The 72,089-nt window shown below is 43.2% G+C and overlaps 1 protein-coding gene across 3 annotated transcripts; it reads right to left on the bottom strand.

The window, feature by feature from the left end:
* Positions 1-2,511: 2,511 nt before the first annotated feature.
* Positions 2,512-45,205, bottom strand: LOC147616380 (F-box/LRR-repeat protein 4-like). 3 transcript variants are annotated; one of them, XM_086777447.1, is made up of 2 exons: positions 44,555-45,205; positions 2,512-3,019 (listed from the first exon to the last, which is right to left on the bottom strand). In XM_086777447.1, exons 1-2 carry the CDS (start codon positions 44,990-44,992, stop codon positions 3,014-3,016), a joined length of 444 nt encoding a protein of 147 aa, XP_086633573.1. In that variant the 5' UTR covers positions 44,993-45,205; the 3' UTR covers positions 2,512-3,013. The 3 variants fall into 3 exon arrangements, with proteins under 3 accessions (XP_086633573.1, XP_086633571.1, XP_086633572.1); XM_086777445.1 differs by having other exon boundaries at positions 43,855-45,202; XM_086777446.1 differs by lacking the exon at positions 2,512-3,019 and adding an exon at positions 3,044-3,642 and having other exon boundaries at positions 43,855-45,203.
* Between the last annotated feature and the right edge of the window lie 26,884 nt (positions 45,206-72,089).

Raw genomic sequence — 72,089 nt, forward strand, 5'->3', positions numbered from 1 at the left:
GTTGGGTTGTAACCTCACGGGTGGGTACGTCGTGGGGATGTTTCGCCAGCCGGCTTGCCCTGGTTGCGCACACGTTATTGTTGCCATTCTTGTGCTTCGAATGGCTGGAAGATTCTTTGTGTGTCATCAACCAACAGCGTGCTTCGTGCACTGCCACAAGCCTCCCCATACTTGTCTGTGATCCTCCTACCCACGGGCCTCACCTCTAAACCCCGGACACACTCGTCAATTACTCTCCAACGATCGGGTTCCATGTATGTTTGAGCCCTGCGTAATCGGTTACAAGCTACGTGACACAAAATCATCGTGAAAAGCCATCTCTTTTTGCCTCCATCTAGACATAGAGAGCTGTAACTTCACCCTTTTTGGCAGAGAAGCATGATACATGGATGCTTGCTTGAATAGGTTTACTACTCTTGTTCGCTTATATGCTATGGGATTCATGCATGCTTGCTTGATGTGGAAATTTACCACAACTCCCAAGGCCAACCGACATTGTCTGCATCCTCAAATGGGCCTCATAACCCCAGAATAATGTATCCTTGGTTTGTTGTTGTCCAACACTCACAAATGTGGCCACTTAGCCTACACAAATATGCATCCTACTTGGTATAGTGCCAAGTCTATATAAGTCATCTCCTAACCATTTGCCCACACTTAGCCACCCTCCAATGTATAAACTGGAAACTATCAAGTACCTACGTACTCGCCACATTGGGTACTCCTCGTAAATAGACCACATCCATCATCCATAGAAACTACATTAGGATAGAGCATTGAGAATTGCTTTTCCAACACCCCTTGTCAATGTCCACCTGTTAGGTGAAATACCTCTTAAGTCCAACACCGACTCGATAAAGAGGGTGCTCCAACAAATCTCTCCCTTTAGCCTTTTTGAAAATGTATACACGTTCTCTTCATCCCCCACCGTTTGTGAAAGACTATCTCTTTTTGCCTCCATCTAGGCATAGAGAACTCTACTTCACCCCTTTGGCAAAGAAGCATTCTGATGTGAGTGACATCACTATGGACAAGCTAACGCACCCACACAAGGAGGTTGCAGTTTTCAACTCCAAGACAAGACCCAACAACGCATGCTTCAACAAGGCTAAGATAAGGTCTTAGTTTGCAACTCTAAGACAAGACCCAACAACTCATGCTTCAACAAGGCTTAGATAAGGTCTTGACTTAAACATTGCCAAGGATGAAATGGAATGTATATGCTTATGTCTCATGATAAGGCAACTATACAATTATCACTCACCACAACAAATCCAAAAACATTGGGATTCTATATCTCTAGCATGGGTTCTTCCAAACATGTGTCATGATATATTGATTGCAATTAGCTTCTTTATGCTTAACCCTGAGTAGAGAGGGATGACCTAATCTATCATGTACTTCACTAACATGGAGTATAGACAATGCTGAATAAAGATACTCAATGGTAGCACTCTCATGAGCTCTCAGTGACTCTAATTGGTTGACTTATCAATGAATGAATATAACTAATATTTATACCTCTATTTACACTGTGTAATGTTCATAAGTCATAATGTCCCACTCAGTGTGTTAACATAATAACCCAATAACTCCACCAATACTTGGATGTTACAATGAACTAGCACAATAGCCCTTGCAAACACACGAGTTCCACCACCTACCTGTGTTGGCCAGTGGTTCAAGATGCATGTCCAAGTCACTGGAGAGAGTGTGACATGACAAAACATTGGAACTTACTTAAAGACAAAGATATGGATCATGGAAGAATTAACCACAATTCACTTAAAGCAAAAGAATCGCAAGAACCTGAAATTAGCCAATGCTTGTGCAACTTGCAAAAAAGAAAAGTGGACATTTTCGGGCGAGAGTAGAGCCCACATTGAGGATTTTTGCAAAGGCAAATCAAAGCCTAAACCAAAAAACCAAATAGATTGTTGGTGAATGTATTTAATGCTTGGCACTATAGCTCTCCTAGCGCTCTCTTTTTTCTGTTTGCCTTTCTTTTTGTTGAACCACAAATTTGGCTCAAGACCTCTACATGGTCTTAATGTTATGTATTCGTCTCATAGGCCATTTTGACCTTTCATAGACATTAGTAACTATAGACATTAGTAACTATAGACATTAGTAACTCTATCTCTCTCTCTCTCTCTCTCTCTCTCTCTCTCACACACACACACACACACACATTATTTCACACTATAGATGTTTTGTCATGGCCTCAAAGATTCGTAAGACGTTAATGAATCTCTCTCAAAACATCATGATAATAATTATGTCCATTAATAATTAAAGGTACAATTTTGTTAGTTGTTACAATTTATAAATGTTATATTTTTAGTAAGTACTACGTTATGAAAAACTGTATTCAGCATATACATAAACATTATCTTAGCTGATGTGTTTTATCTTATCATCTGATAACACTATATATAATTTTATAATGAAGCCATGTCTCATGTTCCAGTTTCCAGATACATTATCATCATATTGCACATGCACACACACTTCACATTATCATCTTGTTATCATCATATTGCACATGCACACACTTCACATTCCATATTGCCTTGACGCAGTGAACCTTCACTTGTTTGCAAGTAGCCCAAAATCCGGCTTCAAAATTATAGCCCTAGCTCTTTGTTCCAGACAATGAATTGAGTTGGAAGGCTAGACTCCTTGATCATAGACAGGAAACCAAGGTGTCCCTGAGTGATAGATCTAAAAGAATGCCTATTTTATATTTGTATAACTGATTTGATATACTCAGCAGACTATAGATGGTGGTAAAATATTAGAGAGACCTAAAAAGAGCACAAAAAGTGCCTTGGTGATATACAGTCATCAAGCAGCAATGCTTAAACTGTGCATTTCTTCATACGTGTTATACTTTGAAGCTCGTGTTATACCGTCACCATTCAGCAACCCGTAAACTCTCCATTCCTCCATGCATGTTACATTTTGAAGCTTGGCACAGCAGCTCCACAATTTCCTTAACTCTTCTTTGTTGTCAAGCCTGTCACAAACACCATGATTGATTTTCTGTTGGGAAGGGTCATCCCTTATCTTACTCTTTAGAAATTCCTTTTCAATGCTTGTGCGTCTTAGAACTCACTACAGAAGGTTGTTGCCAAAAACACTGCAAATTTTGAAAACAGCCTCTGGAGTGTGTAGCAGTAGCACTTTAAACAAAACATGCCTTGAATTATCTCCAAAAACTGAAAACAGCCTCTGGAGTGTGTAGCAGTAGCACTTTAAACAAAACATGCCTTGAATTATCTCCAAAAACTGTACCACACTTTGTGTAGTGAATGAAAATGTGCCTATCAACAAACAGAATAAAATACTAAAGAGAAGTTTGCTGCTGTTTGTTGGTTTGGAAGATGCCCCAAAGCATATGAAGGAGAATTACAAGTCTAATACCAAATAAATCAGGGGTAGTTGAAGAGATGTTGCACGCTGCAGCTTGGTAGTAAAGATGTGCAGCTGTCTTAAACAGGCGCACACAATGTGGGAAAGCTGGGCAAATAGCTCCTTTATTTCATCAGCATGGTGGCGCACTGATATCTTCCACTGTTCTTCTGTTTCCATGCTCCACCTTCTGAGAGGGTTCAAGAGCATGATCACATTGTAACGCCCCTATCATAAGGAAGGCTATGTGAGAAGGTGAGAACCTGCACCCTTTACCGTAGCATTATGTATCTGTCATGCTCCCTTCACCTTAGCTGCTCTTAGAATGTGAATAATAAACATCTCCTAGATTTGCTTCATGCCCAGGTAGTTTTCTTAGCAACAGGGGCATTTGTCAATAACCCTTTATGTATCTCTCTCTCTCTCTCACCCCGCTTTATCAAAGTGGGTGGTTGACAATTTATGTATATGGAAATACAAGGCCCGTCCAATCAAAAAAGGCAACCAAGTGCAGTACCAAGGCTGACTGCCGGAAAGACGGTGTATGCGTTTGAAAGTAGTACTTGGAATCAAGCTGGGAGCTCGTCTCTTATTTATTCAACGCTCTGATCATACTAATGCTATTAAATGGAGTAGGTGTCTGGGAGGTAGCATCTCAGCTTCCACATGAGATGGATATGGAATGTATCCAAAGGAACACCACCAATTTCTGATTGTGTACATCCAGAATATCCAGAACCTATGCGCCGCCCGCAAGCACCCCCCCCCCCCCCCCCCCCCCCCCCAAAAAAAAAAAAACCCACCCACCCAGCCACACAAAAACTTCCAAAGTTTCCATGGGAGGCAAGTTGTAACTGCGAAAGACCAAAGAATGAAATCCCAAACTTGAGATAGAAGGCGAATAACAAACCCTGGTTTGTCAGATGAGAAGTCTCATCCACCACTACAAGATCTGCAAGTAATCAAGGCTAATCTTCAAAGGTGTTTCCACATCAAATGGGAAACATGACGTGGCTCCAAATGCGTCCGATACACCTTACAAAACACCCCCTTGCACAAAAGTCTATTTTTTTTCTCTGAGAGAACAAAGAACGCCTAGCTACTTGACGAAGCCAGTACCACAATATGCCATCCGCACAATGGCAGCCTTTCACTTAGGATCTCATCACCTCAGATGCGAGACCAATACTGGCTTGGGATTTCAGAGCAGGACAAGACCTATCACATGTGTTGCCTTGGAGTGAGAGACAGGCCAATATACCCTCTTGGAGTGCCCTGCGTATGCTCCCATTCGTGGGCACTACCCCCATATTTTTTTGAACCGAGACAGCAAGAGACAGGTCACCAGGCGCCATCTAGGTCATTAGGGTCTGGTCCGGTCGTGCCTGTGGCACAAGTATTTGTAACCCTCTTTGCAAGATGTAATGATTATAAAAGCCCAACTGGACACTGATTAGACCAATTGGTTGGGTGTTTGGAAAGGCTGAGTCAGTGTCAAGTCCTTGTCCAACTCCCAGGGAATTATATGGTTACTAATATTGGTCATTTTTGGGGCCATGCACTTGTATGGTTACTAATATTGGTCATTTTTAGGGCCATCGCTGTGAACAACCCATAGGCACCCTTCAACGTGGACTAGATTGAAACAATGGAACAAAAGGAGGGGCAATAAAGGGCGACTATCTAAAGTGACTTAAAAGCCACGCCTTTTGAGGCTACCTGTGCCAACCCTAGCCCTTTGGATGCCTATATATATGACTGACCTCAGGCCTAAGAGATTGTCTTGTGATAGCCATCATCTTGTGGCCTTTACTTTCAGCCAGAGAAGCTTGTACAGTTGTACTCTCAGCATCAAAGGCAAGCAAGGCAGGAACACATACATACCATAACAAAAGGGCAATCCAGGCAAGCTTGTGCAGACAATAACGGACACCATCATCAGTTTGTCCTCACCAAAACGCAGACCACCAGTGCTGGCCATAACGCACATAAGGTGGCCAGGACCAGCAGCTTATAACGCATCAAAGAGGTGCCTTTCAAAGGTGTTTCAGGCCAGCCAGCAGGTGCAAACAAGGGCTGCTACAAGGCAACCTTTCAAAGGTATTTCAGGCCAGCCAGCAGGTGCAAACAAGGGCGGCTACAGGGCAGCCTGTCACGTGCACACCCAGTTGGTGTGTGACATGGGATTCTAGGCTTTCATAACCATTAAGCAGATAGCTTTCATAAGCATCAAGTATTATCCAGGCATTTACAGCAGTTATTCACAGTAGTTACAGCATGCTGCTACAGCACCCACAGCAGTACCTAAAGCATTAAAGGCATTTAGAGCATTTATCATATCAGGTCGGGGCATGTGGATCCAGCCAACAGGTGGGTATCAACAGCCGACAGCAGCATCTTTGGCATTTATGAGTCGTGAGGTCCCAGACAAGCTGGCCGACCAGCAGCATAACTCAGTATATATATTTGCGCATAATTCCTTCAGTCATATCTTGCATCCTCTCATCGTTTCCTTCTTAGGGAGCCAGGGGAGTCAGCAGTTCATCATCATCATTTAGCACATCATCACCATATTCAGCATTCAGTTAGAAGACAGCATACAGTTCATCTCCTGCCTCCTACATAGAGGAAAGCTAGCATCTCAAGGGTGGACCTCAGCATTGGAGAAGGGAACATTCAGTCAACATCAGCATTCAGCATATCTCTCTCTTCCCAAGATAGATATTCATCTAGGATAGGCATAGATCTATTCATCGATCTCCATTGTAACCATTCATTTAATATGGTTGCATTGCATTGCATTGACACCATTGTCTCTCTCTTAAGTATAATTGAGTGCAGTTTAGTTAAGCCTAAACTGCACTTAATCAATCCCTCGCATGTCACATTGGTATCAAAGCGTTACAGGGTAACCAGCCTTAGTTCATGTGCATTCCAAGGACATTCAGCAAGTCAACATGTTAGTCGCCTCCGCTCAGTTAAATCCAATTCTCAAGATCTTGCAAGCCATGCTTAGGGTTTTCCCCTTAGGCATATGCATCAATAACCCATCCATTTGCAATCTTGCATAAGCATATAGGGTTGCACATGGCTTGCATCAGCATAGTAGTCATCCTAGCAATCAGCCTAGCATCTTGCATCTGCACGCATAGTAACCTGGACCGGCAGAAACGGTCGGTTCGGACCGGGTTGGAAACGGTGTTTCCGAGTTTCCGCGAGGTCGGAAACGGCAAGAAACGGAGTTTCTTTTGAATTTATTTTAGACATGTAAAAAACATGCATAGAGACATCCTATTAAATAAACTTATGTCAAGAGATGCAAAAAACATGCATAGAGACCTCAAACAAGACACATCAAAGACTCAAGTGGACATTAGAATCATAACACTTAACAGAATGTAGATAATGGACATGTATGATGTCGCGGCAAATTCATGTGAACCATAAAAAACTGAAGGCTGAAGGCTGAAGCATACATAGCGAGTTGCAAATTGTGATCATAATACATCATACATATCAGCAATGATCATCAAACTTGGGAGTCAGAGGTGCCCACTGTGGCACTGCCAATTTTCAAAATTAAATGGTTCAAAAACTACAAAATAACCGACATGCCGGCTGCCAAAAAAAAATGTACGCCGTTTTTCCGCCGGTCTCCGTTTCCGGAAACGGCCGAACCGTTTCCAGAGGGCGGAAACGCCGTTTCCGGTTACTATGTCTGCACGGCATACAAGTTTTACCCATGAGTTTTCTGGGGAAGAATGACATCCATCATCAAAGGAGTAAATGGTGTTTTGGGTTCCAACTGGTAGCAAGGGGTTCTCTTCCACATAAGAAGACGGAAGTTTGCCTCAGGAGGTTCAGAGGTTCAAGAATGACGGAGATGGTGTGTGAAAGGATTTCACAGATAGACGGGTCAGTGGTGATTCAGGTTTTCCAAGCAAATTTATCAGCATTTACCATGTAGTTCCCACAATGGAGAAGTCTTTGGCTCAAAGGATTACTCCTACAATCGACCTCAGTCCCAGTAGAAGACGACAAAGTGGGACAATGGTTTCAGTGGAGGGGGATCAACAAAGGAGTTGAAAGGTTGCCACATGTACCACCCAGCAACAGTTTAGCAAAGGGGAATGTCACGTGCACACCTAGTTGGTGTGCAGGTGACATGGCATTCTAGGCATTCATAAGCATTAAGCAAATAGCATTCATAAGCATCAAGTATTATCCAGGCATTTACAGCAGTTATTCATAGTAGTTATTGTTGGAAAGGGTGAGGGAAGCTCCTGCACACACACAGACAACTCTCATAAAGAAACGTGAGAGAGAGAGAGAGAGAGAGAGAGAGAGAGATGCTGGAAACATGTACTCGACTCTATGAAATGAAATGAAGGTACAAAATATAAAGGCCTAGGGCAAGTGCCCAACACACTGGAATGTGTTACACGGGAAAAAACCTGTGTCCAGTCGTAGGAAAAAAATGCCCGTGTGTAAGCCTGTTCACACACGAACGAGCTGGAGGTGGTCGGGCAGACACGACCAACGAACCCCCCTCAAGTGAACGGTGTGAACGGGTGGCAAGATGATGAACCTGTGGATGCAACCCTGCACCATGCTCCAAAGCAAAAGTTGCTCCACAGCAAAAGTGATCAAGAGGGATCACAATGGCAAAGATAAACTATAGTGCCAATGGGAAAAGCAAGCACTATATGACGGGGAAGATGAGAAACCCCAATGTCATAGTACTAAAGCTAGAGCACAGTAGTACATAAACGCATCACCGGAAATGCATGTCAAAGATCATATGGACATCAACTGCATCAAATCAAGAGGCATCGCATAATACCGCCTTGAAGGCAAGCATCCAAATGCCAAGTTGAACTGCATGTAATCCATATCAATGACAACAAGAGAGCAAAGCATAGCTCTGTAACTGCACCAATGATAAGCATAAGAAGATGTAGCAGATATATGCATGTGTAAAGGCAACAAGATATAGAAATCATGCATGTGCAATGTAAGCTGCAAGAGAGAAACTCATCAATGGAGGGTCCGATGAGGAAAAATCAGCAATGGTAGGGCTGATAAAAGTAAAAATCCAGCAATGGGAAAAGCTGAAAAACAGGAGAAAAAGTGGAGGCTCAAGACGGGCATCAACCAATGCTATGAGAGGATGGGTAAACTCTCAGCGATGCCATGATCAGTGGCATGTATGGGAAGTGTAAAGATGCATAATCCGACAATGAATAATATACATGTGACATGTCAAAACCATGAGGGCAAGCCAACACTGGCCAAGTGTGTAAAAGGCACTCCCGGTAAACATCACACGTGAGAAAGTGACAATGTCAACACTGTCGAAACAATCCCGCTACAAGGGAAAGCAGAATAAAAGGCACCTCTAGGCTCCAGTAGACATCACATAAGAGAAAGCGTCTAGCATAGACAAGCATAAGGGTCAACAAGCATAAGTGACCATGAGGCATCACCAACTGCATGTGGACAAGTAAACCCCCCCTGAAATGCATCTAACAGACAATGCATACCAAGAAGTCTGACTATAGAGCATAGTCATCAAAAGCAACACCATCAAAAGACATCTCTGCAGGTGATGAAGATGTAATGGTCAAGGCTAATACATGTGTAGCAAAATTGGCTTGATCTGCACCTATGGAAGAAGATGCCAACTTCTTCTTTTTTTCACTCTCAATACGCTTCCTGCATTCCTCTATGGTGTGTCCTATTTTCCTGCAATTATTACAGCGCTTTTTCTTTTCAGGCTTGTCCTCTGTCTTGGGAGGATCCGATGGGCTAGGTTTAGGCCCAGATCAATTCCCACGAAAGGGAGCAGCCACTGCTGACTCAGCAGACATCATGTTGTTTCTGTTGGAATGGGATTGCTCTTCACTGAGCAAGAGAGTCACAAGGTTGTCAAACGTAACTGCATTAGATGCATTGCCAGCCAACACCGTAAAGTGGTGCCAAATGTCTGATAAGAGTCGAGCAAATTACGCAAAACTGTCTAAACAAGATAGCCATCTGTCAAGACCTCATCAATGTTAACGAGCTGCTCTCGTAGGTCTTTCACATGCGAAGGTACTGATCGATAGAGTCATCTTCAAGCATGCGGTCAGTCTTAAGCTTGCCTCCAAGGTAAGCTACACGAGCCTCATTGCGACCTAAATACGCCGCGTCAAGGTATCCCAAGCACCCTTTGCAGTGGTGCAGGAACGAATGTGCGGAATGATATGCCTGCGGCACGAGAGAGGCGGGGGAATCACTTCACCTTCCGCTGGAGCAGGTGCTAGAGAACGCTCCTTAGTGCCATCCACAAATAGCTATACATTCTTGGCAACCAATACATGATGCATCATATAAGTCCACATAGGATAGTTATCCCCATTGAGCTTGTCCTCTTGAGACAGCATGCCAAAGAGGTCATTGTTACTGTTGGCCATGACAACACAGCAAATCTGTCACAGGTCACCACAAGAGTAGGCAATGCTCAACAAAACTATAAGAATGCAAGAGATAAATAGCAAGATAATCAATGGACTGAAAGGGAACTCCTTCACCACAAGAAATACATATGCACGTCCCAAATCTGGAAGCAAGGTTGTTAGAGGCGTCAGAGGCGTTTGGTACGAGGCAGGTATGGTACGCGCCTCGAAAGACTCGTATTTTTTAGAGACGTTAAAGACGTGTTAGAGACGTTTGTTTTATATATATATATATATATATATATATATATATATATATATAGTGATAGATAGATATAATATATATAGTGAAAGTTGAGAGAGAGAGAGAGAGAGAGAGACTAGAGTGTGTATGTATGAGCCTTGAGGAAGGGAGAGAGAGGGTGTGTATGAGAGGGAGAGAGAGTGTGTGTGAAAGAAAGAAAGCTGTATTAAATGTCTGCAAAAGACCAAAATGACCTATGAGACCAAAATAGTCCATCATCATCATCTGGATACATCATCAAGATTCAAGGGTACAAAGTAAAATGAAATGAACTGAAATGAACCAGTAGAATATAGAGAAAGCTCCAAAAGTGGGTATAAAAAACATCATCATCCTAGTGTGTTTGAAGTTTGAAGTTTAAACTTTGAACTTTGGGTCTTGAAAAAGGCTTAAGGGAGGGAGGAAGAGGATGAGAGAGAGAGAGAGAGAGAGAGTGTGTGCGAGAGAGGGACTGCCTTGGGCCCTTAAAGCCCCCATCTAAAGACTCAAACCAGAAAAAAAAAATGGACGTCTCGATCAGGCAGTCGCACGCCTCGAACGCCTCTAAACGTTAGAGGCGCGCCTCGTAACAACTATGTCTCCAAGTGTACTGCGCGATAATGCAAATCTGTCAAAGTGTCCACAATGGCATACATATACTGCAGCAAACCACAAATGTATACATGTGCTGTGAAAAACACGACCAGCTGACACTTGTAAGAGCTGCAAGTGCTCAAATCCCGATAAAATCAAAGATAAATGGATCAAATGCTGCAAAAATGGACTCAATGTAGAAAAGCCCCAATTTTTAGGCAGCCAATTAGACCAAATCTGAACCGGATCTGCACCTGTAAATCTGCTAAAGCAATTGTCACCTGTACCAAATGCTGTAATGTCCAAAAAATTAATGGAAATGCCCCAATGCCAAGTAAATGTGTTTGTAACACCCAAAATGCCTGCAAAATAGACTTGCAAATAGTGCCAATTTTTGCAAAATCCCCAAATTTCTAGTGCAATTATACACCAAATTTGCTGAAATCAATGGCAATGTTTGTCAATTTTGCAATTGCAGGCTCAATTGGGAAAAGCCCCAAAATTAATGCAACTAATTTGCTAAAAAAAATTTAGCAATTTTTGAATTTTAAAGAAATGCAGTATAAAATCAGTAACAAATTACTGTGCATTGGATGGCTTCAACAGAGCAAGTACAAGTCGCCACGTGTGTAGGTCGTCAGAAGATACAGTCGGGCAGAGCAAGGACAGTACGGCGGCGGCGCACAACAGGCCGGGCGCTCGACGGGCGCAGCAGCTGAAGGTGAAGGCGGCGACGGCTTCAAAGTCATCAATTTAATTTTTTAAGGTTTTTTTTTTAACTTTACAAAAGCCTTATTAAAAGGCTTTGTAGTGAGCCTTTTACACTCCACTTCTGAACGGGAAACAAGCGAGGAAAGAGAGAGAGAGAGAGAGAGAGAGAGAGAGAGAGAGAGAGAGATTACGAAGAGAGAAAATCTATGCGCAGGAAAAAAAAACGACGAGAGAGACGGAGTTTCTGTAGAGAGAGAAAGTGTAATACTGTGAGCAATGTGAACAATAGGAAACAGATCTCTGGTACCACTGTTGGAAAGGGTGAGGGGAGCTCCTGCACACACACAGACAAAGCTCTCATAAAGAAACGTGAGTGAGAGAGAGATGCTGGAAACATGTACTCAACTCTATGAAATGAAATGAAGGTACAAAATATAAAGGCCTAGGGCAAGTGCCCAACACACTGGAGTGTGTTCACACGGGGAAAAACCTGTGTCCAGCCACATGGAAAAAATGCCCGTGTAAGCACGAACGAGCCGGGGGTGGTCGGGCAGACATGACCAACAATTACAGCATGGTACCCACAACAGTACGTAAAGCATTAAAAGCATTTAGAGCATTTATCATATCATGTCAGGGCATGTGGAACCAGCCGACAGGTGGGTATCAACAGCCGGCATCTTTGGCATTTATGAGTCGTGATCCCAGACAGGCTGGCCGACTGCAGTACACTGGCCGACCAGCAGCATAACTCAATATATATATTTGCGCATCATTCCTTTAGTCATTGTAGGCATATGCTCACTTATGGTAGTGCTATGTGTGAACAAGGGCTTAACCAAGGGCACTTTTTCCCATGTGGTTTTTCCCCTTGGATATCAAGTGTGAAAGGACACTCTACATATAATATTTTGTACTTCTATATTATATGGATGTGGCACACATGCAAGGGTTGACTTGCATTTTGTGGATACCACACTTTTGGCTCTCTCTCATTTCTGTGTGTGAGCTTCTCTATCCTGCACCTAACCCTAATGTGCAAGTTTGTGTGTGTGAGGGTGTGAGTCCAACACCAACAATTGGTATCAGAGCTGGGAGCTGGCCCTGGAATTCTGCCCCTGGAAAATCTGCAACCAACTCGGCGACATTCCGTCAGTTATGTCCGTCGCTGTGAATTTCCGTCATTTATTAACCTTCCGTCCGCCAAACTTGGCCGCCCCTGCCGCCCAGAACCGGCGGCACTAATGGACAGCAAACCGCCGCCGCTCAGCCCACGCGCGGCGCCTCCGTCCCAAGCGTCTACGACAGGCGGCACTAGTGTAGGGAGCGCCACCGCCGCCCCTCAGCGCCACCGCCGCCCCTCACTGCGTCGGCGGCTCTGGTTCCGACATACTCCACGCCAGTGTCTCTGGTGGAGAGGCGGTGCTACTGCTGCACACGGAACCGCCGCCCCGTTTGTGGCCACTGACGCCGCCCGTGCTCGCGGAGGCCTTTGCCCGTTGGCTGTGCCGGCTCTTGCAGTTCAGTCCTACCACCAGCCGACTCTAGTTCAGTCCAGTTGCCAGACGACTCTGAACTGCCCGTCTGACCACCTCCGGCCTCCAATTCCGTCCCGCCGTCTATACTTGTTGAGTACCTGCGTCGGCCAACTCGCGTGTGCCCTCTGCACGCCTGGACCTGCTCCACGTCCGTGTACTGCCAGTGCTCCACGTCCGTGTACTGCCAATTCTCGTGTGCCCTCTCCGTGTTCCTGTACCTGGCCAACTGACACCAGGTCCATTCCGTACTATGCCCTCCACGCACTAGCCTACAAGTACTTTTATTTCAGAATAAATATAAATAAATAAATAAAAGGGTTGCAGACATTCTGGTGCAAGTTCAGCAATCTTTTGGGGTTTGCCAAAGGTTACCCTCCGCCAGAAAAATTGTAGGTGGTGCCATTCAATTTGTTTGGTTTGGAATTTGGGGGTTTTTCAAATTGAGGTCAAAATCAAAAAATTGAGCCTCTTTCAGTTCCAAAAATTTGGGACTTTTGTGAAAATTGGCCAATTAAATGCACATTGGAGCAATTGGAGTGCACAAAAATTGGGGCTTTTCAGATTGGAGCATGTAATTTGGCATTACAGCTGTGATTTGTCGCGTATGTTGTAACACGCGGAAGCTCTGGGAAGTCTTCTTGCAGCCCTAAACACTCTTGGAAACCTTCTGATGCAAAAACGCACCATCTGATGCAAAAGCGCAGGTAGAGAGAGAGTAGAGAGAGAGAGAGAGAGAGAAGTGCTGGAAATTCAGTATATACTATGGTACAAAAAGGTACATGTCTTTGCAGCCCTTGGCTGCCCTCTTGAAAAGGTGATAACACACCCAAAACTTGCCCTAGACTAGGATCCTAATGACTCTCACCCCTAGTGGGTGGAATGAATAAGACATTGAGCACTTGGTGGCTTTTATAGGGTCTTGGACCAGGTGGGAGCTGGCCGACTGCTGGTCGGCCAGTATTAATGCATTAAATGCTCTATTAATTCAGCCGACTGGGTGGTCCTCCTTGATCTTGATGCGCCTGCTGCCAGCACCCTCTGTCCTGCAGCCGACAGCCCTCTGGTGCTGCTGATGTCAGCCTCCATGCAGTCGACAGCCCTTCTGATCCATGCTTTGCTCCAAGTCCTGCTCCATGTCCATCTTCTACTGGTTCATAATCTTTATCTGTTTGCCTCTTCTGGATCTAGCCCTGAGAAGGTCCATGGCATTGCTGATGCACATGACATCCCCCTCTGCTAAACTTGATGACGGGAATCCAACCTGCTCTTGGATGACTGTCATCATCCCCATCCTGTTCCGAAGTCCCTCTGTCATCTTCCATCCCTGGCAAACCTTTTTCTCTGAAAATCCGATCTGTTCTCCAAACCACTCTGTCTCCGATGAAGATCTATGCATCTGGTCTTCCTCTAGTCCACAATCCATTCCTGCCCTGGCTTTGAACACCGTCTTGGTCTTCGTTCCTAGAACTGAGTCTGGCACTCTCACATCACCCTTGGAGGATCAACCTCCCTTGGGACCGTTCCCTTAGAACCTATCTGGCTCACGGAACTGCCATCCCCTTCTGGCACTGTGGAACACCACCAACAAACCTCCTGGGAGTTCTTCCCGATCTGTGTTCCCGCCTTGGGCTTCGAATCCGTGTACTTTCCTGTACCTTGGACCTGTACACCATCATATGGGACTGAATCAGTGTTTAGCTTGGCTGAGCCTGATGCTCTGATACCAATGTAACACGCGGAAGCTCTGGGAAGTCTTCTTGCAGCCCTAAACACTCTTGGAAACCTTCTGATGCAAAAACGCACCATCTGATGCAAAAACGCAGGTAGAGAGAGAGTAGAGAGAGAGAGAGAGAAGTGCTGGAAATTCAGTATATACTATGGTACAAAAAGGTACATGTCTTTGCAGCCCTTGGCTGCCCTCTTGAAAAGGTGATAACACACCCAAAACTTGCCCTAGACTAGGATCCTAATGACTCTCACGAGCACTTGGTGGCTTTTATAGGGTCTTGGACAAGGTGGGAGCTGGCCGACTGCTGGTCGGCCAGTATTAATGCATTAAATGCTCTATTAATTCAGCCGACTGGGTGGTCCTCCTTGATCTTGATGCGCCTGCTGCCAGCACCCTCTGTCCTGCAGCCGACAGCCCTCTGGTGCTGCTGATGTCAGCCTCCATGCAGCCGACAGCCCTTCTGATCCATGCTTTGCTCCAAGTCCTGCTCCATGTCCATCTTCTACTGGTTCATAATCTTTATCTGTTTGCCTCTTCTGGATCTAGCCCTGAGAAGGTCCATGGCATTGTTGATGCACATGACATCCCCCTTTGCTAAACTTGATGACGGGAATCCAACCTGCTCTTGGATGACTGTCATCATCCCCATCCTGTTCCGAAGTCCCTCTGTCATCTTCCATCCCTGGCAAACCTTTTTCTCTGAAAATCCGATCTGTTCTCCAAACCACTCTGTCTCCGATGAAGATCTATGCATCTGGTCTTCCTCTAGTCCACAATCCATTCCTGCCCTGGCTTTGAACACCGTCTTGGTCTTCGTTCCTAGAACTGAGTCTGGCACTCTCACATCACCCTTGGAGGATCAACCTCCCTTGGGACCGTTCCCTTAGAACCTATCTGGCTCAGGGAACTGCCATCCCCTTCTGGCAATGTGGAATAGCACCAACAAACCTCCTGGGAGTTCTTCCCGATCTGTGTTCCCGCCTTGGGCTTCGAATCCGTGTACTTTCCTGTACCTTGGACCTGTACACCATCATATGGGACTGAATCAGTGTTTAGCTTGGCTGAGCCTGATGCTCTGATACCAATGTAACACGCGGAAGCTCTGGGAAGTCTTCTTGCAGCCCTAAACACTCTTGGAAACCTTCTGATGCAAAAACGCACCATCTGATGCAAAAACGCAGGTAGAGAGAGAGTAGAGAGAGAGAGAGAGAAGTGCTGGAAATTCAGTATATACTATGGTACAAAAAGGTACATGTCTTTGCAGCCCTTGGCTGCCCTCTTGAAAAGGTGATAACACACCCAAAACTTGCCCTAGACTAGGATCCTAATGACTCTCACGAGCACTTGGTGGCTTTTATAGGGTCTTGGACAAGGTGGGAGCTGGCCGACTGCTGGTCGGCCAGTATTAATGCATTAAATGCTCTATTAATTCAGCCGACTGGGTGGTCCTCCTTGATCTTGATGCGCCTGCTGCCAGCACCCTCTGTCCTGCAGCCGACAGCCCTCTGGTGCTGCTGATGTCAGCCTCCATGCAGCCGACAGCCCTTCTGATCCATGCTCTGCTCCAAGTCCTGCTCCATGTCCATCTTCTACTGGTTCATAATCTTTATCTGTTTGCCTCTTCTGGATCTAGCCCTGAGAAGGTCCATGGCATTGCTGATGCACATGACATATGTATACACATTGTGTGTAATTGGACAATTTGGTGCAGATTAACACTTGCTTGGGTTTGCAGGCATACATTTGCATAGGACATTTGATTGCATGGCAGTGCACATTGGTGCTTGGTTTGCTTGCAGGTATATTTTGTTGACATGGCACAAAATGCTACAGATGTATTTATTGTGCTCACCCAAGAGGACAAGTTGGATGGATCTAACTACTCCCTCTGGAGTTTCATGATCCGTAATTTGCTTGTAGCCAAAGGGCTTTGGGGCATCGTGTGTGGTGATGACACACGCCCACTTACCATACAGCCAGCCACGCCTCAAAGGGGAGGTGCTCAAAGAGCTCCTGATGTAGAACCTGCTCCCACACAAGAGCAGAAGAGATGGGACTCTAGAGATGCACAGGCCATGTCATTGATAACCCTTTCAGTGAAAAGGACTATTATTCCGTACATTCGTTCTTGCAAGACATCGAAGCTTGCATGGGACACATTGGAAGCAATGTATCAGGTACGCAACGAGGCAAGAGTTGCCTACTTGAAGAGGCAATTGGATCTTCTTTCTATGGATGAGGGTGACTCCATGGAAGATCATCTCACCAAAGTGACAGATTTGCAAGAACAATTGCTCAACATTGATGAGGTTATTCCAGACAGACACATGGTCACCAACACTCTTCATTCTTTACCACCTTCCTACTTGGGCTTTCACACCTCTCTCAACCTCTCAATGAGAGGAGGTGGTGATCCCGTCACTTTTGAAGAGCTGGTGGGTTTACTCTTGCAGGAAGAGCAAACAAGAGCAAACTTATCGAGCAACCGTGGTGGAGACAAGGCATTTATAGCCAAGGATAAGGGTAAAGCAAAGAGCTTTAAGCATGGGGGACAACAGTCTAGCAAGGCTGGTCATGGACAGCCCTCTTCTGGTGGTGAAAAGTCTGACAAAGGGGATGCAAACAAGCCCAAAAAGAAGGGTGACATTTGCCATAAGCCTGGACACTACATCAGTGAATGTAGGAAGCGGATTGCAAAAGAGAAAAGAAAAGAAGCAGGCGATGCAGTAGCAGACTCTTCAGATGACAAAGCACAGCAATCACCTAATGTAATCCAGGAAGAGTACACTTTTTTGGTCACACGCACTAGTGGCACACCAAGTGCTTCAGACAGTGATATGTCTTGCATTGCATCTGACAGACAGAATGCATCATGGTATTTTGATAGTGGTGCTTGAGCCACATCACTTCATGCAAAGATGTATTTCAACACTTGGTTTATGCTTCAAATGGCCGCACTATATCATGTGCAGATCATATCATATATCCAGTAAAGGGAATTGGCAATGTCATACTTATTGCAGCCAAAGGTGCCAATATTTGTATGAAAAATGTATTGTATGTTCCAGGGATAAAGAAAAATCTGCTCTCCGTCTCAGCCATAAACGACCAAGGTTTAAAGGTTGAATTTGAAGATGGGAAGTGTTTGGTAAAAGACCCATCAAAGGGTTATGAAATAGTCACTTCTGGAACACGACACAAAGGCTTGTATAAGCTGGACAGCTATAACAAGTGTACTTATGATGCAAATACAGTGGCTGCCCACACTCCTACTATGCATGATGCAGAGCTATGGCATGCTCAATTTGGGCATGTAAATTTTCGAAGTTTGATGCTTATGCAAAAGCATAAGAAGCATCATATGGTTGATAATATGCCGCCTCTTGAGTCTCCAACAAGACATGTATGTGAGGGGTGTATTTTGGGAAAGATGCAACGAAAACCATTCCCCAAAGATGGAGCTGTTAGAGCTGAAAGTAAATTACAACTCATACATAGTGATGTATGTGGTCCAATGCGGACACCATCCATAGGGGGGCATCTTTACTTCGTCACATTCATTGATGACTACTCCAGGTTTGCTTGGGCTTACCCCTTGAAAGCGAAAGCAGATGTGTTTACATGCTTTCGACACTTTGTAGCAATGGCTGAAAATATGTGTGGATGTAAAGTACAAACACTCCACTCAGATAGAAGTGGAGAATACATGTCAAATGCATTCAAGGATTATATGCTTCAAAAGGGCATCAAACACCAATGTACTGTGCCTTATACACCGCAGCAAAATCTCTAATGGAGATGGCAAGATGCATGGCGAAAGCACAAAAGCTGCCTCACAAATTTTGGATGGAAGCTATAATGTGTGCAGCTCATGTGTTGAACAGGTGTCCAACAAAATCTTTGAAAACCATAACACCATTTGAGGCTTGGTATAGCCGAAAGCCAACAGTGGATTATATGCGTACATTTGGGTGTTTGGCATATGCACATGTGCCAGAACAACTCCGGACAAAGCTAGATGACAAAGCAATGAAATGCATTTTTGTAGGCTACACCAATGAGAGCAAAGGATACCGTCTTTATAATCCAACTACACGAAGGATTTTTGTCACTAGAGATGTGGTATTTGGTGAAAATTCAGAACAGCCCATGTACAGCTTGTATAAAGTGGTCTCTTTGATTCAGAAGAGCCTTCTTCTTATGAAGAAGCACATGAGAAGGAGCATTGGTTGCAAGCTATACAAGCTGAAATTTCTTCTATCATGAAGAACAATACATGGAATCTTGTGGAATTGCCTAAAGGCAAGCATGTCATTGGAACAAAGTGGGTGTACAAAGCCAAAAGAAAGTCTGATGGTACTATTGACAGGTACAAAGCAAGACTTGTGGCTAAAGGCTACTCCCAGAAAAAGCGAATAGATTATGAAGAGACTTTTGCTCCTACTTCGAGAATGACCACAATAAGATCAGTGATTGCATTGGCTGCACATAAAGGATGGATAGTGCATCAATTGGACATCAAAACTGCATTCTTAAATGGGGATTTACAGGAGGAAGTATATGTAAATCAGCCCATTGGTTTTGTAGTTCCTGGTGAAGAACATAAAGGATGCAGGTTACACAAAGCATTGTATGGGTTAAAGCAAGCTCCAAGAGCATGGTATGATAAGATACATGCTCATCTAACCAGCCAAGGTTATGTGAATAGTCCAGCTGAAAGCGCATTGTATGTGAAGAAAACCGATGCCGATATTCTCATAGTCATCTTGTATGTAGATGACATGCTCATTAGCAAAGCACAAATTTCAGATTTCAAAGCTGATTTGAAAGCTGAATTTGATATGTCTGATTTGGGGCCTTTACACTACTATCTCGGCATACAGTTTATGCATACAAATGATGGCATTGTTATGTTGCAAACTAAGTACATAAAAAGTTTGCTAAAAAGGTTTCACATGGATGAATGTAAGCCCATTTCTACTCCGGTATAACCAGGTGTACGGCTTACTATGCATGATATTGGAGAGCCTTTTGAGGCCGGCATTTACAGCCAGGCAGTGGGATGTCTGTGTAACACGAGGCCATACATATCTTTTGGGGTGTCTTTGTTGAGCAAATTCATGCACAGCCCAGGCACAAAGCATTGGCAAGCCGTCAAACGCATTTTTCGTAGATTTGAAAGCTGATTTGAAAGCTGGATTTGATATGTCCGATTTGGGGCCTTTACACTACTATCTCGGCATACAGTTTATGCATACAAATGATGGCATTGTTATGTTGCAAACTAAGTACATAAAAAGTTTGCTAAAAAGGTTTCACATGGATGAATATAAGCCCATTTCTACTCCGGTATAACCAGGTGTACGGCTTACTATGCATGATATTGGAGAGCCTTTTGAGGCCGGCATTTACAGCCAGGCAGTGGGATGTCTCATTTACTTGTGTAACACGAGGTCATACATATCTTTTGGAGTGTCTTTGTTGAGCAAATTCATGCACAGCCCAGGCACAAAGCATTGGCAAGCAGTCAAACGCATTTTTCGTTATCTTAAGGGTACCCTTGATCTTGGTTTGTTCTATCCCAGGGGGGGCAGCTTGTAGCTTTATGCATACAATGATTCAGATTGGGCTGGTGATTATGATACCAAGCAATCCACCAGTGGGAATTGTTTTTTTCTTGGCAGTTCATACATATCTTGGTTGAGTAAAAAGCAACCGACTGTTGCCACATCTACCTGTGAGGCTAAGTACAAAGCAGTCTTCACAGCTACAGTAGATTGTGTATGGTTGAGGAGACTATTGGCTGATCTTCGTGAGTGTCAGCAGACACCCACCACCATTCTCACTGATAGCCAGAGTGCTATGGCCGTGGCACGAAATCCAGTATTTCATGCACGTACCAAGCACATTGAGATCCTTTATCACTATGTCAGAGAGAGGCTACATGCAGGGGAGATCAGTTTATCTTATTGCCCTACACAGGATAATAATGCAGATCTATTCACAAAGGCTTTACCTCGAGAAAAGTTTGAAGATTTCCGCAAAGCTTTGGGCTTACTCTCATACAGAGAGTGATCTGCTACCTTGTGCAGGTTCACACTTCCACTACAGGGGGGATTTGTAGGCATATGCTCACTTATGGTAGTGCTATGTGTGAACAGGGCTTAACCAAGCGCACTTTTTCCCATGTGGTTTTTCCCCTTGGATATCAAGTGTGAAAGGACACTCTACATATAATATTTTGTACTTCTATATTATATGGATGTGGCACACATGCAAGGGTTGACTTGCATTTTGTGGATACCACACTTTTGGCTCTCTCTCTCTCTCTCTCTCTCTCTCTCTCTCTCTCTCTCTCTCTCATTTCTGTGTGTGAGCTTCTCTATCCTGCACCTAACCCTAATGTGCAGGTTTGTGTGTGTGATTGTGTGAGTCCAACACCAACAGTCATATCTTACATCTTCTCATCGTTTCCTTCCTAGGGAGCAAGGGGAGTTAGCAGTTCATCATCATCATTTAGCAGATCATCAGCATATTCAGCTTCAGTTAGAAGACAGCATACAGTTCATCTCCTACCTCTTATGTAGAGGAAAGCTAGCATCTCAAGGGTGGACCTCAGCATTGGAGAAATCAGCATCAGCATCAGCATCAGCATCAGCATCAGCATCAGCATCAGCATCAGCATCAGCATCAGCATCAGCATCAGCATCAGCATTCAGCATATCTCTCTCTTCTCGAGATAGATATTCATCTAGGATAGGCATAGATCTATTCATAGATCTCCATTGTAACCATTCATTTAATATAGTTGCATTGCATTGCATTGGCACCATTGTCTATCTCTTAATCATAATTAAGTGAAATTTAGTTAAGCCTACGGTTGTTTTACTACGATCAATCCCTCGCATGTCACAGAGCCAAACACACAGCTGTAGGGCACCCAAATCAAGGTCCAATTGAGTCTCTTAAGGTCTCAATCTAGTGCAGTCCCATGGACAGCACTTTCAGTTATTGTACCTCTCCGTTCTCTTGTGGCCAACGGTGGGGGACCTTGAAAGGGTAGTTGGGACCACCCAGTATTGTGTCCTCATGCATCTTCCTAACCCCAATCTTTGTGCATATTCAGTTTCACCAAGTGTAATTGCATCATTAATCTTATCTCAAAAACACTTTCGCATGGGTGCATATTACAAAACACCATGCACTGATGATGAGATAGACATACAACTAGCCTATCTTTCCGTATGAGTTTTTTTGAGTTTCGTTTGGAACTCTTGTACCACTTTTGATCTCATAGTGTTAGCATGGATGAGTCTGCCCTGATGCGCTGATGATGAGATAGATAGACATACAACTAGTCTATCTGTGAGGATTATGTTGTTAATCCCTCATATTGTGTACTAATTACTACTTTAAGTACTTAACTTAAAGAACAAGAGACTTCAGGAGAACACTTGAGAGAAGCTTGAATTGACGACTTGTATTAAACTGAGTACAATAGGTCTCTTATATAGGAGATGAAGAGACACATTTGAAGAGGCATGTCCTTTGACGAAAGGACATGACCTTAGACGAAAGGATACAACTTTAGGCTAAGGGATGTGTCTATTCGATGTAGAGGCACAACCATTCATCAAGGGATACAACCATTCGTCGAAGGGATGTGGCTATTCGATGATGAAGAGGTACATCCTTTGGCGAAGAGTCGCAACTAGTCGAGGGTAGGGGTTCCCTTGGCTGGTTACTCTTTGCATCTGCAACAGGAATCATCAATGAAGAGAGGATCTGATACATACATACGTCACAATCGTGACATTCCCTCCCATTTAAAATAAAACCCATGTGTCAAATGATAGACATCCGTTTGTCAAAGAACTCCTGAAGAAGATTAGGGTACTGCTGCATTTCTTCATCTATTTGCCAAGTGGAATCTTCAAGAGTTGTTGACACCGAAGAGGTATTGTTCAAATATTCATGTGCAACGACTGAAGTCATGCTGCAAGAGTCCGCAGTATCCCTTGTACCATTCAAGGTAAGGTCTTGAGTCTTCAAAGTTGACTTAAGGTTCTCATTCACCACTGCATCGATTTTTTTGGTCAGAGACAAAGACTTCAGTTTGTACGGGCAGTGATGAGGCCATTGTTTTTGCCTGGATTACGGCCGGAGGAGTTGTGTGCTTTTGGGTTGTCACACACGAACCATAATTTCTTAAATCTTCAGCTTGTGTCGCCTCGGTACATCATACAGCAGGCCATGTATTTGCCGTGCCGTGGGTCGCACTTTGCCATCATTGATGCCGGCTCGAAGGCGCTGTTGGTGATCTCGGCAACAGAGAGCTGCTCGTGATAGGCCTTCTCTGCGGGGATCACCGGCACGTAGGAGGACAGCATGAAGTGGATTCGTAGGTATGGCACCGGGTTCCTTTGGGATTCCGTTATGTCCACGTTCAGTGCTCCGTCAAATCTTAGCGACGCGTGAAATGAGCCTGTTGAGATTGGTGTAAGTTAGGCGTTCGATGTCCAGGGAGCGCCTGCATATGCCGTAGATGGCCTCGTTGTCTAGCATGGCGGCCACATCTGTGTGTTCAAGTAGGGAGTGGGTACCATCTGCACGCCATAGCGGGGCCAAGCGCGGTCTTCAACGAAGAGGGGCAGCCACCAGCGCAAGGAGGAAGAAGTAGCTCCTGTGTGCGAGAAGGGGGGGGGGGGGGGGGCACATGTCTTGTCCACCCGAGAGCCAGAGGGGGCCTACACATGCGCAAGGCGCGAGGGGGCAATGGCCTCCGGGAAGGGTAAGTACACCGTGAGGGGGGTTTTACGCCAAGTCCGCCATCGCTCCATAGCTTCCATACAACACACTTGTGGGTTGTCGAGGGGGAAGAACGCTGAGCGAAGAGGCTAAGTGGCCCACATAACCCACGGGGGGAGGAAAAAAAATATTTTACATCACCATGGGCAAAGCTTTACGCCAAGTCCACCATCGCTCCGCTGCTTCCATACAACACTGAGAAGAGGGATGGACGAGGGAGTGCCGCGGAGAGGGTGAGGGCTTCACAACCCACGGGTAGGAAAGGTTTTAGCTCTGATACCACTGTGAGGATTATGTTGTTAATCTCTCATATTGTGTACTAATTACTACTTAAGTACTTAACTTAAAGAACAAGAGACTTCAGGAGAACACTTGAGAGAAGCTTGAATTGACTTGTGGTATTAAACTGAGTACAATAGGTCTCTTATATAGGAGATGAAGAGACACATTTGAAGAGGCATGTCCTTTGACGAAAGGACATGACCTTAGACGAAAGGATACAACTTTAGGCTAAGGGATGTGTCTATTCGATGTAGAGACACAACCATTCATCAAGGGATACAACCATTCGTCGAAGGGATGTGGCTATTCGATGAAGAGGTACATCCTTTGGCGAAGAGTCGCAACCAGTCAAGGGTAGGGGTTCCCTTGTCTGGTTACTCTTTGCATCTGCAACAGGAATCATCAATGAAGAGAGGATCTGATACATACATAAGTCACAATCGTGACACTATCTTTCTGTATGAGTTTTTTTGAGTTTCGTTTGGAACTCTTGTACCACTTTTGATCTCATAGTGTTAGCATGGATGAGTCTGCCCTGCATCTCCGGAGGTTTGACAGAAACTCAGTACGAAGGCCTTTGTGTGAATATATGCTCTTATGTGTGTGTGTGTGTGTGTGTGTGTGTGTGTGTGTGTGGAGTGCTAGTGTGAGAGCATATCTTGATACAGAGTTCTACACCCACTATTGGGCACTGATGACGTTAGTGGGGATGTCATAGTATCTAGTCCATACTATGCATAATGGAGTTGATAGTTATACAGTCTTGTGGGTTGACTACCATGAGTATATAACATGCACATTCCTAAAAGGTGAATTCACATTCCTAAAAGGTGAATTTGGGCATGTTCCTGGATTCATCTAGATATATATATATATATATATATATATATATAGGAAAATGGCCGACTCTTCGGATCAAAGCTGATGCATTAGATCCTGGACATGCTTCACACCTTCAATTTTCAGCCTGTTTTACTGCTGTTCACGGCCTGTCTTCAGCGAGGAGGAGCCAAACATTGGCGTTTTCTGACTTGCACTTGCTCAGGAAGTCCTTGCTGATTTGCCGGCATTTGATCGCTGATTTTCAGAGTTGCATTGCTGATTTCCAGCCTTGTACTGCTGTTTTCCAGCCCTTTGTGTCAGAAACCTCTCCTACACCTATATTTTCAGCATACGATCGCTTCATAGGGGGGACAATGTCTTCTCTAGAATTCAAGCTGCCATCTTTACCCATTTTCCCTCAAGGACAACATCTGGACGGGACAAACTTCGATGTTTGGAAGGTGAAGATTGAGTCTATTCTCGAGACTTATGATTTGGTAGAGATTCTCACAACTCCTTGACCGAATCCAGCTGAAGCGGATCTCAACGATGAGAGGAAGAACGAAAGAAGGAAGCCCTCATATGGGACAAGCTCAATGCTCGGGTGTAGGCATATGCTCACTTATGGTAGTGCTATGTGTGAACAGGGCTTAACCAAGGGCACTTTTTCCCATGTGGTTTTTCCCCTTGGATATCAAGTGTGAAAGACACTCTACCTATAATATTTTGTACTTCTATATTATACGGATGTGGCACACATGCAAGTGCAGACTTGCATTTTGTGGCTACCACACTTTTGGCTCTCTCTCTCTCATTTCTGTGTGTGAGCTTCTCTATCCTGCACCTAACCCTAATGTGCAGGTTTGTGTGTGTGAGTGTGTGAGTCCAACACCAACAATTGGTATCAAAGCTTCAGTCCAGGGCCTGCAGCTGACTATGGAATTCCGTCGGCGAATTTCCGTCGAAAACTGACGTTCCGGCCGTTTCCTGGTTTTCGCCGCCCAGCCCCGCCGGCGCTCTTACTGCGCAGGGAGACGCCACCGCCCAGCCTGGCCGGCTGCGATAGTGTGCAGGCCTCCGCCATCGCCGGCTCCTTGGCACATCTACGCCTGCCGACGCGGCCTCCGGCTGGCCCATCGGCTCTGTGCGCCGCCGCCGCCACCTCCGTCTCTGTGTGCTCCGGCAGCTCCGCCTCCCCGTCGACTCTGCAGCTCCGGCGGCTCCGCCTCACCTGCGCCTCTGCACGCCTGGCTGCTGGTACTGAAACGGCCTCTTCCCGGCTGGCTTCTAGTACTGAAACGGCCTATGCCACTCTTCTCCACGTGTGCTCCCCAATTGACACCTGCAACACAAGCCTATGCCATCCGTACTGCACTCGCCTGCAGGTACTTTTCATCTGAGTTAAAAAAAGGCATTAAAAGATACAAATTTTGCAGACACTTATGTGCAGGCCAGATTCAAAGAAAAATTGCAAGTGTTACAGGGTTCAGGGAATTTGGGAGATTTCTCAATTTGAGGCCAAATTGAAAAATTGGACATGTTGCTTTGCTTGCAATTTGGGGGTTTTCAAGTTGGATGGATCTAACTACTCCCTTTGAAGTTTCATGATCCGTAATTTGCTAATAGCCAAAGAGCTTTGGGGCATCGTGTGTGGTGATGACACACGCCCACTTACCATACAACCAGCCACGCCTCAAAGGGGAGGTGCTCAAAGAGCTCCTGATGTAGAACCTGCTCCCACACAAGCAGAAGAGATGGGACTCTAGAGATGCACAGGCCATGTCATTGATAGCCCTTTCAGTGAAAAGGACTATTATTCCGCACATTCGTTCTTGCAAGACATCAAAGCTTGCATGGGACACACTGGAAGCAATGTATCAGGTACGCAACGAGGCAAGAGTTGCCTACTTGAAGAGGCAATTGGATCTTCTTTCTATGGATGAGGGTGACTCCATGGCAGATCATCTCACCAAAGTGAGATTTATAGGAACAATTGCTCAACATTGATGAGGTTATCCCAGACAGACAGATGGTCACCAACACTCTTCATTCTTTACCACCTTCCTACTTGGGCTTTCACGCCTCTCTCAACCTCTCAATGAGAGGAGGTCGTGATCCCGTCACTTTTGAAGAGATGGTGGGTTTACTCTTGCAGGAAGAGCAAACAAGAGCAAACTTATTGAGCAACCGTGGTGGAGACAAGGCACAGACAAAATGTATCATGGTATTTTGATAGTGGTGCTTCGAGCCACATCACTTCATGCAAAGATGTATTTCAGCACTTGGTTTATGCTTCAAATGGCCGCACTGTATCATGAGCAGATCATACCACATATCCAGTAAAGGGAATTGGCAATGTCATACTTATTGTAGCCAATGGTGCCAATATTTGTATGAAAAATGTATTGTATGTTCCAGGGATAAAGAAAAATCTGCTCTCCGTCTCAGCCTTAAACAACCAAGGTTTAAAGGTTGAATTTGAAGATGAGAAATGTTTGGTAAAAGACCCATCAAAGGGTTATGAAATAGTCACTTCTGGAACACGATACAAAGGCTTGTATAAGCTGGACAACTATGACAAGCATATTTATGATGCAAATACAGTGGCTGCCCACACTCCGGCTATGCATGATGCAGAGCTATGGCATGCTCGTTTTGGGCATGTAAATTTTCGGAGTTTGATGCTTATGCAGAAGCATCATATGGTTGATAATAAACCGCCTCTTGAGTCTCCAACACGACATGTATGTGAGGGGTGTATTTTGGGAAAGATGCAACGAAAACCATTCCCCAAAGATGGAGCTGTTAGAGCTGAAAGTAAATTACAGCTCATACATAGTGATGTACGTGGTCCAATGCAGACACCATCCATAGGGGGGCATCTTTACTTCGTCACATTCATTGATGACTACTCCAAGTTTGCTTGGGCTTACCCCTTGAAAGCGAAAGCAGATGTGTTTACATGCTTTCGACACTTTGTAGCAATGGCTGAAAATATGTGTGGATGTAAAGTCCAAACACTCCGCTCAGATAGAGGTCAAGAATACATGTCAAATGCATTCAAGGATTATATGCTTCAAAAGGGCATCAAACACGCAGCAGAATGGTGTAGCTGAAAGGAAAAATAGATCTCTCATGGAGATGGCAAGATGCATGGTGAAAGCACAAAAGTTGCCTCACAAATTTTGGATGGAAGCTATAATGTGTGCAACTCATGTGTTGAACAAGTGTCCACCCAACAAAAGCTTTGAAAACCATAACACCATTTGAGGCTTGGTATAGCCAAAAGCCAACACTGGATTATATGCGTACATTTGGGTGTTTGGCATATGCACATGTGCCAGAACAACTCCGAACAAAGCTAGATGACAAAGCAATGAAATGCATTTTTGTGGGCTACAGCAATGAGAGCAAAGGATACCATCTTTATAATCCAACTACACGAAGGATTTTTGTCACTAGAGATGTGGTATTTGCTGAAAAATCAGAACAGCCCATGTACAGCTTGTATAAAAGTAATGATACAGGCATACAAGACATGTTTGATGGACTATTACCCATTGCAATAAGGGGGGATTCAGATCAGCCAGCCCCTACACAAGAAAATCCTCATGTAGAACATGTGGAACAGCCAGCCATTCAGCCCCCTGCTATGGAAGAAGTGGAAGATCTTGTCAAGGAAGAGCAAACAGCCATAGACACAGCCAAGTCAGTGCCAAGATTGTTGCTAAAAACTTTGCAAGAAAGCAAACTTGCAGCTCCACTCACAGCTAGAACAAGGGCTAGTTCCAACCATGCTTTGAATATACATCATGGGGAGTCTGCATTAGCAATGGGTGGTCTCTTTGATTCAGAAGAGCCTTCTTCTTATGAAGAAGCACATGAGAATGAGCATTGGGTGCAAGCTATGCAAGCTGAAATCTCTTCTATCATCATGCAGAACAATACTTGGGATCTTGTGGAATTGCCTAAAGGCAAGCATGTCATTGGAACAAAGTGGGTGTACAACGTCAAAAGAAAGTTTGATGGTACTATCGACAAGTAAAAAGCAAGAATTGTGGCTAAAGGCTACTCCCAGAAAAAGGGAATAGATTACGAAAAGACTCTTGCTCCTACTTCAAGAATGACCACAATAAGATCAATGATTGCATTGGCTGCACATAAAGGATGGAAAGTGCATCAATTGGACATCAAAACTGCATTCTTAAATGGGGATTTACAGAAGGAAGTATATGTAAATCAGCCCATTGGTTTTGTAGTTCCTAGTGAGGAACATAAAGTATGCAAGTTACACAAAGCATTGTATGGGTTAAAGCAAGCTCCAAGAGCTTGGTATGATAGGATACATGCTCATCTAACCAGCCAAGGTTATGTGAATAGTCCAGCTAAAAGCACATTGTATGTGAAGAAAACCGATGCCGATATTCTCATAGTCACCTTGTATGTAGATGACATGCTCATTACAGGTACTAGCAAAGCACAAATTTCAGATTTCAAAGCTGATTTGAAAGCTGAACTTGATATGTCAGATTTGGAGCCTTCACACTACTATCTCGGCATACAGTTTATACATACAGATGATGGCATTGTTATGCAGCAAACTAAGTACATAAAAAGTTTGCTAAAAAGGTTTCACATGGATTAATGTAAGCCCATTTCTACTCCGGTATAACCAGGTGTACGGCTTACTATGCATGATATTGGAGAGCCTTTTGAGGCCGGCATTTACAGCTAGGCAGTGGGATGTCTCATTTACTTATGTAACACGAGGCCAGACATATCTTTTGGGGTGTCTTTGTTGAGCAAATTCATGCACAACCCAGGCACGGCAAGCAGTCAAACGCATTTTTCATTATCTTAAGGGTACCCTAGATCTTGGTTTGTTCTATCCCAGGGGGGGCAGCTTGCAGCTTTATGCATACAGTGATTCAGATTGGGCTGGTGATTATGATACCAGGCAATCCACCAGTGGGAATTGTTCTTTTCTTGGCAGTTCATGCATATCTTGGTTGAGTAAAAAGCAACCCACTATTGCCACATCTACTTGTGAGGCTGAGTACAGGGCAGTCTTCAGCTACAATAGATTGTGTATGGTTGAGAAGACTATTGGCTGATCTTCGTGAGTGTCAACAGACACCCACCACCATTCTCACTGATAGCCAGAGTGCTATGGCCGTGGCACGAAATCCAGTATTTCATGCACGTACCAAGCACATTGAGATTCATTATCACTATGTCAGAGAGAGGCTACATGCAGGGGAGATCAGTTTATCTTACTGCCCTACACAGGATAATGTTGCAGATCTATTCACAAAGGCTTTACCTCGAGAAAAGTTTGAAGCTTTCCACAAAGCTTTGGGCTTACTCTCATACAGAGAGTGATCTGCTACCTTGTACAGGTTCACACATCCACTATACAGGGGGAATTTGTAGGCATATGCTCACTTATGGTAGTGCTATGTGTGAACAGGGCTTAACCAAGGGCACTTTTTCCCATGTGGTTTTTCCCCTTGGATATCAAGTGTGAAAGGACACTCTACCTATAATATTTTGTACTTCTATATTATATGGATGTGGCACACATGCAAGTGCAGACTTGCATTTTGTGGCTACCACACTTTTGGCTCTCTCTCTCTCTTATTTCTATGTGTGAGCTTCTCTATCCTGCACCTAACCCTAATGTGCAGGTAGGTTTGTGTGTGTGAGTGTGTGAGTCCAACACCAACATCGGGCTCGTTCTTTCCTCTTCCTCAACTGCAAAAATGCAATCCTCTCACATAACACAAGACGTCCGCCTCTTCCATTTGGACGCGTCTCGGATATCTCTATGACCGTCGGACTCCCATGAAGCGAGCTTCTCTTGTGGTACAACTTAACAAATTGGACTCTTCAAAATCCAAGACCATGAGGGAGCACATCAACAAAATGTAAGCTCTTTGGGACGAGATTTGCTCCTGAAAAAAGATGACAGAACTCAAGCGGGAAGTGGTTGTCTCTATGGTACTTGACTAGGAGAGCCGGAATGCCTCCACCCAATCCGACAAAGGGGATCAAGCTTGCACAAGCCAAAATAACAAAAACAAGAAGGCTAAAGGTAAAGGAAATCACTCTCAACCTAAGTCCAAGGACACCTCATCGTCGCCTAAGAAGTGCAACTACTATCAAAAGGATGGATATCTCTTTCAAGAGTGCAGAAAGAGGGTGGTAGGCAACAAGAAGAAAGGCCAGCGTTTTGGCTCCTTAGCCTCCCCTGCCGACGGAGCTGCTTGGGTACATCTTGAGGAGCTTCCTTCTACTACTCCTCAAGAGCTTTCTCTCTCAACTTTTCCACCTATGGTGTTATTGTGGATAGTGGAGCTACAAAGCACATGACTTCTCAACAGCACTTGATCAATGATTTAAAGAAATGTCTCAGGAATGTCACCATCGGTGACAAATCCACCATCCCTATTTGTGGTGAAGGCACCATGTCCTTAGTTCCTAACGGGCATGCATGGGCGTCAGGGCAGGCTGTCAGCCAGCCCTTCTTACGGTCCTGGCCAAGCAGTTGACAGGCCCTCGGCCCTATCCAGCCAGCCGGCTGTGTGGGGGGCAACCCCACACTAGTTGTGATTGGCTGCCCAGCAACCTGGACACCCAGCTAGGCCATACGCGAGGTTGGCCAGATTATTTTTATGGTGTGAAACAAGGTCCAAATAATGTCCAGTGCCCAGTTTTTGGCCACCACGTGTATTAAATAAGTCCTGCTCAATGTGTACTCACTTATAAGTTATCCGGCCACTTATAAGTGAGTGTGAACCTGCATCGATAATTATTAGCATGTGAACTCATAAAGCTGTAAATTGAGTTTTTGGGAATACTTGCCACCTGCAAAACACATGTAGACCACCTGTCAGTCCCAAACAGGTGTGCACATACACGTCCACAGGGTGCCCAGGCGTCCCCGGCCCCACGGACAACACGACAGAAATCTCAGGCATTGTCTAGGCAAACAAGACAAGTCATCCAAAGATAAAATCAAAGTCATGCACACACATGAGTGCAATTATATTGGAAAAAACACCCATATGCTCAGTTGTATCCGATAAAATGTCCAGGACTCATGATCCTTCCGAAACCTTCCCACAACATAAATACAAAAGATCTCCAAGATAGCTAGTCCTAGAGAATTTCATCATGTCAAGCTCCATGGCCCATACATATACATCATATCAGGCCCCACAAGCCACACGTGTACTATCATGTCAAGCTACACCAGCCATACATGTACTGTCATGTCAGGCTCCATATGCCACACAGACACACCATGTCAGGCTACACCAGCCATACATGTATGTCATGTCAGGCTCCACATGCCACACATGAACAATAGAAAAATAGAAGTTGTAAGGACTTTTGTGACAATGGATGGTCAGATTGCACTCCAAAAAGGAAGTGCATTTTCCTCCTATGGCAAGCTACGAAGAAAAGAGAAAACGACAAACTTCGGAACAAAGTGCACCAAGCAGTCCTTCGAGGGCGGTAAACATGAGTATACAAGAGATGTTCTAGCAGATGATGCAAGCAATCGCAAAACAAGGTACCAAATTGGAAGAGCAGAAGGCCCAGATCTTGGCCTAGGAAGAGCGTGCTCGTTTTCTAGCCTCTCTTTCTCCGTCTCCTCCTCCCTCTCCTTCCATTTCCCAATTCCCAGATCCTTTACAAAATGACCCTTTTGAAGAGTTACAACCGCATCCGAGTTCAATGCTCGAGTTGCAAATGCGAGCAATGGAGATTCGACAGATGGAAGATCGTGCGGCAACATCCCGTGCTGCTGCACAAGAAACGCCAGGCGAAGCGTGAAACACGAAAGATACCTTGCGGCTTTAGATGCAAGAATGACACCAGTGGCTCTCCGCTATTTCGTGCCAAGGTTTGTTGGGGTAAAGGCACTATGCCCACCCTTATAGTGTGTACTAGCCCATCAGTTATAGTACATAGTACACTTAGTACTTTTAATGTACTAAGTGCACTATGTGTACTAGTGCAATATACATGTGTGATAGGGGAGTCACACACTCATTCCAATGAGTTGACTTATCCCCACATATGTCTCTCTCTCTCTCTCTCTTTTTCTCTCTATGTATGTCTCCCACATGAAACCCTAACCCTAATTCTCCCATTCAACTAGTATCAGAGCTGTGGCTACAGGAGATCCCTGTGGTAGAGAGTGGTAGGGTTTCTACATAGAAGAGCACTGTGTGTGATCGTTGAAACAGCAGGTCGTTGAAGCGTAAGGAGTCAACGTGCTGGGCGCTGCAAGACAGTGAAAGTCGACTGTAGAAGAGCTGCAGCACTGAAGTCGCCTGTGTGCAGTGTTGGCCACGAGTTGCAGCAAAGCGTTGGACGTCAAGCGCCTGGCCACAAGAGGGAGTCGCAGGCAGGTGAGCAGAAAGAGCAGGGCATTAGACGGCTGGCTACTAGGCGGAGGCGGCGAATAGCTTTCAAGCGTTGGGCGGATACGTGCACGCAGGCTGGCGGGCGGCACTCAGCTCGTCGCGTGTAGCGCTCGTAACAAAGGGCACGCTTACGTGTCCCCGTGGAGCTCCCGCCGCCCACGCGCAGCCCCTTCGGACCAGACGCCTTCTGTGCCCGTGGAGGTCCTGTCGCCCACGAGGAGAGCTACGCGTCCGACTCTCTCTGTACCTGACGACTGGTTGCCTCGCTTCTTGCGAACTAGTCGACATGCGCGTAGCCCTGGTTGCCTCGCTTCTTGCGAACTAGTCGACATCCGCCACAACTAGTTCACTTGCCCGTCGCCTGTCAGTTGAGCGCTGTTGAGCTGCCTTCTATTTCTTCTCTTGCACGAATACAACTGCCGAGCGCCTCCTTGGCCTGCCTGCATCAATACAGCAGCAACAAATTCATCACCCCCTTTTCCTGCAACAAAAAGAAAAATCAAAAATTGCAAAGGTATTTGCTTCAATTTTTTTTTGGGATTTGCAATTGAGCAGGTACAATTATCAATTGAGCAGGTACATGTGCCAAAATTGCTCAAATTTTGAGCAAAATTGGCAAAATTGGGTGACATTGGTCACAATTAGAGTCAATTTGCAAGAAATTGGATGTCAAAATTTGGGGCTTTTGATGTAATTGTGCAATTGGGCATTCATACATGCTGTATGATGTGAGCAATCTCACATTCGGGCCAAAATTGCAAGAAATTGCAGTGCAAATCAAGGGGCTTTTGTGCCGATTGGGTTGATTTGCATGCAGGCACTCGCATTTGATACTTTGGGCAACGTGTTGATGCCTGTCAAGCACTCAATGTGCCTGTAAATCAAGGGGCTTTTATGTATTGGATGTATATGTGGCCAGGGGGAAGCATTGTGAAGACTCTGGATGCCTTCATGTGCGTTAATGTACCATGTATGATCAGAAATTGATCTTGAATCAAGGAGCTTTTCAAGATTTTATGCTTGTTGAGCTTGGCAAAGCAGCATGCAAGACTTTTATGCCTTGAATCCTCAGAAATCAACTTGCAGTCAAGGGGCTTTTGCCCAATTTCTGTTCGGGACTGTTGTATGCAATGATTGGGACTGTAAAAGTCTGATTTTCACTCATTTGGACAGCCAGGAGAGCATTTATTGTTGCTGTACTTGCTAGTACAGATTTGGTACAACTTTGTGCAAGTTTTGGCATGGCTGTACACTGATTTGAGTGAGGAAAAGGCTCATTTTCAGTTGTTGTACTTGCCGGTACAGATTTGGTACATCATTGTTGAGCACTTGGTACTGTCGTACAGTACTTTGGAAGGGGAACAGAGCACATTTAAGGTGCTGTCCTAAATCTGCAGCAGCCAGATTTTGGTGATTTCATCACATACAGTGGAAGTAGAGTTGCATTTGTGCTTCCGCAGTGGGAGATAAACTTTGGGAGAACAACTGTGAGCACTTTGTGTGCTTTTGGTGCAGTGTTTGCACATCTTGCAGGGAGTCAGACATTGACAGGTTGCATATTGCTATGGCAACCACAGGTGAGAGCTCTTCATTGCTTCACATCAAGAAGCTTGAAGGCTCACATAACTATGATATTTGGCAAACCCAGTGCTATAATGTGTTGCTCCAGAAGAAGCAGCACAAGCCTATCAAAGAAAGGGGCGTAATGCCCGCTTCTCTTACTGCTGAAGAGTGGGAAGATATGGATGTCCGATGAGCTAGCAAGATCCACCATCATGTTGTCTGTGTCAGACACTTTACTTTTCAGCATTCGTGAAGTAAACACAGCTTGGGGAATGTGGCAAAGATTGCAGGACTTGTATGCCCAGCAAAGTGCCTCAAGCAAAGTGTATTGGTTGAAGAAACTCATAGGTCTTCGGATGAAGGAAGGGGCGTCTATGGCAGCCCATCTAAATGAGTTTAATGGTATTGTCAACCAAGTTATAAATCAAAAGTTGGCAATGGACGATGAGTTCAAAGCCACCTTTCTCTTATGCACTTTGCCAGAGAGTTAGCAATTCGAATGCTATGCTGTCATATGCAGATGTTGAGGGTGCTCTCCTTCAAGAGGAGATGAACAGGAAAACCAACTCTGTTGGAAAGTCCAATGCAATGAATGCACGTGGGAGATCCCAGCAAAGGGGTAAAAGCCAAGAACGGGGAAGAAGCAAGTCCCGCTCCAAAAAGGACTTGGAATGCCATTATTGTGGCAAGAAGGGACACATCAAAAAGCAATGCTACAAATGGAAGAATGATCAAAAGGAAAAGGGCAAAGGAAAAGACAAAGACAAAGATGAAGCCAAAGATGCACACTATCAAGATGTGTTTTGTACGAAACCTGCATAAACTCGCTCTCTAAGCCAACAGTGTAAGTCAATGTGTCATATGGAGGTAACAGTAAGGATGAAGTCCTATTCACGTCTTCACTTGATGCCCATTCACTTCTTGCAGGAGATGGTCATGGTATGCACTCATGGATCATTGATTAAGGTGCCTCCTTTCATGTCACAGGTTGCAGAGACTTGTTTGTCAGGTATACTGCTGGCAATGAAGGAGTAGTTTATTTGGGTGACAACCATGCACGCAAGATTCTTGGCAGAGGTGATGTGAGGCTTGTGTTTTCAGATGGCTCACAGCTTATGCTCCATGATGTCAGGCATGTGCCTGAGATCAAGAAGAACCTGCTTTCTACTGGACAGCTTGATGATGCTGATTATGTTACCACATTTGGTCGTGGAAAGTGGAAGATTAGTAAGGGCTCACGGTTATTGCCAGAGGCTCTAAGGTGGACACTCTTTACTTCATGCATGCAGGTGTTTGTCACCATGCTAATGTAAATGCAACCGAGCTGCCGGAAATCTCTATCTGGCATAGCCGGTTGGGACACATGAGTGTCAAAGGAATGGAGCAATTGTCTCGTTTTGGTTACTTGCCTTCTCTAAAGTTTTCAAGTTTTCAGTTTTGTGAGCATTGTATATATGGCAGGCAACTCCACTGCCCCCACAAGAAAGCTCTTGGACAGAAAGATGCTCAGTTACAGCTTGTGCATACAGATGTATGTGAGATGCCTCAGCTTTCTTTGGGAGGGGCAAAATATTTTGTCTTTTATTGATGATGCCACACGCAAGGTGTGGGTCTATCCTCTTTGTTTGAAGAGTGATACATTCTCAGTGTTTGAGAAGTTTGTTGCTCTTGTTGAGAATCAAACTGGCAAAACACTGAAGGCTTTGCGTTCCGACAATGGTGGAGAGTATATGTCCAACCAGTTTCAGGACTTTTGTGATGCTAAAGGCATCAAGAGGGAGCTCTCTACTCCTTATGATCCTCCACAAAACGGGACAGCAGAGAGGATGAACAGGACCATTCAGGAGAAGGTCCGTTCTATGTTGTCACATGCTGCGTTACCTCATGGTTTTTGAGCTGAAGCTGTTATGACAGCCGTTCATCTTATAAACAGGTCACCTAACGTGAGGCTTGGTGGGAAAGTGCCAGAGGAAGTATGGGCAAGGAAGCCTCCGTCATACAAGCACTTGAGAGTGTTTGGTTGCGTTGCGTACGTGCACATACGTAGGGAAATGCGCACCAAACTTGATCCTAAGTCTCACAAATGCATATTCCTAGGATATGGTGACAGAGGTGAAATGGGGTATAGACTTTGGGATCCAGTGAATAGAAAGATTATACGCAGTAATGATGTCATTTTTGATGAAACATGCATGTATAAGGAGCCTGCAAGGCAACAGGAGCCTGGCAGAGTCATCTTTGATGATGATAGACATCATGGACAATAACCAAGGGCTGTAAATCAGCCATTACAGCAGCAAAACCAGCCCTTAAATGGTGCTGAAAATGGTCCAAATGGACAGCCAGAGATGGCAGAAGATATCCCTATGGATATACCACAGTTAGAGGAGATACCGGGCATGATATTTCAACCTTGTGGCATGGAACAGGAGCCACCAATAGGTGATATGCAGGCTGGACAGCAACCTGCAAATGATGGTCATTGGGTACGGAGGTCCACAAGACCCTCCAGAGCACCTGACAGGTTTGTTCCAGGGGTTGACTACTTGATGCTTACTGACTGTGGGGAGCCCTCATGTTATAAGGAGGCTTTACAGGGGGCAGACAAGGCTCTTTGGGAGCGTGCTATGAAGTCAGAGATGGATTCTCTGCACAAAAATGGAACATGGAAGTTGGTGCATTTGCCTACAGGCAAGAAGGTTTTGCCATGCAAGTGGGTTTACAGGCTCAAAGTTGCACCTGATGCAAAGCCAAGATACAAAGCCAGGTTAGTGGCTAAGGGCTTCAAGCAGGAATATGGTGTGGACTTTGATGAGATCTTCTCTCCAGTGGTCAAAATGACCACACTTAGAGCTGTGTTAGCTTTGGTTGCACATGATGATCTGGATTTGATTCAGATGGATGTGAAGACTGCTTTTCTTCACGGTGATCTCCATGAGGAGATATATATGCAACAGCCAGAGGGTTATGCAGTGAATGGAAAGGAGAAGCTTGTATGCAAGCTGAAAAAGAGTCTTTATGGGCTCAAACAGGCACCAAGGGAATGGTATCATAAATTTGATACATTCATGAAATCCCAGGATTTCAGAAGGAGTGACATAGATCACTGCTTATACACCAAGAAAGCTTTGGATGGCAGTCTATTGATCCTCATCTTATATGTTGATGATATGTTGATTGCCAGGAAATCTCGTAAAGAGATGGATGCCTTGAAGAAGAGGCTGCATCAAACCTTTGATATGAAGGATTTAGGTGATGCAAACCACATTTTGGGTATGCGGATACTTCGGGACAGAAATCAGCATGTGTTGTATTTGTCTCAGAAGGAATACATTGGCAAAGTTTTGCAGAGGTTCAATATGAACGGGGGGAAGAAGACTAGTACTCCTTTGCCTCCATATGTGAAACTCAGTGCTATGGACAGCCCACAGTCGGATAGAGACAGGGCTGATATGGCCAAGATTCCGTATGCTTCAGCTTGTGGCAGTCTCATGTATGCCATGGTTGCCGGACATTGCATTTGCAGTGGGAGTGGTTTCTAGATACATGGCCAAACCTGGCAAGAAGCATTGGGAAGCAGTGAAAGGTGTCATGAGATACCTGAAGGGCACACAGGATATGTGCATATGCTTTGGCAAACACGATGCATTAGTGCATGGTTACACGGATTCGGATTATGCCGGTCATCCAGATAACCGGAAGTCTACTACCGCTTATGTGTTTACATTCACAAGAGGTGCTGTGTAATGGATATCCAGGATGCAGAAGTGCACTGCCTTATCTACTACAGAGGCCGAGTATATTGCAGCCACAGAGGCTTGCAAGGAGGCATTATGGCTATCTCGGTTAGTGGTTGATTTGGGCTATACAGGGGATATTCCATTGTTGCATTGTGACAGTCAGAGTGCCATCCAGTTGGCAAAGAACCCTGTCTTTCATGCAAAGACGAAGCATGTGGATGTGAAGTATCACTTCATCAAAGAGATGATAGAGAACAAGCAAATTCAGCTTGTTAAGATTCATACGGATGACAACCCGGCTGATCTGTTTACAAAGAGTTTGCCTCCAGAGCGATTTGTTCATTGCAAACACTTGATGGGCATTGGATGAGGCCAGTTTCAGCCTTGATATGGCCTTGTATATTATCATGTATATGCTGATTTTTTCTTTTCCTTCATTTAAGGGCACTTTGCCTTTAAGTGGGAGGTTGTTGGGATAAAGGCACTATGCCCACCCTTATAGTGTGTACTAGCCCGTAAGTTATAGTACATAGTACACTTAGTACTTTTAATGTACTACACTTAGTACTTTTAATGTACTAAGTGCACTATGTGTACTAGTGCAATATACATGTGTGATAGGGGAGTCACACACTCATTCCAATGAGTTGATTTATCCCCACATATGTCTCTCTCTCTCTCTCTTTTTCTCTCTGTGTATGTCTCCCACATGAAACCCTAACCCTAATTCTCCCATTCAAGGTTCAGGATGCCAAGGAGCTTCATGCCACCTGTACTGAGGCCAAAACTCGTGTCACCCTATGGGAGGCCAAGACTCGTGTCACCCTATTGGTATTTTAGGGTTAGGGTTCAGCTATAGTGGCTAAAACAATGGAGCGACCATTGAGTGAAAGAGAGTACAAGACAATGATTGCACAAAACTCAAGTACTATATTGATGTGATTGTTATGATCTCAAAGTACAAGGCGTGAGTACAGTTTTATAGCCCATGGGACTTCTCTTTTGACTAAGTCACACTCACATGGAGCTGACACATGGCACAACCGCTGACATCATTGCTTAGATCAAACCACAAAATATCTAGATATTATGTGCACCTCTAAGAGGTGATTCACACACAAACACGCAAAAACTTACTAAGAGGTTGTTTACATGTCAACAACATTTGTATTGGGATTTAAGGCTTGCTTTCAACACCCTCCTCAAGCATTATCCTCTACATACGTCCTTGGATTAATCTAAGCGAGGCTTTCTTTCGCCTCAAGGATGCCATTATGAGTGGACCAATATTAGTTATTCAAGACTTGCAAAAACCTTTCCATGTGGAGTGTGGCACATCAAGAAGTTGCACTGGGGTTGTCCTAAATCAAGAGGGAGTCGGATCTTGTCGTAGCTTATGAAAGCCACTGTTTGCATGATGCCAGGCTTTCTTTGGGCATCTATGAGGAGGAGTTGTTGACTGTAATTCATGCCTTGACCATTTGGAAACACTACCTTTGGGGCTGACTTTATGGTCAAGACAGATCCTCAAAGCCTAAGGTACTTCCTGACGCAAACAAAGCTTTCGGAGAAGCATATGAGGATGGCAAACTTCTTGTCCATGTTTCATTTTCAGATTATGCACACTCCAAGAAAGAAGAATGTGGTGGCAGATGCGTTGTCCAGAAGGCCATATGGGGCTGCAGTGTCGCTTGCCTCACATGGAGACTTGTCTGCCATGTGTGAATTGTACCATACATATGCTGATTTTGGGCATATATGGACTGATTTAGTGGCTGGACATGTACATGCCTCTTATGTGATCAAAGAGAGGTATCCCATGAAGGATAACTCCCTATTCTGTTGTGTCAAACATCAGACAAAAGGTCATTGATGAGTGAAATGCTCCTCCGTATACAGGACAAAGTGGTATCATACCTACTACACGCATGATTAAGCGCTATTTCTTTTGGTCAAGTATGTGCAAGGATATTGAGGCATATGTACATGCATGTATTACATGCCAAAAGGCCAAGTTTGACAGACAAAAGGCTCCAAGTTTGCTTCAATCGTTGCCTATTCCCTCGCAACCATGAGAAAGCATTGCAATGGACGTTATCATGGATTTGCCTCATACTCAATGAGACAATGATACTATTTGGATCATTGTTGACAAGTTTAGCAAGCACGAACACTTCTTGCCGATCAAAAAGACCATTAAACCTGAGCGTATGGTCAAGATATTTGTGACACACCATGGTATGCCTAATTCCATTGTGGGGGATAGAGATCCCAGGACTAGGAGTCTCTTTTGGAGAGCCCTATTGACAATATGGACACTAAGCTGGACCTTTCGTCGGTTTTTCATCCCCGAACGGATAGGCAAAGTGAGCAATTGTGTTGTCGTATGCATGCGCATGGACATGCTTGATCCCAGGATAATCCCTGGTGGCCAACAGCTTAAACAAACAATTTAGGGTATGCGCAAGGAACAGGAGGATACCAAAATGGATCCCCATGGATTAGGACTAGATTGGCCAGGATTGCGAAGCATTGGTCGGTAGCTTTAATGGCATTTAATGTTCATTAGAGCTGGACAACTACGTCGGCCAGTATGATTGGGTTTCCAAAGGCGTATATAAGGCTTTGCCAAGAATCTTTTTAGTCATTTGACACCTCACCAATTTTAGGTCACAAAAGATAGGTAGGATAGGGTTTTCCACCTTTCTAGGGTATGCCTACGACTGCCATAACCATGTACCTTTTTGTACTATATGAATATACTTAAAATACCTCTCTCTCTCTCTCTCTCTCTCTCTCTCTCTCTCTCTCTCTCTCTCTCCCCTCTTTGCATTTTGCATGTTTCTATGAAAGGTGTTTAGGGCTGAAAGAAGATACAGAGCTTTCGCAAATTAACATATGTTGAATCTCAACGCTATGTTGCAGATCAGAAAACAGCTTGGGAGAAGTATCTACCGCTGGTAGAGTCTGCATCCAGCACAGTGCATGCATCCATGGAAAAGACCCTGTTTGAGATTCTATATGGCAAAGTGATATTGCCACCCATCCTACGCACTAAGGGTGAGATCTGTGCAAGATACAAGTATGTCAGAGCATAGTTAGCACGGAACGTCGTTCCGCCTTCCTGGAACGCCGTTCCGGGCGAAGGCACGTTCCCGGAACGTCGGGACGTTTTGCAGAAAAAATAAAAAAATAAAAAAAAATAAGAAAAATGGTGTTTTGCTTGCAGAAATGTATGTTCATGTCTTGGAGGAGCAAATATTATGAAGCATATTTGGCTATCCGTATACAAAAAGTTACATTTTTTTGTGTCATATGCTGACATGTCATATGACGTGGCGTTCCGCGACGTTCCCGATCCGCTCCCGTTCCCGTTCCCGCTCCCGTTCTAGCATCCGACGTTCCCGGAACGTTCCCGTTCCGCGGTAACTATGTGTCAGAGACCTTGATGTTGCCTTTGCACAGGTGCAGACAGCCATTGCTTGTTCATAGAATAAGCGTAAGAGGGCTATCGACAAGCATAGAAGAGAGGTGGACGTCAAAGAATATGATTGGGTATTGTTGAAATTTGAGAAAGCAAGACTCTATAAGAGACTAGGAAAGGAGGGAGCATGCCCTAAGCTCTCATCATTGGAGGTTTTGCAATGCCTTTCATGTGAGTCTATTGCGGAAGTATGTGGGGCCAGAGCTAGAAGAGCCCGTCATAGAAGAGCCGCCAAAGGTTGATGAGCTAGAGAAAGTTCTTCAACCTCGGCAAATTGTGTTTCACAAGGAGAGAAAGCTACTTGCTAGTAAGCTTTCCAAGCGATACCTTGTGAACTTCAAGAACTACTTGCCTTTCGGCGCAAAATGGGTTGATGAAGACTACTACAAAGATTACCCACAGCTTCTTTAAGCATGTTTGGAGGCTTTTCAGAGTTGACGACAACTATTTAGAAGCCGGGTGGGATGTCACCATTTGGCTGCCCAAGTGACTCTCCCCTATTTCGTGCCAAGGTACGGGAGGCCAGGGAGCTTTGTGGCACCTGTACTGAGGCCAAGACTCATGTCACCTATGGAAGGCCAAGACTCGTATCACCTACAACCAAGAGGCTAGGCTATTGTAAAGGTTTTATACCCTTGTTGGTCACATTCAAGTTTGGGCACCAGCCAGTGCTTTGTGGCACCTGTACTGAGGCCAAGACTCATGTCACCTATGGAAGGCCAAGACTCGTATCACCTACAACCAAGAGGCTAGGCTATTGTAAAGGTTTTATACCCTTGTTGTTCACATTCAAGTTTGGGCACCAGCCACTGGCTGGTGCCCGGGTCCCAAGGGACCCATGTATGGGCAGCCCAACCTGTGGGCACCCTTTTGACCAGGTAAACACACATAAGTGTGTGTGCACTAATAGGAGGTGCCCACCTTGGTTTGAGGTGGGCTGTGCCATGTGGCACACAAGGGTTGGACCCCTCCACCTCCAGTCCACCATCCATGCACACGACTCTCTCTCTCTCTCTTGCTTGGACATTTTGGTGAAGGCGCATCACTCCCTGCTCCTGCATCTGAAAATCGACACGCTCAAGTGCTCCCCCTTGTTGCCATGCAGATGCCGACTGCAGCTGTACAGTACTTGCTGTGCTGATGGCCCCTACTGTACTTGCTGTACCCAACTGCTGAACTGTACCTGACTGTTGTACAGTACTTGCAATACCCGACTGCTGTTCAGTCCACTGTACATGTTGTACTTGCAGGAAACCCTACTGTACCTGCTGTACTTGCATATACCTAGATGAATCTAGGAACATGTCCAAATTCACCTTTAAGGAACGTGCATGTTATATACTCATGGTAGTCAACCCACAAGACTATATAACTATCAACTCCATTATGCATAGTATGGACTAGATACTACGACATTCCCACTAACGTCAGTGCCCAATAGTGGGTGTAGAACTCTGTATCAAGATATGCTCTCACACACGCACTCCACACACTCACACACACACATAAGAGCATATATTTACACAAAGCCCTTGGTACTGAGTTTCTGTCAAACCTCCGGAGATACACCAACTGCTGTACATGCTGAAACCCACTGTGCCTGCTGTACTAACAGTAGTACTTGCTGCACCAACTGCTCTACTTGCTGAAAACCTACTGTACCTGCTGTACTTACAGTAGTACTTGCTGCTCCAGCAGTTGTACTAGCCGTACCATCTTTACCTCTTGCACCGACTGTACATCTTCTTGGTTAAAATCTGGGAGATTGCCTTTAGGGATTACCTTTTGTAGAGAGAAAACAATAAATTGTATTTCTCTTCATCGTACATAATACAAGGAGTAGTGTAGGTTACTTGAAAGTGCTTGTGTGTTGAAGTCTTCCGTTGTTCATTCCATCTCTTCACACTTGCAGTGCACCAGTAGTCTTTAAAAAAGAATACTTAGAATTGGAAACAGCCACATTACTCTACAATGTTGACCTTCATTATTAATTTTTGAGAATGGAGAGTACCTGTTCGAAATGAAAAGCATCACATTAGGTCCAGGATGGTCTACCGAACAAGCTAAAACCACTCGATGTTGCATCTGCTCTCCATGCCCTCTAGTAAGCTTGCAGGTAAGTATCTCCGCAAATTCTTATCTAAACCAAGATATTCTAGGCTATGGCAGCTAGAAGCTATTGCCTCCACATCACTACTGCGTATGTTGCAGCATGCAGTCAGAGTGAGAGCCCGCACACTAGAAAAACCTTGTAATGACATTCCTGTTATCAAATCACAGCCGGAAAGCACCAGCTCTCTAAGGCCGGTGCAGTTGGCTCCGATGGCAAGGATGGAAGAGTCAGAAATGTTTGGAAGCCAGGACAGATTCAAGCTCTGAAGAGATGTCAAGGAAGCTAGGGCAATTGTGCCAGTGTCTGTGATGTGCAAACCACATTTGGCAAGATAAAGACCTTGCAGAGCCATCATGTGTTGCAAGAGAGCCACCCCTTCATCAGTCAATCGACTACATTCACAGAGGTCGAGCTTTCTGAGCGTAAAAGCCGTCTTGCCATATGCAAGAAAACGAAGTCCAGCATCAGTAACCTTCTTACAACCCTTAAGGATCAGAACCTGTAAAGAATCAGCCTCGGCCATGACTTCAAGGGCTTCATTTGTGATTCTCTCACATCTAGCCAGATCAAGGTGTGTGAGGTGGATGCAACGCCATACCAGGGAGGAGACACCACGGTTGCCAACACCTTGTCGCCATCTCAGGTTCACATGCTGGAGACTCTTACAAGAGGCGGCGATGACGGCGATGCCGTCATCGCCGATGGCGTCATACTCATATTCTTCAGAAAAGTTAAGATCGACAAGGTCCCTGGACTTAATGATGCTGAGGTTGAGGGTTTGGAGGGCGGGGCATGTGCGGGCAATGAGGGCGAGGTCAGGGTTACAGAGGCCGCGGCCGGCTTCGAGCGAGACGAGGAAAGGGAAGCGGGGCAGGAAGCTCGGGAGCAAAAGAGGGTCCAAAATGCGCAGGGCAGTGCGGGTTGCGCCTTCCACGCGGAGCCATTGCCTGCATACCTGAGCACATGCCTTCCTGTCAACTCTGCTCGTGATCCTGCGCAGGATTAGGGCAAGCTCGTCGTCGCTCAGGCGGTCCATGGGGGCATCGTGTGAAGCGGCATAAGAAAAATTAGGGTTACAATAAGCTTCTCTCTGATGATAAAGTTGGGGCTGGAGAGGAGGAGGAGGAGGAGGAGCGGGAGCGGGAGCGGGAGCGGTGTCTCGTGATGAGTCTCGGCCTCGAGAGGCTGCAAGATGCAACCGTCACAGACCAGGCGTAGTTCACATTGTCCGTCGGCAGCGTAAGAGCCCCGTCCCACAGACCTCCAAGGACTTTCTGTTAAAGGTGTCCCACGCATAAGGTTGAAAGCATTCCGGCAGTCGCACACGGTAGTTCTTTTGAATTAACAGTGCCAAATTTGAAGAATTTTCCTGAAAACAAGACTCCTAGGATTAAGGTCAAGACTTCTTGCCCGTGACTTTAGCACAATGTTGCAAAGCCTCAGACTTTCGAAGCCATCAGTAGCACTACGAAGATTTCGCAAGAAAATATGGAAAAGGTCTCTGCTTCCTGTATTTAGCAAAAAAGTTCAAGCTACTAATGTTGTTGTAGCTCTGTGGGACGGGGCTCTAAGGTACGTCCCCCCAATGGCTTGCTCAATTAAAACGGCATTAATAGGGGCCTACAATGAGTGAATAATGTAAAGCATTAATTATGGTAATGTAAAACATTTGCAATTACAAAAATTAAATGCTTTTGTATAGACTCTCTCTCATCAACCGTCCTCTCTCTCTCTTATGAGTGTGTCTAAGTAACTATATCATGTCATTTCACTTGTACCTCACTCATTCTCATCAATCTACATTGAGTGTTGTGCTTCTCTCCATCTCTACGGGGATGGGCACAGAGCGGGTTTCTCCGAGCGGGTTTTTTTCAAGCAGTCTCTCTCTCTCTCTCTCTACCCATGTCTTCTCTTTCTTCTCCCCTCCTCCAAGCCCAGCTCCTCCCCCCACCCCCCCAACCCAGCCCAGTCTCTCCCCCCCATGATCTCCCTCCCCCTCCAACCCCTTGCAACCAACACACTCTCCCTCTACACACTTTATCTATCTCCCTCTCTTTCTCTTCCTCCTTCAACACGCACCCTCATGCTCTCTCCACCTCTTTCTATCCCTCTCCCTCTCTCTCTCATTGCCACCGTATTCTCTCTCCCCCTATCTAGCCCTCTCCCTCTCTTTCTCCATGCCCTCCCTACCTCTCTCTCTTTCTCCCTCTACACACTCTATCTCTCTCCCTCTCTTTCTCTTCCTCCTTCAACACGCACCTTCATGCTCTCTCCACCTCTATCTATCCCTCTCTCTCTCTCTCTCTCTCTCTCTCATTGTCACCGTGCACTCTCTCCCCCTATCTAGCCCTCTCCCTCCCTCTCTCTCCATGCCCTCCCTCCCTCTCTCTCGCTCTCTCTTTCTCCCTCTACACACTCTATCTCTCTCCCTCTCTTTCTCATCCTCCTTCAACACGCACCCTCATGCTCTCTCCACCTCTGTTTATCCCTCTCCCTCCCTCCCTCCCTCCCTCTCTCTTTCTCCCTTTATACACACTCTCTCTCGCTCCCTCTCTTTCTCTTTCTCCTTCAACATGTACCCTCATGCTCTCTCCACCTCTGTCTATTCCTCTCCCTCTCTCTCTCTCTCTCATTGCCACCATACACTCTCTCCCCCTGTCTAGCACTCTTCCTCTCTCTCTCCATGCCCTCCCTCCCTCCCTTTTTCTCTTTCTCCCTCTCTCACTATCCCTCTCTCACTCTTCCTCTATACACTCTCTCTCCCTCTACACTCTCTCTCCCTCTCCCTCTACACACAATTCTCTCTTATCTCTCTATTTCTCTTCGTCCTTCAACACGCACCCTCATGATGTCTCCACCTCTAAATAAGTTAAGAAAAACTCCATACAAACGAGAGTTCTCTAACTAACCAAAAGAGCAAATCCACACATTTACATATTCTTTTTGCCCATGATTACTCTCCTTTATTCAATTAACGGGCAACACTACATGGTCTACTTCCAGCACTACTAAACTAGGTGTTCTTCTCTTTCACTACCTTCCCAAGCTCCTCTATTTATCTATGTCCCTCTCTATATGCATATTCAAATTCACAACTTTAAGGAGAGGAGAGATATTGCAGGAAAAAAATGAACTATACCATACTTGCTCTTTTTCTTTGTAAAAGAACAATTCCATACAAACAAGAGTTCTTTAACCAGAAAGTGCAAATTTATAACTTTAAGGAGAGGACTAAAATTGAAGGAAGAAAAAACAAATGATAGCATACTTGCTCAAAGAAATTCATGTACACAATGAAGTTCATAAGAAAAAGTCCATACAAACGAGAGTGCTCTAACTAACCAAAACGAGCAAATCCCCACACATAGATATTCTAGTTGGCTTGATTATTCTCCTTTATTCAATTAATGGTCAACACTACATGGTCTACTTGCACCACTACTAAACTAGGTGTCCTTCTCTTTCAAACGTACCATCTTCATTGATATACATCTCCATTTTCAAACGTACCATCTTCATTGAGTTTCTTCCATAGCTTTGGCGCTTCTAGACCTTGTTGCATGCACTTAAATTTTTCACGTTCAGACTCCTCTCTCTCTCTCTGACTTACACCAACAGCTTAGACAAGACCTTGGTGAAGGCTTCTTTCATGTTCGTCTCATAATGTTGCTGGAGGTATACATGTTGATGAAAAACAGGTAGAGGGAGAGGAGACACACACACACAGGAGCAAACCCTAATGTATATTGCAAACCCTAACCATAGAGGGAAGCCATCTCCCTTCTCACACAATGCATGAAGCCATAATCCATAATACACAACACACACTATGTGTTGTGTCCACACACAGCTAACCCTAGCTAATGTCCACACACTATGACTAGCTGGACGTGGTCATTTATGTCTCACACATGCTGCTACCTAACATGCCAGCACATGGTGCAGCTGGCACAAGCTGACATCGAGCTTGAATCTCAACAGCCCCTCTCGAGCTCATGATGTACTGCCATAGATGAAGATGTAGATGAGCTTGGGCTATCAAAGCTCTCAACAGCCCCTCTCAAGCTCATGATGTACTGCCATAGATGTAGATGAGCTTGGGCTATCAAAGCTCTCAACACTCCCCCTCAAGCTCATCCCACGTACTCCCAACATAGTATGGAAGTACTCAAACTTCTCCCTGCTAAGTGGCTTTGTAAAGATGTCGGCCACCTGCTCTTCAGTCTTCACATACTGCAAATACACTGTACCATCTAGCACTTTCTCTCTGACAAAGTGATAGTGGACCTCTATGTGTTTGGTCCGCATATGAAAAACTGGATTCTTGGCCAACTGTATGATGCTCATGTTGTCACAATGAATGACAACCTTGCCATCAATAGGCTCACCCAAATCAGCCAAGAGACTCTTTAACCATACTCCTTCACATGTAGCAATGGCTGCACCCCTGTATTCAGCCTCTGTACTAGATAAAGCAACAGTAGGTTGCTTCTTGCTACTCCAACTCACCACGGCACTTCCAAGTGTAAAGGCATAACCACTAGTAGACCTCCTGTCATATGAGTTATCTGCCCAATCTGCATCTGTGTAGCCATGTATATCCAAGCCTTTACCATGCTCATAAAGAAGACCATAATGTGCAATGGTCTTTACATATCGCATAATGCGTCTCAGTGCATCCAAATGAGGTTTTCTGGGGCTCTGCATAAATTGACTTACTAGCCCCACAGCATAACTGATATCCGGGCGTGTGATAGTCATGTAAATAAGACTGCCAACATCTTTCTATACATAGATGGATCATCCAACTCTTCACCAAAATCAACCCGCAACTTCACATTCTGCTCCAAAGGTGTACTCATTGGCTTACACCCTGTCATCCCATATTTTGCCAACATATCCTATGCATATTGGCGTTGCACTAACCATGTACCTGCATGGTCTTTGATCACTTCAATTCTAAGAAAGTATCTTAATTCACCTAAGTCTTTCATGTTAAATTGCCCACTCAATGCCTTCTTGACATGCATAACATCTGTAGCATGATCTCTTGTGACAATCAAGTCATCCACATAGATGACAAGTAGGACAATCCCATGATCTGTTTTCTTCACATAGAGTGAAGAATCTGCGTAGAAACCTGAAATCCAAGGGAGATAAGATATCGGCTCATCTTATCACTCCAAGCACGAGGTGCTTGCTTCAACCCATATAAAGCTTTCTTTAATCTGCATACATGAGTGGGATACCTTGGGTGTACATATCCTTCTGGCTGTGCCATATAAACTTCTTCTTGTAGATCACCATTAAGAAATGCATTTTTCACATCCATTTGATGTATTTCCCAACCATTTGCTGTTGCAGCCATAGCAATGACTGCTCTCACTGTTCCCATCTTTGCAACTGGACTAAATGTTTCATCATAGTCCAAGCTTTGGGTTTGTGCATAACCCTTAGCTACCAATCTTGCTTTATGTCACTCAATGGAGCCATCTGACTTACAACCAATGACATTTTTGTCCTGTGTGGTAATGCAACCAAATCCCATGTTTCATTGTGAACCAATGCGTCCATCTCAACATCCATTGCCTTCTCCCATACATGCTTCCCAATAGCTTCTGTATAGCATGTAGGCTCCACATGCTTCACCAAAGAGGTCATATATACGTAATGCATAGCAAAATCACGATATGTCAACCTGTCAACTGGATAACTGACTCTTTGGGATCCCCGCAATGCATGCGGATCACTCTGATACCTGTCACTCTAGCATGTGGAGGCACATATCTATCCTGCCTTCTTGCACCAGGTGTGTGTAAAACTGGTATGCCAAGTTCCTCATCCAAACTCTCTGAACTTGACGACTCATAACCTGTAATTCCAATTCCTTCAACTTTCTTTTTTCCTTTATCCAGAGCACTACTCCCAGTGCTCACACTCTCATGCCTCAAGCGTCCTGAGACCATGGACGTATAGTGCTACTCTCAGACTCTCCTGGCCCAGACATAGAGATAGAACTTGCTTGTGGCAAGTTCACATGCACATCAACATCAAGTGAATCAATGACACCCTCATCCTTTGCTTTGTACCAACTAGCAAGTTCATCAAACACCACATCTCGTGAGATAACCACTTGCCTAGTTTGTGGATTATAACATTTATATGCCTTGCGATCCTGTGCATATCCAACAAACACACACTTTTTTGCCTTAGGATCCAACTTCCTCTCCCTCATCTCAGGCACATGTACATAAGCTATGCACCCAAACACTTTGAGGTGTCCAATGTCTGCTGACCTAAAACCTGTAAGCCGCATCTCTGGCGTACTTCCATGTATGGCTGCTGTGGGTGTCTTGTTAACTATATACACTGCAGTGGCACATGCTTCTGCCCAATAATAGTCTGGCATGCTCTTTTCATTGAGCATCGCCCTGGCCACTTCACAAATGACTCTATTCTTCCTCTCAACAACACCATTTTGCTGAGGTGTATACCTGTAAGTTAACTGCCTTCTTATGCCATGCTTTCTCAAGAAATGCTCAAAAGCATGTGAGGTGTATTCACCACCTCCATCTGTCCTCAAACATTTTATCCAAGAGCCATATTGCTTCTCTGCAAAAGCTTTGAAATCCATAAACTTACCCAGCACTTCACTTTTCTCTCTGAGAAAGTAAATCCAAGTCATTCTGCTGAAATCATCAATGAATGTCACATAATATAAGTTGCCTTTAATGGATGGGTTTTGTGCAGGACCCCATACATCGCTATGAACTATCTCAAGTGGCCTGCTACTCATGTTGCATTCTCTAGGAAACGGTAACCTCGCCTGCTTTCCAAACTGACAGGCATCACAAACATGCATATTCCCATCATACTTGAATCTAGGTAGCCCACTAATAATGCCTCTTGCCTGCATGTTCTTTAACCTTTGTATGTTCACATGCCCAATCCTTTTATGCCACATGTCAATGTCCTGTACCACATTTCGGCTTTTAGAGAACATGGCTAATTTCAACTCTCAGGAATCCCAACATCCAGCTTACCTGCCTTCTTTCTTGCCTTTGGCAATGACTCTACATCCATTTTTGAAATCCTCAATGAAGCAACCATGCTCGTTGAAACGAACCTGTAAACCCTGTTCCACCATTTGACCAACTGAGGCCAAACTTTTTGTAATAGAAGGCACATACAAGACATCTGCCCCATAGACTTTGTTTCACCATTGTACATAACCAATGGTACACTTCCAACATGTGTGATAGCATGTTGGGTATCATCTCCTGTTTCCACATAGCCTTTCACATCCATAGGCTTCATATGCTCAAACCATTCACCATGACAAGTCATATGGTTTGATGCTCCAGAGTCCATATACCAAGTGTCATCACTTTCAGCATTTGTCATCATAGATCCCACAACATGTTTCATGGCAAACAAGTGATTTGCGCTGCCATCATTACTGCTTGATGCATAATTTCCACCATGTTGTGCATAATGTCCACCATGTTGTGCATAATGTCCACCATGTTGTGCTCTACCCCCTCTCAAATCATTTTGTTTGCGGAAACAATCACATGCCATATGACCAAATTTTCCACAGTAATGGCATTCCATATTTTGCATAGATGTTTGTTGGCCTTGCCAACGTCCTCTACCACGAGGATTACCTCTGCCTCTCTGAGGTGTATATCCACGACCACCTCTAGCACCATATGTAGGCTGAAAATTCTGTTGTGGTGACTTGTCCTGCCATCCACGACCATTACCACGGCCACGTGATGCAAATCTCCCCCTGCCTCTAAATCCTCTTTGTGAATAGAAAGCCTGATTTCTGCCATTATCATCATGGCTAGTAGATGCATCATGAAAGGAGTCACTGAGTTTGATTTCCTCAACAAGTAAGAGAGAAACCAACTCATCAAAATTTGGTAAACCTGTACTCCGAACTGAGATGGATGTATCAAAAGACTTATACTCCTTGCCAAGACCACGCAAGGTAATGTCTACCAAATCATCATCAGGCATGGGGGCATTGATTGTTGCCAATGCATCTGCATACTTCTTTATCTCTTGTACATAATCATAGATGCTCCTTCCTTTCTGTTTCACATTATGAATTTGTTGTCGCAAACTGAGACTTGCGAGCACTAGTGTCTATATCAAACAGCTTTACCAATGTATCCCATGCATCCTTGGGATTCTCAGCATCATATATATGTATGAGTATAGCATCCGAAATACATATAGACAGATAATGCAAAACTTTGTATGCTCTTTTTGACCATTGCTTATGAGCTATAACCTGTTGTTGCTGTGTAGGTTGTCAGGGTAGTTTCGGCTCTGGCTCCGCACCTGTAATAAGATTCCAATAACCTTTTCCCTTCAGAAAACTTTTAATCCTGTACTTCCATGCCTGGAAGTTCTTCCTATCCAATTTTTCACCCACAATTTGTACTAGGTTATCTGACATATTTGCTCAATGATGCAAATGCACCTTCCGCACACTTCCAAATCTGTAAACGAGCCTTCCTCAGCTCAACCACACTCTAATGAGTGTTCTAGATACTCCAAAGTAGTCAACAAACTTCACTTTTGATGTAGAAAATCAAACTGAATGCATCTAAAATGAACTGGCTTACGTAGTCCAAGGTACCCTATTTTGGTGCACTTTCCAAGGCTCCAAATTGCAATGTAGTGGTTCAATCAAGTGTGGATAACTTGCATTGACACCTAAACAAGCTCAATGTTGCATATCAACACCAACCAAGGTGCGTACATACCAATTTTGTCAAACCCCCTTCTCTGTTTTGAGAAAAACCAGAAAAACCAGTAGTAGAATTGCTCTAATTTCTTAAATGCTTGTCCAAATTGGGAGACCAGGCATTCATTAGCTTAGCAATGATGTCCACTAACTCCATGTAAAAGGAATTAGACCAATTGTTTAAGATGAGAGAGTAATTAGTCGATTAATCACACTCTGTTTCAGTAATTACAGTAGACAGCCTGTTTAATCAGCTCATTTCCAGCTCCATAAGGCATAATTGCTCCAACCAATCATGTAACAACCTCCTTGAGTTTTTGTATTACCTAATTGCTAAGCAAAGTTTGGATTTAATCAACCACACAAGTGGAATTTGGCCTCCACTTATCAAAAATATGAGAAAAAATGCTCTATTTCCCTGTATGATCTACGCCGCCTGCTGTAGAGGGGATTTGAGAGCTTTGTAGTAGTAATTGAAAGCATATGTAGCTGCCTATTACTCCAAGGCATGTGTACAGGAGCAAACCCTAATGTATATTGCAAACCCTAACCATAGAGGGAATCCATCTCCCTTCTCACACAATGCATAAAGCCATAATCCATAATACACAACACACACTGTGTTGTGTCCACACACAGCTAACCCTAGCTAATGTCCACACACTATGACCAGCTGGACGCGGTCATTTATGTCTCACACATGCTGCTACCTAACATGCCAACACATGGTGTAGCTGGCACAAGCTGACATCGAGCTTGAATCTCAATACATGTTAGAGTAATGAGAGGGAGAGAGAAAGAGAGTTCAGGGTTTAGGGTTGAGAGACAGCGAAGGAATGAGGAAGAGCTTCTTAAGGGCCTATGTGTTTAACTAGAGGAATTATGGTACAACTAATGAGAGAGAGAGGGGCCTTCATATATAGTTTTACCAACTGTCTAATTATAGCCTTTGCATGCCTCTTTCAAATAGGGACCTCTTTCAATAGGGACCTCTCCTTTTTGTTTCATGCAAAAAGTACTTATGAAAGGAACATCGCTCCTTTTTTCTCTTTGGCCATTACCTCTTATTGATTGGGTGCATGCAGAAAAAAACACCATTCCTTTAACTGGTTTGGCCATGCAAGGATTACCTCTCATTTTTTAGATGCATGCAAAAATGAACGCCACTCCTTTCTTGGGTGCGCATAAAGTGTCTCTTGTTATTCGTAAAAGAAAAAGTGATTTTCCTTTTTAATATTAAATTAATCAAATCTCATTACCGCCACACTATTGACACATTATTTGAAAAAGAATAAGAGAATCCTCTTTATTTTATTATTTTATTATTTTATTATTTTATTATAAGTTCTTTCTCGCCACCACTCTGTTCACTCGTTATTCGACAAAGTAAAATTGAATTCCATTCTATTCGATATTTGAATAAAAGTTAACTATCGCCAAACAGTTCATAAGGTTGTTTGAAAGAAACACAATTGCTAATCATAATCTTCATTAACATCATAAAAAACTTATATTTTCCTCCTTGAAAAAGATGGTTGCAAGACATGGATTTCATGAAATGAAGAAATTTTATGACACTATTCATAAATAGGATTACAAAAAAACTATCCAAAGGCATGTGATCATGCCATTTTTTAGGAGAGATACACAGAAATGATCCCTCGACACCGCATGCTTACACCAGCATTGACATTTTGGCAGTCAAAATCCTAGCAAGGTCTTTCTTCTTTAGATGTGGCTGGTGTATGAACATCTTATTGTTTGCATCAAGCCCAAGGACACACAGGTAAGACAAAATACATGTGCTTACACCAAGGACACACAGGTAAGACAAAATGCATGTGCTTACATGCAACAAATGGACATCTTATTGTTTGCATCAATCCCAAGGACACACAGGTAAGACAAAATACATGTGCTTACACCAAGGACACACAGGTAAGACAAAATGCATGTGCTTACATGGTTGGTGTATGAACATCTTATTGTTTGCATCAAGCCCAAGGACACATAGGTAAGACAAAATGCATGTGCTTAGATGCAACAAATGGACGTCCACCACCTGCTCTTATCTGAAAATCTGGACATGTACAACATGGTAGCTTTGCAATCGTCACATCATACCTGTCACCTTGCATCCTTGAAGGGTCGATCTTTACCAAAAACACCTCATGTTCCGTTTTCATCACAACCCTTTCTGCAATTACTGAAGCTAACAAAGTGAGAGCATTATCTATCCTCTTTGCTGCTATTTATGACATTCATGTCCTATACCTCGGTGTTTTGCTTACTGTTGTGTTCTCTACTTGAAAACTCTCCTTTTGTAGAAGAAATCTTGCTCTTTCTAGAGCTTGCACCTCATTTCTCGTAAGGTTTGTGCCCTTCTGAATTGACTAGACACATTGGGAGGCCGCACGGGTGCATTTGTGATTGTGGAGCATACGGACCATGTGTGGTCTATGCTTGTATTGCAGAACCACATGAGCTCTCTATAATGTTGACCTATCCACTTACATATCCCATTGGCACCAGGACCCCTCTTCGTAACTGCTTGATTTGTTTTCTACATTTCCCTGCTTGGCCACTTAGCCATGCTTGACAAGTGACTTTGCTGTTAATTTTTGTATAACGAAGTGCCCACATTGTATCATGAATATCTGATTCTCATACTCTTTGCACTCCCTCCTCTTCCTCCTCTATTTACACATGTCCATTTGTTTGCTGCTCTTGTGCAAATTCAAATTTTTTCCCTTTACCCTTTTGAGGTTGCTCATTAACATATTCAGGACTATGGGAGCTATTTCCATCCTCACCCATGATATTTTGTGGATGCTGCTTACGGTGCCCTATTTTGTTGTTGCCCATGACATTGGGAACGTGAAACATGGGAGTTCCTCTAATTGTTTCTCCCACCAACCTACTTGTTATGGTTGGGCTTGGTGATAATCCATTCTTGTTAGCACATTTCTCTTATAACTTTGCGATACTCTGACCAGACCCTAAGTGCTTCCCTTGTTGGAATGCTTGCCTTTTGCACTTTGAAGCAGTGTGTTTGCTAGGTCTATCACTATTGCATCATAAAGAGAGATGGTCCCCTTGAACCCCTCGCAAGCAAGCCATTTTGCATTGTGCCAAGTTCATCCGTAGAATGTAGTCTGACGTAGAGTTATCCACAACATGTTAATGAAGAAGGAAATAAATATAATATCAAATACAAATAAAATTACTACCAAGTAGTAAACAATTGTCTCACCCCGACAAGTTATTTTCTCCAATGAGGGTATTGGGCATTCCATCAGCTCAGTCCCAACAATCCATTTCCATCTGCCACTTGGCCATTACCCCACCATGCTCTTATATATTTGTATTTAGCTAAGGCGTCCTCCTCGTTGTCAGCACACCTCCATTGCCTACACAAAAGACGATGCTCATTCTAGTAATTCTTCACCACGTATTGTTGTGTGTGTAGGTGGAGACTTTGTTCCCAATGGAACAAGCATGATCTTTCTTTACCCTCCGTTTTGTTGTCTAGCCCACCATTGTAAATAGACGATGCTCATTCTGGTAATTCTTCACCACGTATTGTTGTGTGTGTAGGTGGAGACTTTGTTCCCAATGGAACAAGCATGATCTTTCTTTACTCTCCATTTTGTTGTCTAGCCCACCGTTGTAAATAGACCTCACATCCCTCCAATTCGCTCTAGCCTCGTCTGTTATGAGGCTGGCAAAGTCTATTTTTGGCAACCCTTTTGCTCCACTACCTCGTTAAGCATTTGCCAAAACATGGCTTGCGCATCGATGTGTTCCTCCTTCATTTAGCAAGTGGCAATTATCATAAGCTCTTGTACATTGAAGCATGATCTTCTTTACAATTTAAAGTCTTAACAAACATGGACTTTACATAAGTATAATCGCGAAGGGGTCATAAATATGTGTCGCCATTGTAGTCCACCCTATAACCCTACGCACATGGTCAAAGAAAACCCAGGCATGTCTCAAATCTTCAGTCCTAGAGCGATGCATCCGACTCACCAGGTCCACACCTGAAGATGGTCCAGTAGTAGACATCTACGCTCATGGTCGTTTCTCCCTTGTCCAAGGAACCTAATCTCGAGAATTCATGTGCACATTATTTCTTCAGCTCTAGTATGCTCGACTCTACTCCACTAGAGCATCCATCATGCATCAAAGCCTTAACCATTCTCTTGAACCTAAGTAGTATAAATGATATATGGCATTAATTTAAAAAAACTTTTCAATTGACCTTTGATCGAAATATATACAGTATAGAATCCTGCACCTGTGTGCTTGAATGAGAGGTTGCATTTCCTCTCTAAAAGACTCCCAAGCTCCATTGGGCAGATCTGATCAATTGCACTTTTGGGCCTCACCATTGTATCCATGTGACAAGGCGCTTTGCGATTGTCATTTGAATCTTGCGTGGTCTCTGGAGGATGATAACTAAGATACTGCCTACTTCACTTGCTCCTTAGTCCTACTAATGGCAGCACGATAAGTCCCTTTTTGGACTGCATGTTGATGCACACCTTGGTGTATCATCAACCTTGTTGAATGAGCAAGGTCAGGCATACAATAGTATAGAGAGGCCCCACACTTTGCAATGTAAATAGGCATGTTTTTGCAGTAAAAACAAGACAATGATCCAATACCATGGGTTGAAATCCCCACTTGGGGTACTTTCTCCGCTGATGTAAATATGTCATCACCTATTCATTTATGCCAATATAAACCAACTCAATGTCACCTGCTAGAACTCTCTCCCTGATGTTATGGCAATGCACTTCTATTTTATTTGCTCTAGCATGAAAGACTAAATTACTAGCAAGACGTATACTACTCATATTGTCATAATAGATAGTGAGCACATCATCCATGGGGGTTAATCCATATTATCAAATAGCTTTCTCAACCAAGCTACCTCACATACAGCCATAATAGCACCTCTATACTCTACCCCAGTGCTAGAAAAAGCAACACTAGGTTGCTTCTTTGAATTTCATGAAATATCTACACTCCCAAAGTTAAATACATAGCCATAGACCTCCTGCCAAATTTGTTGCTTGCCAGCCTCATAAAATAATCCATAATGCAAGGTGCCCTTCACATATCTCGAAATTCTCCTCATAGCATCCAAGTAAGGCTTTTGTGGTACCTACATAAACTAACTCACAAGTCCCACTACATAACTAAGATCGGCGGGTCTCATAATGGATATATAAATCAAGCTTCCCACCATTCACATATACATGGTAGAATCCTCAAGAAGCTCTCCCACATCACTGTCTGAAACATCCCCATAGCCCTAAAACCACCTGTAATGATATGTTATTGCGATCTAGGTGCATTTTAGAGACGGATTTAGAGGAAACCTTGTCGACCCAAGTAGGCTCTTATCAACCCACCTTCATCTCGGGACTCTCTTTAGGAATGAGATTCAGTGTGGTATAGAGCCTAAGACTCTCAACAAGCAGCGACACTTCCTCCGATCCGGAATCGATGGAAGGGATACCAAACCATGGGGGAGAAATTCCCACTCAAGAATTCTCTTGAAAGTCATGTATTGTATATTTTACATGTGTGCTCACTGCTTGTCTATTAAAGGCGCACCATGAGATCCTAGGTTGAGAGTGCTAGCTATAGAATAGGTGTTTATACTAGTTACAATGACCAAATGAGCGAGAGGAACAGACTTTTTAACTTATGGCCGCCCAAGAGTGTGAACCCTAGAGGTCACCTACAAAACCTAAAATGTAACTCTCACCACTCATTCTTTATGCATAAGCTAATGGAGTGCTTTACTTCTCTACTCTCCTATACTATTACTTGCTTACCTTGTGCTTATTTGAGCTCTTATGTGTGCATGCTTACATGTGTGTGAGAGATTAAGTGTATAAGATAGAGTGGCGTGAGGAGGGTCAAGCTTCCATTGGAGTGTGGTAGCAATGGCAACGACGGAGTGGAGCTTTTGAGTGTGGCCACATGGCAACATCGTCGATTCTACGAGAATCCTAGGCAACCAGCTTTCACGAGGTGAGTGACACACCCCAACTGTGCATTTGTGTGCTAGGCCATGGTAAACTGGTTTCTCAGTTAAGCTGTTTATGCTCCCGAGTGTGGTTGGGCAAAGCCCCACGACATTGGGTTTTTCCCCGCATTCTTTTTATGGTGCCAGGGCTTCCCAATCCTCAAAAAGCTCTCCCACATCATCTCTAAGCTTCACCTTCTATTACAAGAGTGTTGCAATAGGTTTTCACCCTATCATCCCATACGTGGATAGCATATCTAAATGATACTGTTACTGCACAAGCTATATACCTACTTTTGTTTTTAACATCGTAATGCTGCCAAAGAATTACTTTAGTTCTCCCAAATCTTTCATCTCAAATTTTCTCATCATGTGCTTCACATGAGAAATTTCATCCTCATTGTATCCTATGTTTATCAATTCATCCACATATATAACAATGATAGTGATCCCATAGTCTGTCTTCCTCACATAAAGTGAGTGATTTGCATTGGTAACAATACAAAACCCAATAGTAACCAAATACTGGATAATCTTGTTAGTCTATGCCAAAGATGCCTATTTCAACCCATATAAAGCTTTCTTTAATTTGTAAACATAACCTGGGTATCTCAGATGCTCATAACCTAGTGGTTGCATCATCATGTAGCCTTCCTCCTATAAGTTACCATTCAAGAATGCATTGTTAACATCCATTTGAGGTAGAGTCCATGCTCTAGATGCTACTAATGCAACCACACATCTAACTATTGGCAATGGGGCTGAATGTCCCCTTGTAATATATCTCATATGTTTAAGCAAACCCTTTGGCAACTACTCTTGCCTTATACCACCTTATTGATGCATATCAATTTTGCTTTATTTTTTACACCCATTTGTAAACCAATAGCTTTCTTCACCTCATGCAATACAACTAAAAACCAAATGTCATTCTTATCTAGTGCACTCATTTCTTTGTCCATGGCTTCCTTCCCTAGTGCTTATATTCCATAGCTTCTTTAGGCCCAACTTGATGTACGTATATGCATAGTGCATAGCACTTATACCATCATAAGAAGTGAGTCTCTGAACTGGATACCTAACTCTTGATGATCTCCTTACACATGTTTTGATCACTCCTTGGAGTGATCTCCTTGCACGTGTGTGATCACTCAGAGTGTTCATTGACCTTGTCTTCCTTAAACTTGGTGTATACATAGAGGGTACCCCAAGCTCTTCATCCAAATCTTGATTGAACCCACTATAAATGTCACTAATATTGACACTTGAACACCTCAAAAGTGCAACTGAAAACTGTAATACTCTGTTTTAGTGTAAAATTATAGCTTCTTGTTAGCTTGATTTCTCCTCAATTTGAGCACCAATCCAATGGAAATTGAATGGCTTTCTTGCTCAATATTTAGCTTAACACATTGCTAAACATATGTTGAGAAACATGGATCAAGACTATTCTTAAGCTAAGGTGGATTGAATCAAATACTAAACATGATTAAGATAACATGAGCAAGAGTAAAGAATAACTAAAAAGATATGAACAAGATATGCAACCAAATGGACTTACTTGTTGATATTGCTTGAGATGAGTTGATTGGTTTTACATTTCTTAGAAGTGCCCCTTTTATATAAGGTGGCTACTAAGTTGCTTGAGAGTTCAATATTCCTCCTCAATTTGAGCACCAATCCAATGGAAATTGAATGGCTTTCTTGCTCAATATTTAGCTTGACACACTGCTAAACATATGTTGAGAAACATGGATCAAGACTATTCTTAAGCTAAGGTGGATTAAAGTAAATACTAAACATGATTAAGATAACATGAGCAAGAGTAAAGAATAACTAAAAAGATATGAACAAGATATGCAACCAAATGGACTTACTTGTTGATATTGCTTGAGATGAGTTGATTGTTTTACATTTCTTAGAAGTGCCCCTTTTATATAAGGTGGCTAAACTACTAAGTTGCTTGAGAGTTCATGTGGGATAAATTAACTTTAATGCTAGGCTTTACACTTTCTTGGCTACTCATTCTCACTCCCTATCTCTTCCTTGTGCTCTTTGGCACCACATTTCTCAACACCCCCCTTGGTGCCAAATCATTGGGCTACTCAAGGTGGTTGGATGTCGGTTTTAACAACATATTTTCACCCCCCTCATTTCTAACATGGCTGGGTAGCTTAGAGGCTCTATGGCTTGGTTACTCTCTAGCTCAAAGGTTACTTTTAGAGATGGTTGGGTTGATTTTCACTCCCCTAGGGTGCTTTTTAGCTACTCTCTCTTGGTCGAGTGTTACAATATTTTTGGCTTAGGTAGTTGGTAGCTCCTTCATTCTTTGGATCTCCTTTCTTTTGCCTGATGAAGATCCTTTGTTGCTTCTTTCATGCTTCATATCGATGTTATCTCCTTCTTCACTTTAAATGCTTCTTGGCTCTTGGTCTTTGCTCTTTGAATTATTTGCTTCTTTTCCCTTTCGGCATTGTCATCTTCATTGTGCCTTTGGTTCTTTTTCTTTCACACTAATGTGACAGTATGTCATGTGGCGGGTGGTCTTACCATGAGCTTGTTAAGTCTCTATGGCAGTGTCTAAGGCCTAATAAATGTGAACACAAATGCAATATTTTTATGAGAAGGTCTTAGCTTGTATGGCAATGTCTAATCCCAATGCAAAACATGGAAATGAAATATGTGTCACTAGGACGTGCCATATGCATGTGGATCACACCTATTTTTAATGCAAGAAAATGTGTGATTACAAATTAAGTGCACTGACACCAAGGCACGATGTCCTCTTCCTTTTTCTCTTCCATGCAACCTTGGCTTAGAGCATAGTTGTAAATGATGATGACCACCATGTTGAAATCATTGAAGCATGTGTTGTCCACCGCAGTGGTATGCAAGGCTCACAATCCACCCACAAGCATTCAATCTCTTCCATAGAAACAATCTCTTCCATAGAAACAATCTCTAAGGAATATATATATATATAAGGTTTTCAAAACCTTAGCTTATCTTTGATCTTATCTCTGTTTGCTCTCCTTGGGGGCGGTTGCTTATGCTCCAAACTGCTTGTCAAGCCTTTTTACACAGGAGTGTGGAGGCCATTGGCTCTCTCAAGGTTAACTAGTAGGCAACAGTGGAGACATACAATGGAGTGATGTCAACAAGTAGTGCCTACAACGTGTGTGCTAACGTTGCTGCTAGCAACGATTTTGTCAAGAGCTATGAATAAATATCGGAGAGCTACTTTAGTAGAGAATCCAATGTCACTAGCGCAAAACAAGGCATAGAACTACAGCAACTTTGTCACACTGTGGACAGTCGTTAAGGGCTACCAGTGTGTGAAAGAGCAATTGACAAGGACCCAACAGGCAGCACTTGTTAGAGGCATGGATCCAGACCACCACAATTGAGGCCACCAAGATGACACTTTGTTTATTTTTTGCATTCACTCCTCTCTCTTGTACTTCAATGCTGAAATTGCCCAACTCGCTTTGGAGTCTCTCCTTTTTCTTGTTAGCTTTCTGCTTGCTTGTTTGGCTAGTGCTAAGAGGAGACTGTTGTGATGCTTTCAAGTTTATATCGATGATGAGCAACAAGATCCTCTACTTGTCTCTCTATCTCTCTCTTCCCTTCATTACCCTAATGCTTAAAATGCAAGTGCAAGATCTCTCATGCTTTCATGATCATCCATCCCCTTTCTTGTATAGCAGTCCTTCTTTTGAGACCACTTAGCAAGTGTAGGAGAGAGATCTAATGCAACCTATGAACCTACACTAATGCAAAACTAACCTATTCACCTTGTTAAGTCTAGCTGTCTTGGCTCTGATACCATGTTGAGAAACATGGATCAAAACTAAGCTTAAGCTAAGGTGGATTAAAGCAAATACTAAACATGATTAAGATAACATGAGCAAAAGTAAAGAGCAACTAAAAAGATATAAACAAGATATGCAACCAAATGTACTTACTTGATATTGCTTGAGACGAGTTGACTGTGTTTACTTTGCTTGGAAGTGCCCCCTTTATATGAGGTCGCTACTAAGTTGCTTGAGAGCTCATGCGAGATAAATTAGCTTTGATGATGTGGCTTCATGCTAGGCTTAGCAATTTCTTGGATACTCATTCTCACTCCCTACCTCTTCCTTATGCTCTTTGGCACCACAATTCTCAACAACATATACCCAAGAGACTTGGCATCATTTTTTTAAATATTGTGATGAATTTGTTTGCTTTTTAGAACCCCCCTGTTAAAACCCTAAGATCTCTCTAGATAATTGTTATGCATAAAACATGCATAGAACAGGCATAAACTCAACCACCCAACCACCCCCGAGCCCAAGGGATGCACACATGAATAAAGAATGAAATACATCATACCTCTACCTTGATGTCCCATACCATCAAGAGGTATAATACAAACCAATAGCATGTAGCTATAGTGTGAAATGGTAGGTGAGTAGATATGGACCTCTACACAAGAGACCATAGCATAGCCTTGGCCTCATGGAGCCCAAACCTCCAAGCCCCCAAGCTCCCTTGAGTGTGCCCCATGCCCCTATTATATAGGAGGGCCCTCAAGTGACTCTTGACTTTCCATTCCTCATGTGTGACCCTTGGATGCCTGACCCTAACCTTAAACCTTAAGGTTAGTCCTAACCCATGCTCCACTAGAGCTTGTTCCCATGCTCCCATGCTCACAAGCCTAATGTGGGTTAGCCTCCTAGTATATGCACACATAATGTGTATATAACATAGCACACATAATGTACATATAACATACTTCCCCTCTCTCAAAACATTGCACTCTTGCAATGAAAAGAAGAAGAACTGCGCTGAACAATCTCAACCGACTCCCAAGTCGAATTCTTAATTTCCCTATCTTTCCACCTTATTTTAACCTCAGGGATTAGTCAACTACAAAGTTTCCTTTCCCTGAATTCAAGTACCTTATCAGGTTCATGTGGAACATAGGATAATTCATCGACTTCAACGAGTTCTTGAGGAGTAACTGTGTCATCCTCACCTCCCAGTTTCCCTTTCAATCTATCGATATGAAAGACTGGATAAACTCTAACAATTGGAGATAGTTTTAGTTCATACACAACCGTGCCAATCCGATATATAACTCGAAATGGACCACAATATCTAGGAGATAAATTCGAGCATTTTTCCATTGACAAAGTCTGAAAATCTTTAGGAACATTAAAATAAACCAACGCTCCTGGGTCAAAAAACCGAGATGAGCGTCTCCTATCAGCATAAAACCGTGCCCTATCATGAGCACTCCTGATAGAATCCCGAGCTTCGGTCAGAATTTCCTACATATCTCGCAAGAAATCCCTCGATGCATCAAGCTCGATGTCCTTAAGACTGACATCAATAGGTGCCCTGAGTTGATACCCATACATAAGTATGCACGGACTAAAATAATAGCCGTAAATTTAGAACTGTTATAGGCAAATTCCATCATTGGAAGATATTTTCCAATATGATGATTTTCTAGAGACATGCACGAAGCATATACTCTACAATCTGATTCATACATTCTGTTTGCCCAATCAGACTACTGCGGATGATCAGAATAATTCACATTCAAAGTAACTTCCTCGTTGTAAACCATTCGGAATAAAGTATGAAAACATGGCATTATAACAGCAGAAACCAGGGATTCATCGGTGCCCCGACATACCCACATCTGCATATGGAATAATCGACGTCTCGAGTTACCCATAACAACATAGAGAGTCATCAACGTCTCGATGAGTCACATATGTCCATCCGTAAACTTATCAGGTTGATTGTGTAAATCACCTAAAGTACAGAACTAGAGAAAGAAATGCCAACAAAGGAAGAATCCAAATTTCCTTATCCGAACACAACAAGATAAACTTGTTTGAACTCTAAAGAAAGAGATTTCAACAAGTGAAAATGCCGACGAGATTACCCTCATCAAAACATGTAGGCTATAGATAAAAGAAGTTTATCTAGAGAATGCCCACACTATAACTTCTAGTGAATTTAGAAAATAAGATTGTCTATGAATGTTGAGGTCAACATGCTAAGTGATGTAAGCAAAGCAACAATCTTGAGCCCAAATTATCCCATAAGATAATATATGTGAGGGATCCCTAGCGTCCCATACCACCATGATACCACCCATACATACCTTAACAATTTGAAACTCCCTAGTATGCCGTCTAGGAAAATATGAATAAAATCCTGTATAAAAGGAATAAGATGGCCTTATCCAGACTTTCACATACTAAACCTGTCTCTATATACTTGAGACTACATCAAGGAATAAATCCTTCTAAGTACATCATTAGAAAAGAAATTGAATTATTGGCGCCTTTCTAATGATAACTACCCAAAACACAATAAAGTTAGGGTAGACAAATAACTCACCTAGATATATAAGCAACTAGGTATCTGAGTTGGAATATATACAAGAGTATTAGAAATATACTCCAAAATTACGTGCAAAAAACGAAGGCAAATGCTACCTTCAAAGCACATGTAATTATTCAAAAGATCAAAAGATCCTTATAAAAGCATGGATAAAAGCATAGAAGCTCCTTAAATCCATAAAAACTATAGTTGATCATAAAAAACAATGCATACCATCTAATGGACATAAATCATGCCAAAAGAAGCATTTAAATTGGTGGCCAACTCATCAATCCGGAGTATATGAACGTTATATTGTTCAAATAAAACTCCAAAGTAAGAAAGTGAAACACGTGTGTGTAGCACTCAATAAGAAAAACCCTAGACAAAAGTGATCTAGGCAGAACCTGATGAGTCCATAAAACTTGGAAAACATCCAATAAAAATCCACCAAAATAACCCGATCAACTGACCCATGATAGAGTTTGTCTTAGGCTTAATAAATTAAGCACAAACCACACTTTAATAAGTGCAAAATAGATTATCATGGAAACGTGTCAAAGGTGAAACACACTTTGAACGTAAATTATAGCCATCAAAAGAAATTAAGGAACATGTCCAAAAAGAATGGCTAAATAAAAAATCATGAATACATCGTTTAGAATTAATCCAAACATAAATATCCATTAATACGAGGTATAATCGTATTAATATTATGCGAATAACACGCATCTATCTAATGTCAGCACGAGTAAACGTACTTCAACATTAAATAACCCTCGAAAATTTTAAATTCTCGAGAAAAAGAATTATCATGATTTTTTCTAATTTTCCCAAATTTTACAGGACCTCAAAATATAATAATTTTGAATTCCACCAAACCTATCCTATGGCATTCCAAACCTATATTTTTCCAGAAAATTTTTAGCAATTTAATTTGCCAAAATACCATTGATATTTTAAAAATACCAATTTTTAGGATTTCTAAATATAATATCTAGAATATTCCTAATTTTTCCCGAGAATCCCATCGTTCACGAAATTTCTAATTCCGCCCGACAATTCTCAAATCCAATGAAAATTTTCAATTTTAATGGATTTTTCTAATTTTCTGGGTCAAAAAATATAATTTTAAAGGAATTTGAATGGTCACGGGCGCCCGAATGGACACACCACATGCCAAACACCAACCCCACATTTTTCCAAAATTTAAAATAACCTTTGTCTAATTTTCCACTAATTTTCAGGAATTTTTTGAAATTTTTAATCAACCCCGAACGCATTTAGAATACGAACGGTCAAAAAATTTCGGAATTCCAACAGGTTTTCCCGGAATACGGAAAGCCAAAAGTTTTGAGAAAATGAAAAGACAAAAAATTCGGAATGTGAAAGGTCAAAGGTTTCCGGAATACGGAAGGTCAAAAGTTTTTCCGGAATTCGGAAAGCCAAAAGGTTTTGGGAAAACGGAAAGCCAAAGGTTTTCCGGAAGTTGAAAAGCCAAGAAATTTTAAGAAGAAAATTTCAGAGAATTTTCAGAGAATTTTTTCCTCAAATCCCCTATTTTTCAGAATTTTTCTGGCTATTTTCAAGCTTTTTTTCTTGAAAAAATACCAAAAAGCTCTTTTTTTAATTAAAAAAACTCATTTTTTTTAAAAAAAATGAAAAAAAAATAAATAAGCTTTAATTAGCTTATTAACATTTGATTTTTTTTAGGGGGGGGGGGCGTTTTTTTCCGCCGGGCTGCAGCGCAGCCCCCCCCCTCCCGTCGCCTGCGCAAGAGCCTGAGAGAGAGAGAGATTAATTCTCTCTTCTCCCTACTCTCCTCCCTTCTCTCCAAATTCATCTTCCTCCTCCACTCTCTCCTCTCTCTCTCTTAAACAGAGAGATTAGCTTAATCTTAATTAAGCTTTTTTAATTAAACCTTAATCATAATTAACATTAATTATGATTAATGTTTAAAAAATTCATTTTTAAGAGAAATTTCATGAAAAAATGAGGAAAACTCAGATTTGAGAGACGGAGAGAACCCTACGCACACGGGAGAGCATCACATGCGACAACACGCTGTCCCCTACTGAATTTCAGTAGAAATTGACAGAATTTGATCGCATTCCCGCGGAAAAAACCCGCAAAAAATGTATAAAAATACATTTTTAATCATAAAAATGCTCAAAAAATCCCTAAAAAATTAGGAAAAATTTCTAAAAAATTCTAGAAATTCAGGGAATCCATCCTACAAAAATATCCACCATAAACTTTATGGTATTTTTGTAAAAAATTCCATTAATGCTCGATTTTAACCATAAAAAATAGGGAAAAATAGCATTAACTCACGGTATTCCCCCGCAACGTCGATTCGTCCATTGAATTGTAGTTACACATGTTCCAATCACCAAATCGATGATCCACGTGCAATTCATCAACACAAATCAACAAAAAATAACATTTTATTAGTAAATATTAAAATTTACTAAAAAAAAATCAACAATTAAATAGAGATTGCTCTGATACCACTGTTAAAACCCTAAGATCTCTCTAGATAATTGTTATGCATAAAACATGCATAGAACAGGCATAAACTCAACCACCCAACCACCCCCGAGCCCAAGGGATGCACACATGAATAAAGAATGAAATACATCATACCTCTACCTTGATGTCCCATACCATCAAGAGGTATAATACAAACCAATAGCATGTAGCTATAGTGTGAAATGGTAGGTGAGTAGATATGGACCTCTACACAAGAGACCATAGCATAGCCTTGGCCTCATGGAGCCCAAACCTCCAAGCCCCCAAGCTCCCTTGAGTGTGCCCCATGCCCCTATTATATAGGAGGGCCCTCAAGTGACTCTTGACTTTCCATTCCTCATGTGTGACCCTTGGATGCCTGACCCTAACCTTAAACCTTAAGGTTAGTCCTAACCCATGCTCCACTAGAGCTTGTTCCCATGCTCCCATGCTCACAAGCCTAATGTGGGTTAGCCTCCTAGTATATGCACACATAATGTGTATATAACATAGCACACATAATGTACATATAACACCCCCTCTATTGGAAAATGCACTATCTACTATTTTTTGCTTTGGGAGCTCTTGCCAAGTTTATGTTGCTTTACCTATAGCATGTATTAACTATATAAATAATGGGCTTTGTTATGAATAATACATGTACCAAGTTTTGAGTTGAATGGAGCCCCCAAACCTCCACTCTAATACCAAGTTCAAACTTTAATTTCTAGCTTCCATGGTAGCTAACCAGAGATCTACCTCAGTTAATTAGCTTAGATAACACATGTAATCAATTAAAATAACTGAGCAATAGAACATGGGCTAAAGCTTTTCTTCATGTCATTTGATGTATTGATCTCTACTAATTAGCTCTCTAATAAAAAAACATTTTTCAAAACTCTATTTTTTCTCCAAGCCTACGACGACCATTCATACATAGCTTCACACCTACTCATATGCTTTCATACTTTGGCCATATGGTGACCATTTATTGCTTCTACATGTGTGCATATTGATACTTGCGCTATCTGGCGGATATTTGTGCCCCATTGTCTCATCTCACAAAAAAAGACATTCCATATGTCTGGGGAGAGGCACAGAAAAATGCATTTGAAATTCTAAAGAAAATATTGGTGGTAGCACCAATATTGCAGCCACCAAATTGGTTTTTACCTTTTCATGTGTTTGTAGATGCATCGGATGTTGCAATCGGAGCTGTTTTAATGCAAGAAAAGCAGAAAGGGTGGTATCGGCCTATCTATTATGCAAGTAAAATGTTGACATGAGCTGAGAAGAATTATATAGTGACTGAGAGAGAAGCTTTGGGCATGGTCTATGCATTAAGGAAGTTCAGACACTATTTATTGAGCAACAAAGTGGTTTTCCAGGTTGACCACCAAGCTTTGCTGTATTTGGTGAAGAAGCCCCATTTGACACGAAGGCTGGCACGATGGATGCTCTTGTTGCAGGAATTTGATTTTACTATTATTCATACTCCAGGCAAGTTACATGCAATTGCAGACTATTTGAGTCGGATTGAGCATGGTGAAGCAGCAGTTGGAGTTTAAGATCAGTTATTACCAGCAGATGCCAGTCTTTATGCTGTTAGGACTTTTCAAGCTGAAAACTGGTATGATGAGATGCTGAATTTTTTGCTGGATGGGATGCTGCCAACACAGATGACAGCGGATCAGAAGAAGAAGTTTGCTTTGAAGAGCAGACCTTGTCTAGTCATTGCAGGGTGTTTGTACAAAAGAGGTATTGATCAGATTATACGCAGGTGTGTACCTGATGAAGAGCAGGAAGCTGTATTGAAGGAGGCTCACAGTGGCAATGCTGGCGGACATTTCTCAGGAGAGATTACAGGTCAAAAAATCCTACAGGCTGGGTTATGTTGGCCTCTTGTACTTAAAGATGCTCATAAGTTCTCCAGAGAGTGTCTACAGTGTCAGAAAATGGGACAGCCAGGATCATCGGACAGAATGCAAGATCATCCAATAATGCCTTTGGAACCATTTCAGAAATGGGGGCTTGACTTTGTAGGACCAATTAAGCCAAGAGCTAGCAGAACAGGTGAGCAGGTTTCACCATTGTTCTATCTTGGCCGAATCGTGAAGGTCAGTTGTATGTACAAAGATCTGTATGCTTGGGGGTATACGGTCCCTTTCTTCTTCTTTTTCTGATTATTCACCTCGCAATGTGCCCTCCATTTTTCATTGTTAGCCTCTTGTTTCTACTCCTTTTTTTATAGATTTGATAGAGCATATCTATCCATAGTAGCGCTTCAGCATGCTACCATTGAAATATCATTCCATTTTAGTCCCATGCAGGATCCCTATCTTTATTGCACCATGAAGAGAAATGAATGTGACTCAATAGGGACCTTGGCATCTAAACTTGAGTTTTGTTTGGTGTTCTCTTAACGGAGTAGCATGTATCATACCTTCATGTGATTTGGTCACCATCTTAGTTTTTTAAACATCAATCCATAAGTGGATTACAATCTTTTCTCGCTTAATTTATCTAAGGAACCTAAGCTCTTCAGGAGAGGGTTTCACTTGAGGTCATGCCTTGCTGTAATTCAAAGATTTGGAACCAAGTGTTCCATTTGCATAATTGTGCCAAGCTCGAATGCAAGCTGAAAAGGTGTAATATTAACAGCTACCTTGTATATATGGTGCGGTAGGCCCATAGAGCAGAGTTCAACTTGTGTTTCCACTCACTCGTCTCAATGTCTCTACCATCTTGGTGAGAATAGTACACATCATGCTTTCGGCTTAGCCATTCACTTGTGGGTAGTAAAGTGTTAAATTTATGTGCATCACAAGGAACTCTTTGAGTAAGAACTCAACATGTCATTTATTGAGTGTGTAATGTGATCACTCACTAAAACAGAAAGAGTAATCACATTCTCATAGAGGAACTTGGTGGTAGATCTTGCTGAGCATTCTATGCCTCAACGTAGTTTGTGAAGTAATCTATAGTAGAGAGGCGACTATAATGAAGCAATTTGTGATAAAAATAATGAAGCACCCCTAGGTCCCCTTAGAAGTTGGTCTTAAAGAATTTTAGAAAGGGATCCATGCATGTCCAATCATAGTGAAATTAAAATCCAAAAGAATGAGCAACCATCTAGTGATGCACCCTGTAGTGCAAACTTATTCACCAAATAAAGCAGTGCTTGATGGTCGACAAAGAAAATAAACTTGGTTAGCGAGGAGATAATTCCTAACCTTCTTTACATCATATACCATGGCTAACCTCTCTCTCTCTCTCTCTCTCTCTCTCTCTCTCTCTCTCTCTCTCTCTCTCTCTCTCTCTCTCTCTCAGAGGTTATGTAGTTATGTTTAATATCATTACAAAGGTCACATGGAAGTCCATGGTGTGCTCCCACAGCTGTGCTAACACGCATCCAATAGTAAATGTTGTAGCATTGATATGCACGTGGAAAATTAGAACCCAGTGGGATTTCAAGATGGATGTGCTTCCTAATACCTTCTTCAGTTTTTTGTATGCCCATGGGCATTCGTCTATCCATTTAAAGATAATCAACAACTTATAAAAGGGTCTGGAAACTTATACAAAGGTTTGGCATATATGGCATGCAAGAAGATGAATGTTCTACAATACCCTATGTTCCCCATGAGTGTATGCACTCCCTTGTGGATGGTAACTGTAAGATCACATGGATCTTGTTCTCATCCATGGAGTTGTTGTTCTTGGAGATAATGTGTCCAAGGGTGACACTTGTTTAACCCAAAATTGACATTTGAGTGGGTTCAATGATGTGATAGAGTCTACATCTCTCAAAGACTAGTCTAAGATGAGCAAGATGCTCCTTTCACTTCAAGTGCATACATAGGTCATCAATGAATATCTCGATGTAAAGTACTTGGGCACTTGCCTCACATCTTCTTCTTGAGACTCCGGTGAGCTCTATGAGTTTTGTGCCCTTCTCTGCTTGTCAGCCTTAACTTTGTTAAGCTTGCATCTGGTGGCTTGACAAAGCTTAGCTTGCTCAGAGATCGTGGGCTCCTCGTCACCTTTATTGGCCACTATCTTGGCCTGAAGGGTGATTTTGTTTAGTTCAGCTTCCCACTGTCTAGAATAGATCTCATGTAAATCCATGGTCTCAACATAGAAAATCCAATGAATATCTGTCAGAATGGGGAGAGGATACTTTTTAGGCTTTTTGTGGGGTTTTCTCCTTCTTGGCTAGGTGACTATGGTTACTATAGTTGATCCTTCTACTACGGAGGAGTCTCGCTAGATGAATCACTAGCTACTCATGGTTTGAAGTTGTTATTGGCTCCCAAAAGGGGTTGCACTAATTAAGCATGAACATGAGGGTTATTTCTATATTGTCCAGTCTTGCAAACCTTGTTCCAAGCTTTTGTGGAAGAGTGTCCACAAAAGGGAGGTTGCACTAAG

The sequence above is a fragment of the Cibotium barometz genome, chromosome 38 (genome assembly GCF_041138505.1).
Source record: "Cibotium barometz isolate CiBa-2024 chromosome 38, ASM4113850v1, whole genome shotgun sequence".
In the NCBI taxonomy this organism is placed as follows: domain Eukaryota; kingdom Viridiplantae; phylum Streptophyta; class Polypodiopsida; order Cyatheales; family Cibotiaceae; genus Cibotium; species Cibotium barometz.

What these genes read in the sequence shown, in the direction of transcription:
- LOC147616380 (XM_086777445.1), bottom strand. Translation starts at nt 44,992, where the DNA reads ATGGACCGCCTGAGCGACGACGAGCTTGCCCTAATCCTGCGCAGGATC.